The sequence below is a fragment of the Cibotium barometz genome, chromosome 38 (assembly GCF_041138505.1).
Source record: "Cibotium barometz isolate CiBa-2024 chromosome 38, ASM4113850v1, whole genome shotgun sequence".
NCBI classification, from domain to species: Eukaryota; Viridiplantae; Streptophyta; class Polypodiopsida; order Cyatheales; family Cibotiaceae; genus Cibotium; species Cibotium barometz.
Genome location: NC_141083.1, coordinates 31,084,611 through 31,156,699, shown reverse-complemented (window position 1 = coordinate 31,156,699; position 72,089 = coordinate 31,084,611). Strand labels below are relative to the sequence as shown.

Genomic DNA, 72,089 nt, shown 5'->3' with positions numbered 1-72,089 from the left:
TCTCTAGAAAACATGGAGGTGATGATGACAATATTGAGCAGCTATTTGTGATGCAACAGATGCTTAGTTTCATAAGAGGGGATGTGTCAGGATCTCAAGATATATGGTCTATGGATTTTGGCACCTCTAACAACATGACCAGTCATGCTGAGTGGTTTAGAGATATGTAGAAAATGAAAAAACTAGGTTATGTAGAAACAGGTGATGATACTGTACATCCCATTGTGCATGTTGGTAAAGTTCCATTGTCTATGCAAGATGGAAAAATGAAGTACTTGGCTGATGTACTTCATGTTCCAAATATTACAAAGAACCTGGTTTCTATTGGACATATAGTTGAGCAAGGTCTGTAAAGTGAGGTTTAATCCTCAAGCATGTTTTGTGGAAGACTTCAAAAATAAGTGTCGCTTGGTTGCAAAGGGTAACAGAAATGGTAGGATGTTTACTTTGGATGTGAACATGCCTGAGATAAAGGCAACCATGTTTGCACATGGAACAAGTGTCATCGCAGATTTTGGCATATGGCACAAGCGCATTGGTCATGTGAATGTACAGTGAACTGAAGTCTATGCAGGCCCAAAATATTGTTGTAGGTTTGCCAAAGTTTAAGGTTGACGGTATGCATCAGGTATGTGAAGCATGCCAACTTGGTAAGCAGGCCAAACATGCTTTCCCACATGAAAAGCATGTCAGTGCCATTGGATGTCATACATTCAGATGTATGGGGATTGACCAAGATTGCAACAATTATAGGTTGTAGGTACTATGTTACATTTATCGATGACCACACTTGGAAAGTGTTGTGGGTTTATTTCATGAAGGAGAAAAGTGAGGTGTTTGCTCACTTTCCGAGATTTAAAGCCTTGGTCAAGAAGGAAAAAGGCATGCAAATAAAATGCCTAAGATAAGATGGTGGGGGAGAATATTTCTCCAATGAGTTCAGCGATTTCTTAAGAAAGCAGGGAATCAAGAGGCAGTTTACGTGTAGGTACACTCTGTAAATAGAATGGTGTTGCAGAAAGGCAAAACAGGCACATTACAGAAGTGGCATGTTTCTTGATGGTTGAAAAGAATATGCCACATTACTTTTGGATTAAAGTAGTAGCAATTGCTGTGTACATTATGAATTGGACACTCACTGCACTTGTTCATGGTATGCAGGTACACATGTATCACAAAAAGGGAAGGAAAAGGTAGATCAACCTTTTGTGCCTGATCTATCTGTAGGTCACTCATATGTGGATGATGACTCTAGTGGCTCTGAGTAGAGCCTTGATGAGGAGCTTGCCACAATTGATTATGGACTTTTCTATGAGGTTGGTATAAAGATACAATTGCATGGGTACACAAATGCTGATTGGGTTGGTAGTATTGCAGATAGGAGATCTACCAGTAGTGGTTTTATGTTATCATTTGGGAGTGTTGCTATGAGTTGGAGTAGTAAGAAGAAGCCAATAGTTGCCTTGTCGAGTACCGAGGTAGAGTACAAGGGTGCTACTATGGTAGCTTGTGAGGTAGCTTTAGTTTCAAAAGCTACTTGGTGACATGGGAGAGCGCATGGATAGGGCAATTGTTATATATTGTGACAACATGAGCAGAGCATACAATTGGCCAGTAACCCAGTATATCATGCTACAACAAGGCACATTGAGGTGCATTATCATTTTTAAGGGAGAAGGTTCTAGCAGGAGATGTAGATCTGGTATATGTCAGCACAGAGGATCATGTGACTGACATCTTCATGAAGGCATTGGGCACAGAGAGAAGCTCCATAGGTTTAGGAGCTTACTTGGAATGTAGTGTGTGGAGTTGAGCTCAAGGGGGGGGGGGGGGGGGTGTTGAGATATCAAGCTCAACTAGTTATAGCGGACATTGATGAACCGCCTGGGTGATAGATTCCGTACCTACACCACTGGCATGGTTGGTGAAATTATGGGTGATATGCGGCCAGTGAAATGACAGGCTGTGTGACAGCCATTTTGGATTACTAGAGATTGGAATAGTTATAGCGCCAGCTCATGTAGTCGGGTTCACATTATGGACCGACCCTTGTATGTTGTAGTAGTTGAGTACCAACCCATATAGTGTGTACTCTTATCTTTATGTTATGTTGGTTGAGTAGAGAAGAAGAAGATAGAAGAAAATTCATCTATCCATCTCTCTCTTGTGTCTTGCTCTCTCTTGTGTGTGTGTGTTTGCTTTCTAGGGTTTGAAGATAGAACAAATTGAAGATAATGTGTGTGTTTGCTTGCTAGAGTTTGAAGATAGAACAAATTGAAGATAATGTGTGTGTTTGCTTGCTAGAGTTTGAAGCCCTCCCTCTCCCCCACATTACCTTTAATTTTTTCTATCTTCAAACCCTAGCAAGCAAACACACACACACAAGAGAGAGCAAGACACAAGAGAGAGATGGATAGCTGAATTTTCTTCTATCTTCTTCTTTTCTACTCAACCAACATAACATAAAGATAAGAGTACACACTATATGGGTTAGTACTCAACTACTACAACATACAAGGTTCGGTCCATAATGTGAACCCAACTAAGTGAGCTAGCGCTATAACTATGCCAGTCTCTAGTAATCCAAAAAGGTTGTCACACAGCCTATCATCCCACTAGCCGTATATCACCCATAATCTCACCAACCATGCCAGTGGTGTAGATGCACAAGCTATCACCCAAGCGGGTCATTAATGTCCATCGTAGCACTAGTTGAGCTCAATATCTCAACACTTCCCCTCGAGCTTAACTCCACACACTGCACTCCAAGTAAGCTCCTAAACGTGTGGAGCTTCTCTGTGCCCAATGCCTTCGTGAAAGATGTCATCCACCTGATCCTCTGTGTTGACATATACCATATCTACATCTCCTACTAGAACCTTCTCCCTCACAAAGTGATATAATGCACCTCAATGTGCTTCATTCTAGCATGATATACTGGGTTATTGGCCAACTGCATGCTACTTATGTTGTCACAATATATGACAACTGCCCTATCCATGGGCTCTCCCATGTCACCAAAAGTAGCTTCTTAAACCAAGCTACCTCACAAGATTCCATAGTAGCACCCCTGTAGCCTGCCTCTATACTCGACAAGGCAACTTTTGGCTTCTTCTTACTGCTCCAACTCACAGCAACACTCCCAAATGAGAACATAAAACCATTGGTAGATCTCATGTCTACATACTGATGGGATGTATATCCATCTTATATCTCAGCCTATAAACAGGGTATCTAACCCTCTTAGACAAGTGTACACCTCGATCAGTGCCAAGTGTCCTCAAAATAGGCCTGGTTCTCCTTACACTAGGAGTAACCATAGAGGGAATGCCAAGATCCTCATCAATGGTCTAGTTAGAGCCACTAGAGTCACCATGCACATATGAGTGACCTACTGTGATAGATCAGGCACAAAAGGTTGATCTACCTTTTCCTTCCCTTTCCATGCTACATGTGTACCTGCAACATTTCTCAACCTATCGTGCCTCTGACCATGGGCTAACATTGGATCCATTGCTCGAGGACTCCCCAGGTTCACTCATCACTTTTGATTGCTCTACATGTGGTGCAACATCAGCACTTCTTACATCTACATCTTGTGTTGCCTTCACTACTGGTGCATACAATCTACTTATCTCATCAAAGATAGCATCTCTGCTTACTCGCATCTAACGAGTGGTAGGTTTATAGCATCTATAACCTTTTTGCTCCATAGCATAACCAATGAAGATACATTTCTTTGCCTTTGGATTCAGCTTTGTTTTTACTTCATCAGGAACATGTACATATACAATACACCCAAACACTTTTAAGTGAGACACATCAGGAACATGTACATATGCAATACACCCAAACACTTTTAAGTGAGACACATCCGGTCTTATGCCTATAAACGTTTGTTCAAGAGTCATACCATGAATAGTTGTAGTGAGTGTAGTGTTCATAATGTACACAGCACTTGCTACTACTTCAGCAGCCCAAAAGTAATGTGGCATATTCTTTTCATCCATCAAGGCACGTGCCACTTCTGCAATGTGCCTATTTTTCTTTTCTGCAACACCATTCTGTTGCGGAGTGTACCTGTATGCTCTTGATTCCCTGCTTTCTTAGAAAATTGCTGAACTCATTGGAGAAATATTATCCCTCACCATCTAATGTTAGGTATTTTATTTGCATGCCTTTTTCCTTCTTGACAAAGGCTTTAAATCTCTGAAAGTGAGCAAACACCTCACTTTTCTCCTTCATGAAATAAACCCACACTTTCCTAATGTGGTCATCAATGAATGTAACATAGTACCTGCAACCTACAATGTTGCAGCAATCTTGGTCAGTCCCTATACATCTGAATGTACGACATCCAATGGCCTTGCATTGACATGCTTTTCATGTGGAAAAGCATGTTTGGCATGCTTTGAAAAGATGCAGGGGGGGAGAAGAGAGCTTGAGCTATTGCAAGCACACACACACTCACAAAACCCTAATAGAGAACACACAAGGTGAGAGATTGAAAAACTTCTTCTTCACTCAACACTCAACACACCATATACAAGATAAGAATACACACATATGAAAAGATACTCAACCAAATACATACAAGGGTTCTCTATGGTGTGAACCCAACTAAAATGAGCTGGCGCTATAACTATGCCTGTCTCTAGAATGGCTATCACATAGCCTGTCATCCCACTGGCCACATATCACCCATGATCTCACCAACCATGCCAGTGGTGTAAGTGTGGGGCCTATCTCCCATGCGGGTCATTCAGTGTCCACCGCCTCACTAGACCAGCTCGATATCTCAGCACTCCCCCTCGAGCTCAACTCCATCTCATGTACACCAAGTGAAGAAGCCCTCAATCTGCGGAGCTTCTCTGTACCCAATGCTTTGTTGAAGATGTCAGCTACCTGATCCTGTGTGTTGACATAAACAAGGTCAAGGTATCCTGCCAAGATCTTCTCTCTGACAAAATGGTAGTGGACCTCTATATGCTTCGTGCGAGCATGAAAAATTGGGTTCCTGGCCAACTGTATACTGCTAATGTTATCACAGAAAATGACACCTTGTCTATCCACTGATAGACCCAAATCTACAAGTAGCTTTCTCAACCAAGCTACCTCACATGCTGCCATAACAACTCCTCTGTACTCAGCCTCTGTACTGGATAGAGCAATCGTAGGCTGCTTCTTGCTGCTCCAAGTCACACGAGCACTCCCCAAAGAAAACATGAAGCCACTAGTAGATCTTCTATCTGAGATACTACTAGCCCAATCAGCATCTGTGTACCCATGTACACATATCTCTGTCCCACTTTCATAAAACAGTCCACAATGCAAAGTAGACCTCACATACCTCAATATGCGTCTCAATGCATCCAAATGCGGTTTTCGTGGAACCTGCATAAACTGACTCACCAACCCAACAGCATAGCTCAAATCTGGCCCGGTGATCATCATGTAGATCAAGCTTCCTACTATGCGCCTATACATAGTAGGATCCTCCAAAATCTCTCCGAAATCTGCACTCAATTTGCCATTCTGATCCAATGGCACTGAGATAGGCTTACAGCTTGTCATACCATACTTGGACATGTCCAAGCCATAATGTCTCTGCAGTAATCCAATACCATGTGGTGACCTAATCACCTCAATGCCCAAGAAATATCTGAGCTCCCCCAGATCCTTCATCTCAAACTTTTGTCTAAGCAAGATCTTTACATCAAAGATCTCTGCATCATGGTCCCCCATAATGATCAAGTCATCTACATAGATGACAACAAGCACAACCCCTCTATCACCGTGTCTCACATACAGCAGTCTCACATACAGCGAGAAATCTGCATTGGCTACATGAAAGCCAATGGTGACAAGATATTCAGAAATCTTGTCAGACCATGCTCTTGGTGCTTGTTTTAAGCCATACAAAGGCTTTCTTCAACCTGCAAACATACTCGCGGTGACTCACATCCTCATAACCAGGTGGCTACAATATATACACCTCTTCCTGCAAGTCCCCATGCAAGAATGCATTCTTTACATCCATCTGATGTAAAGACCATTGCTTTGATGCAGCCACTGCTATCACAACTCTCACTGTTGCCATCTTGGCAACTGGGCTGAAAGTTTCCTCATAATCAATGCCATATGTCTATGCATACCCTTTGGCTACCAATCTAGCCTTATACCTGTTTATGCTTCCATCCATGTTATGTTTTACTTTGTACACCCACTTGCATCCAATGGCTTTCTTGCCTTCAGGCAATTGCACTAAATCCCAAGCCTCATTTCCATATAGTGCATCCATCTCCTCATCCATAGCTTTCTCCTAACACATATTTCCAACAGCCTCATCAATGCATGTGGGCTCTACAACCTGCACAACCTTTGCCATATATGCATAGTGATGTGCCACATAACCATCATAAGTAAACCTTTGCATAGAATTCTTCACTCTCCCAGAACTTCTCTCAGCTTTGCATTCATGGCTTCCATAGCCTTCTTTACAACAGGTGTTCTCATAGCTGGTATACCAAGCTCCTCATCAAGGCTCATCTCTCAGCCACTAGACTCTCCATCAACATGAGAATGCCCTGCAGAAATGTCAGGCATACCAAGGGGCTCAACCACTTTCTCTTTTCCTTTATGTGATGTACTGATCACATTTGTAGGACTGGTATTATGATGCAGCCTGCCACTCCATGGTCTATCACTGAACCACTAGATGAGGACTCTCCTGGTCCACTCAAAGACTGTGATTGCTGACTTACATTCTAATGAGTTTTTCACATGAGCATGAAAAACTAGTGAGTTTTTCACGGTGTAAACTCAACCTTGCAAATTGTGTTTTCTTTGTGTAAGAAGTATACGACATACCCTTGTAATCTATATATGGTCTCAAACTTGATTTTTTTGTGACGTGAAAAATTGCCTGGTTTTTCACAGACGTGAAAAGACTTTCTCAACATGGAAAACTTTAAATTTTTAAGTTTGATTTAGATGTTTGGAGTGATTGATATTCTTCAATGTTTACACATTGATGTTCTTTATGTTTCACTAATAGTTTTGGTCTCTCCAATATTTCCTTATTCATAAGATGGAGTTTCCATGGGTGTGAAAAACCAATCCTTGAGTTTTTCCTAGGCTTGTGTAATAAAGTATGAACTTTAGTTAACTATAAAAGGGGATCATGGATATTCATTTGTATCTTTTGATTATTTGACATGTGAATCAATCTTTGAGCCTTGAGCTACCATACTTTGGCTTATAGAAGGCTATTTACATTCTCATGGAGGGAGGTTAAACCACTTAGACATTATGTGTGATTTTTGCTAATTGCATGTTAATATATATAATGTTTTTTTCCAAATCTTAGCTTTTAAATTTGCTTAATTTTGCATTAGTGATGTTCTATTTCAATTGGTATCAGAGCTCTTGTATTTTGATCCATGGATCCATTGCTTTTTGCACATTTTTTGTTAAGACTATGGTTCTTGGACCAAATCTGAGCATAGGACCAAATCCTTTTTAGGTTGTGGACTGAATTTGAACTAAATGGGAGTGATTAGTGTGGTTAATATTCTTTAATCACATTTTTACTTTCTCTTCCACTTTTCCTCAAGCTTTCCATGGCTAGGGTTCATCACATAGGAGCTGTTTGCAAACACAACCTTGGGGCTTTGGTCGTCAGGGACATTTTTAGCAACATATAGAGCACCATTTCGACCTATTTTTGAAGCATGGATTTGCTGGTTTTCTTCCTCTTCCCATGAGATCAAGAAACCCTAGAATTTCCATTCTCAATCTTCCAAAGTGTTCAAGTGCTATCATGCACATCATCTACTAACCCTAGGGAGCATTATGTGTGTTTGGCGGCACTTTCTAGCCTATAGGGGGTTTGTTTGCTTCAACCACTTACTGTGGTACAAGATTTGTTGGCTTCTCTACTTTAGCAATGGTCTTTGTAGAGCGGTTCTCTCTACCGTGCAATATAGTGCTCATAGAGTACTACCGATCAACAAATGTGTTAAGAAACACAATCTCAATCCGAGGACTCGACCCAATTAGTGCATGAAGGCTTATCCCATGAGGGAGAGTTCACATACACAAACCACCACTTGATGATTCAACCATTCAACACCTCAATCAATCTCTCAATCCCTTAAATCCACTACACTAATCAAGAGAACAAGCAATGCATAGCAATCTCTTAATCCCATTCAAACATTGATTAAATCTTAGCTTTTCCTAATGCCTGCAAACCCATAAGCGTGCATCTACTAACCCACAAGCTTAAGCAAGCAGAGAATGTAACATTCACAAACCCACAAGCTCATAGAGAGAGTCTATCCATGAATAACTCATTGCCAATGAAGTGGGCAAGAGCTTGCATCAATGGAGACTACACACACACACTACGAGCATTCAGCATACACAAGAGAAAGAAAGAAGCATTCAACTAATCATAGATTAATCTACTTCAATGATGCTAAAACAGATTAAGAGAAAGAAGTGGAGCTATACTCATTGGAGCTTGATGCTCATTAGAGTACAATAGAGAGAGAGTTAGAGAGCTGCCATAGCTTGAGAGCTCAAGAGCTTCACTCAATAGCTTATGAGAATGGCAAAAACGTCCACTTTCTTTAGCTAACATCTCTTTTGTAGAGATGTCACTAACCCTAACCCTAGGCCTCTTTCACACATGGGCGGACAACCCCATAAGTGAGCCTTGCTTAATACACTTAGAACTCTCATTTAGAGCCCACATTGGCCTAAAACGATTTACATTGCACTTCGGCACAAAAATATGAAAAAATTATGTGCATCTTTATGTTCCCATGGCTACAATCCCGCTCTCTCGCGTTAATTGCTTCCGGCCTCCTTCCATAATCTGTGTTCCCGTGAGTGTTCTCGTGGAACATTTTCCCCTTTCTAAATCGCGCACGTCCTTGGGCGCGGTAGAAACAAAAGCTACAAAAAACAATGGAAGACAAGTAAAGCCTTTTATTGAAAAAAAACCAGCAATGACAATCTCACACGTGAGCATGCAAGTGAAAGGCCGATTAGAGTTTTAAAGAGTGCTAAAAGAAGTGAGTAAAGACTAGTCAAAGTGAGACTAAGTGGTAGATAGTGCTATGCAAAGGCAAGTGTGCTTGTACACCACAGGTTATGACCGCAGTGTCAATGTCCTACAAGTATTTAAGTTATTCCCAAGTGGCAACCCCACTCCTAAATATGAGCAATGGTGATTGGACCTCCTTTTTTTTGGGTGTGTGGGTAAAAGATGAATAAAGAGGAAGGTTCCATCCCAATGAGACCCAAGCAATGGCCAAGAGACCTCCGCAAAGAGAATCTAAAGGCCGCTAAGTATCTCAAGGGTGACAGACCCTTTTCTTTCTTTTTGACATAAGGAGTATCCCATGAAGATGAGGGCATCGGTCTCGAGGGCCCATAATGTACCCCAGAGTCCTACCAACATCTATCAAGGTGATAGATTCCTTGAAGGTCTTCTTCTGAATCTTTTAGACGTCAGTGTTCACCCCATGGAAACCAAGGCATCGGCCCCAAGGTGCTAAGACAACCCAAGGTCCTACCAAGCATTTCACATGGCTATAGACACGTCTGTATATATTTTTTAAGGCATGATTTTCGTAAATTTTTTATTAATGCCTAGCCGTACCACTGGGGATAACTAATATACTTCGAGAGCATATAAGAACTTGGCATACTCCGCTGGCATATATCCTACACTGTCTTCAAATAGAAATACCTTCTACTAAGTCCTCTAAGAATCTAGAAATCACTCACCACATTTTAACAACTAATTTAAAACTTAAACCAGCCAACTGTGTGTGAACATGCAAACAATATATGCAAAAGTGAAAAGCACATAAGAACAAAAGATTATGATTTGAATACACCTGTTGTAGTGCTCGCGTTGATGTTGTGCGTTTGCATTGATGCATTGCTGATGTTGTGCAGATTGCTTCTCTTTGCTCTTTGTAGGCATTGCATGTCTCCCCCCTTCCTAATTTGTGTGCACGGTAGGTGGACTATTGGGGCGTGTTTGTATGCTCTTGTTTAGCTGAGATCTTTGCAAAATGTCTTATTAACAAACAAGAAAAGAAAAGAATAAAATTTGTTATTGGTGCCAATCACCAAATATAGCGGAGGGAAAAAACCCAATGGGAGAAAATTGCCCTGGCTTGTTGATCTTATTGTGGAGTTGATAAGCTTATCCTTGCACTGGTGGTGGATCCGTGTCCACTTCTGCTGGAAAGATGGTATCAATCACTTCAGGATGCAAGGACAACCCTGTACAAAAATCGGCCTCTGGAGAACGTGGTAGAGGAAGGAGTGCTTCCTCGCTAAAATATGGCATTGGTTCTATGGGAAGGTTAAGCAGACAATTTCGATTTTGGAACTTCTCAATATAGGTACTCATAGTGATCCAAAATTGACTTGTTGAGGCTGGGGGAAGGAGGGCTTGCAAGATAGGTGATTGCAAGTCATTTATGCATGTATCCCTCCTTTGTTTTGCTTGAACCTCCTCAGGTAATCTACGTTGATTTGGTCCTCGGTCCGGTACTCTCACATCAAGAAGGTTATGGCGTTGGGGTGTAATTCCCACAATTTATTTCATTAAGCCCGTGCCATATCATCGAAAGTAAGAGCGGCATAGCCAGCAAATGTGTGAAGCTTCTCCTAATACGAGTCGTGCACACTCTTGACAATGTAGAAATGGATGACGCTGTTGATAGAATAAAGTGACAAAGTGATGCCCACAGCAATTTTCACCTAAGGGAGCATAAAAGTACCTAGAATGAGTTTGAAAAGGAGGAGCACTATAACCCCCGCGATGTTCAGGTTGAGTACTATCAGGGTCAATGCATGGTGGACATGTATCTCGCCAAGTATCCATCAAGAGGTATCTGGGCATAGAACAATGAAATTTAGAGACTTCAAACTTTATACATTCATATCCATCATTACAATCCCTATCAAAAACAATGTAGATAAGATCATCTCAAAAAGAACACAATCCTGTAAAGGCATAAGGAACCACATTAGTAAAAGTGAGGCTATTCAAACACTGATCTACCAAAGAGCTTCAATTGTAGTGTTAATGCCTTACCTTTGGTTTTGTGTATGTCCTTTTTAAGAGGTGGGAAGGATAGCAATTGTTGAGGAATTTGAGCAAGATAAGAGGATTTAGGCAGTGAAGTGCTAGAATCTATGCTCAAAGGAGACTCATGTAAAGTTCGATTTGTCTTAGGGACACAACTTGATAGTGGAAGTGTGTAACCAGGAGAAGTTGGGACAACTGGTGATTCAATACATGTTTGGGGAAGGTCAACACAAGGAGATTTGTAGGTGCTATTACAACCACCTATCCTATCTTGAAGAGGTTGTGTTGATTTCCTTTGCACCACTGATATGAAAAATCGAGAGTGGCTTTTGGAATCTTATTGATACACTCTTCTGGCTCTAGCAAACCATGGCATTTGGGAAGCCAATGTGCTGTTGCACCCTCATAATAGCCTTGTGCTTTAAGAACATGTTTTGGGATCCAATGAGTAACAATCTGAGGTTTAGGCTTGGAAAAAATATGCTTTTTAGGAGGTTTAGCAACTAGGCTAGATGGTACAAGTTTGTACGCATCTTTGGGTAGCCAAATTGACAATTCCTTCTTGCTTGGCCTTCTTTGAGCAGTGACTAGAGTAGTTGGAACATGCCAGCCATGGCCCTCATTTGAGGACTCATCGATTATCCACATCATTTGTCTTGGAGCTTGAAGAGAAGATGTTGAAAGTGAGTTGTGTAAGGTAGAACTACCACCCTTTAGACATGATAAAACTCGTGGAGCAGCAGATCCCAAGATGCAATCAAAGTCAATTTGCAATTTGTATTGTCTATTCTTCCAATCTAATGAACAATTGGTAGCACTTAACCACAATCGACCAAGAACAGCCTCTACCACTGCCTTGGACTTACTAGCCACATAAAAGGGAACTGACATCTGGTGATCCTGAATGGACATCATAATGACACATTTTCCCTCTATAGGGTTATCTTCACCTGAGAAGCTTCGTAAGTCAATAGGAATGTGCACAAGTGTTGGTTGTCCCAAGGCTATCCATATGTCAAACGAGAGAACATTATAATCTGCACCAGAGTCAATTAAGGCAGAGACAAAGTAGGTAGTCTCATGAAGATGAAGACACACTTGAATATTGAAAGGATCGACATATTGTATCAGTAGCCAACTGTAAGGCCAACACAGAAGCCTTGCGACGCTCCTTGGCTTTTGCAACTCTAGCTTTAGCCTCTTCTTAAGCCTGACGTTTAAGTAGGTCATGTGCTTCTTTCCGTGTGTGGGCAGCATGCATTTGTTGAATCATGGCTTCAGTTAATGGTTCATTGTATTTCTTGAGACGACTTCCATTAATGAAGTTAGGCATTTGCTCACCTTCTAGTGTCTCTAAATGCAGTGCACCACTTGGAGTAAGCTCATTAATCACAAACGGTCCTAGGCCACGTTTCTTGAGCTTTCTCTTATGCTTCTTAAGTGTGTACAAGAGCACAAGGTCTCCTTTTTTGAATCGGCCAGTTGTTACATTTCTATCATACCATTGCTTTTGTCTCCTCTTCTCGGCATACATCCCCATTACCGCCAATAAGCGGGTCTCATCAAGCTTTCCCAATTCATCAATGCGTTGAGAAAGCTCATTACCAATCCAGTCCAATTGTTTAGCAACTCATAGAGTAGGTACAAGAAATTCAATGGAAAGAATTGCATCTAGCCCAAAAGCAAGCTCAAATGGGGTTGTGCCCACAGATGTTTTATAGGCTGTTGTATATGCCCAAAGAACTGAGTGTAACTTTTGCTCCCAATCAGTCCTATGTCCCTCAACAATCTTTGTGAGTGCTGTGTAGAGAATCTTGTTAGTACTCTCAGCTTGACCATTGGTCTGGGGATGATATGGTGCAGAATGCTTGTGAATTACCAAAAATTCTTGAAGTAAAAACTCTATGACCTCATTCATAAAGTGCACACCTTGATCACTAACGATTTCAATAGGTAAGCCATAGCGTGTAAACACGTACTCGTACAAGAACTTGGCTATGGTTCTGGCATCATATTTAACTGTAGCCTTTGCCTCTATCCATTTGGTCAAATAGTCAGTTGCAACTATAATATATTCGGCATGCGTGTGACGAGCTGGAGGTTTAATGGGACCGACAAAATCAATACCCCATTTGGCAAAAGCATGTGTGCTCAACATAGGCCACAATAATGGCATATTGTCCTTTGTGATGGGAGGTTTGGTCCTTTGACAATCGTCACAACGTTTCACATATTCTTCGGCATCCATTTGTAAGGTTGGCACCAAAGCCCAGTCCACCTAATCAACTTAGCTGTGGTATTGCCCGAAAAGTGTCCACCCCCAACACCTGCATGTGCATGAGTCAAGATTTTCAAGTAGTCAGCTTCACATACACACATGCGCAAGTTGCCATCCTTGCCCCTTTTGTAGAGTTGGTTTTCTATTAGCATATAGTTGGCCGCTTCAACTTCAATAGCACGCTTTCGATGTTTAGGAATTGTTCGATAAGTATGACCATGCTTAAGATAGTCCACAATATACTTACTCCAACTTGGTGTAGTTGAAATTTGGAATAATGTGACATTATGAATTGGTTGTTGAATATGACATGAAGCACGGTTATGAACAAATTTTTCAGCATCCGCATGCATGGTAGGCCACCATTGCCCAACCTGAGTTATACGTCGCACACAAGTAGTAGCTGATGTATGGATTCCACCAATACTCTCATGTGCCCATTCCAAGATCTCTTCATATTGGTCAGGGTTAGGTATAAGCCGCAACACTCCATCATTACCCTGACGATATAATCTCCCTGCGATTAACTTGAATGGTCTCCATAGGTCCACATTAGGACCCGCTAATTGTATCTGCCCACTTGTAAAAATTTCTAAGATGGGTTCAGACCATTTAGGAGCTGTCTCTACAAGGAAAAGTGTTGAATCTAACATATCATCATCCACACCCACAGGAGCTTCTCTAGAGGTGATTCGAGACAAATGATCTGCCCTTAGATGAGTTGTTCCTTTTCGGACTGCCACTTCAAAATCAAACTCAAGAAGGATGACAAACCACCTCACAATCCTTCCAGTTGCACAAGGCTTATTCACCAAATATAGCAGTGCTTGATGGTCCACAAAAAATATGAATTTGTTTGCCAATGGCAAAACTTTTTCACTGCATATATCATGGACAAACCTTCTCTTTCTGTTTGTGGTATAATTCTTCTCATCATTGTTCAACTGTCGACTAGCATATGAGATTGGGAAATCCTTATTATGTTCTCCCGATTGAGCCAAAATACATCCAATTGCAAAGTTTGAAGCATCAATATGGACATGAAAGATTTGGTTCCAATCTGGTGCCCGTAAGATGGGTGCAGTCACTAATGATTGATTTGGTTCCAATCTGGTGCCCGTAAGATGGGTGCAGTCAACTTTTCAAAGGATTCCTCACACTCATCAGTCCAATTAAACTTTACAAGAAGAGCATATAATGGTCTGGCTAGGACAGCGTACATGTAGATGAATCGACGATAATAGCCACAATGTCCCATGAATATTTGTCCCCCTTTAGGGTTGATAGGCAGAGGTAATGAGACAATGACATCAATTTTATCCATATCTGTTGAAACTATTGAAGAACAATCTTCCGATCTTGAAGAGTGTACTGTGTGAAGTTGGGGGGAACATTGAGACCTTGTTCTTGTCCACTTGAGTCATCACTACTTGAAGACCATGCGGTTTTGAGCTCTCTTTTGCAATCTTGCATCAGATTTTTTTGTTCAACCGTTATCTTTGCACTTCCGACACTCTCTTTTGAATCGGTTTGAGACTTAAGTTTTGATTTTGGTTTCTTCATTTTTTTACGATTTTTGCTAACAGTTTTTAGCTTTTCTCCTGATTGGAATCCATCTGATCGTTTTACTTAGTCTTTGATACTATCTTGTGCTTGGACATAGTATAGATATCCATTCTTTCCTGAGAAGTGAGGTGGTGGTCGAGAGTGTTCATTCTTAAACTCCTCGTCTTCTTTTTGTATTCTCTCACATCGTTCCCTCTCATCTTGTTTACGGATTCTCTTATGGCTCTTACAGCATTTACGTTTAGGTCGGCTTCGAGGGATCTCTACTTGAACCTCCCTTCCTCTCAAGAGTAGGCGTGCCTTTCCTAGCTCTTCCTCAGGGATTATCACATCATCATCCAAATCAGAGTCCCATCCATCTTCCTTATCAGCATCATTAGCAGATTCGAGTGTTAAATCCTCCACTGAGACTTCCTCAACATGCAGTGCTGTTGTGGATGCATCCCCATAGTACAAATCATCTAGAAGGTCACGTGGTTGTACCATTCGTATAGGAATAATGTCATATCCATCTGAGTCACAAAATTGAATTGGCTTAGGTAAAGCACATGTTGATAATGTTGCAAGGACATGACTCCATTCTAGTGGATCAATTAAGTGCTCAGGGAAGGGTTGTGGAATGTATGCCTCATCTGATACACTTCGATTACCCTTAAGTCTCTCAGTGTTGAAATCCCTACATGAGGCTCCACACATCCACAAATCTTCTCACCCATCTGATAATGTAACTCTTGAGCCCTTAGATGAAGCAGAATCAAACTCCTCTATTGGAGACCTTGTTACATCACGATATGAGTGATTCTTTAGGTTGACCCTTGTGATGACAGAATCATGTCAGAGGTACAAATAATTGTACCCCAATCTTGAATCATTTGAAATTGTCGCATGAATGGTCAACCCAATATCACTTCATAGTTTGGATGCTTTCCAAAATCCACTACTGCAAATGTGTGCTCATATTCAATCCCACATGTGGTGACCAATATGTTCTCTAGCAGCCCAATGGGATGTTCTAAGCTTCCATCTGCTAGCTGCAAGCACATCCTGGTTTGTCCCAAATGGACCTTGTCACAATGCCCACTCCTGCACCACTATCAAGTATTGCACTTGAAGCTACTTTTTGCACTTCTAATGGGAGGGTAGAATTTCCCTGATCGTCCTCACAAAATTTTCCTACTTTGTTGATAGGAACTGGCATAACATGCTTTGTCTCTCAGGGTGTATAGTACAATGATGGTGACCCTTTTGTAGCAATACCTGCTCTGACAAACATGTGGCAATATCATTCCACAACTCTGGACGAAGCTTTATCAAATCAAGCAAAGGTATGGTACAAGCCACTGGTGCTGACAAAATAGCTTGCACGATTCCCATATCCATCTCCTTTGTCAACCTTCTATGCATGGAGGGTATCCTCAAGGTTTGAGAACAGTTCTCATATTCTCCCAAATAAGATGGTAAGGTTTTCATTGTATGCTTACTTCTAGGAGAAACAATTGTTTGAACTTCCTCCTGGATGCTTGGGCGTCTAAAGTTGTTTTCTGTGCCCCTGGTAAAATCCACCTTAGAGAATGGAGGTGAGATAATAGAGGACATATTTTCATTAACTTTCTCATGAACTGCTGCCCACATCTCATTTGCCATGTCCTCGTTAGCATCAATAACTTCATCATTGCATGGGAAGGCAAGACTAGGTGGCGACAGAATGCCTTCTTTCAATGGGGTGTCAATTGGCGCAGACTTTTCGCTATGAGCTTGTGAGATCAGCTCACTTTTCATTTCCCAACTTGATGACACTTCTGGTATGGTTTCTAATGTTGGCTTAAGAGAGGTTGGGCCCCGAGGGGTAGGTGTGGAGGTGGGCCCTCAAGTATTGATTGAGCTTCCCTAATGAGTTGCTGATGTACAGCTAGATTGATCTTCTCCTCATCACGAGGGTTTGGGTATTCTTGAAGCTTCTTGGGTAGCTCAGATAAAGCTACAATGCAACTTCTATGAGCATCAATGATGGCATCTAGAGTCTCGTTCACCTTATCCACAAAAACAGAACCCCCAGAACTATCCTCGGTTGTACTAGCCTCATCTTGTTTAGCACTAGGCCCAGGTTGAGGTTGATGCTCCTCATGCACTTCTTGGGATGTAAAATCTTGATCCCTCATGTTTTGTTTAGAGACTTCTTGAGAACTATTGGATGCACTCTTAGTTTGCTTGTTGCAGTTCTTTTTTCTCCTAGTGGTCCTTTTTCTATTGGAACGTAGAGTCTTGTCTACTAGATTTGCCTTTGCATCCCTAGTTCAAGGTGTCTCATCAGTCTACATTTCGGCATTTCGTGTCTGTGATCTAGTCATGACTCTAAGTGGCACGACATCCTCATTCTCTAATGAAGGTGGTGACGGAACTGCCCCTACAAAGTTGAGTGAGACCTTTGGTTGAGATGTGCCTTCCTCATGTGGTTTCAGCAAACAATCCTTTGGAAAGTGTTCTACACAACACCCTAGACAATATCTTTCAATTGGTGGAAACTGTGGTACTGTTGTATTGGATCGAGCTGCTTGCCTTGGGCGATGTGGACAATCATGAGCCCAATGGGGTTCTCCGCACTCATAACAGGGGCCCATTAGTTTGGCTTCTACTTTCCTTTGCTGCCATTGGGCCTAGAGTCCTAGGTTGGTAGCCACCTAGCAACATCAAAGAATTTTGTTCCCTTGGTTGAGGCTCCAGTGCTTGGCTTGGATATGCGGTACTTTCAAAGAGATTTTCCTTGGATGAATATGATGCATATTCCTCCTCCACATAGCTTGGGTTTACCAAGTCTCTACACATATTTGAATTGTCGTAGTCAACAACCCTCACAGGAGCAGTCCCAGGAGCAGGAGGTTGAGCTCCAAGTACAGGTCGTGCTTTCTCTTGTGCCATCGGTGGCTTACGTTCAAAATTAGTATACTGTTGATGCATTTGTGGAGCCACTGCACCCCTTTGTTGCTCACGCTCCTATCTCATTCTTGCAATGCGAGTACATTCCTGTGTGGTGTGGGTATAATTCCAAGCACAGGCCTAGCACCACTTCTTTGTGGGTTGGTTTGTGACTAGAGGAGAAAAGGTATTACATTCTTTGGTTTTATGGTTACCGCCACATGCTCCACAAAGATGAGGACCTGTAGGTAGTACACTCCTCATTCACTGCTGCTGTTGTTGTGGCTGCATGGGTGGGCGATAGGTTTGTCCCAATCTCCTTAGTACTAGGTTAGCTATCTGGTTTGGATTTACTAGTGCGCTAGACCCTGAACTTTGGTCATCACCCCACTGATCCCTAGGTTGCACCTCAGGGCCTGAACCATCTTGGAATTTGAAGTTATCTGTGAAATCCATAGCATCATGGCAACACTCATTGAAATTTGTATGCTTCTTTGCATAGAGATGTGTGTGCAGTGTTGAATTTTTAAGCCCTTTTAAGAAGAGAGAAATTAATCGACTCTGGGTAGGCTTCTCATCTTTTGGGCAACGATCAATGTACTGCTTCATCCTATTTACACAGTCTCTAACACTCTCAGTCTTGCCTTGCTTGAAAGAGTAGATGTTTGCTACTATGTCATGCTGAATCCCCATCAAGGAAAAAGCAGTAATGAATCTCTCTTCCAAAACTCATAAAGAAGATTTATCTGAAGCCTCTAGTGCCTGAAACCAAGCAAGAAGATTCATCCTATTTACACAGTCTCTAACACTCTCTAACACTCTCAGTCTCGCCTTGCTTGAAAGAGTAGATGTTTGCTACTATGTCATGCTGAATCCCCATCAAGGAAAAAGCAGTAATGAATCTCTCTTCCAAAACTCGTAAAGAAGATTTATCTGAAGCCTCTAGTGCTTGAAACCAAGCAAGGGCCTTTCCCTCAAGAGTGAGCCCAAATCCTTCAATTTGCGTATGCTTGTCAGTCACTTGCTCAGCTCGAACTGCTTGCCTAAATGCTGCTACATGGTCATATGGATCTCCCGACCCTTCGTACTTCTTTACCAGTTTCTAAAGAGTTGATGGCCTTACTTGTCTTGAATACTCATCATAGGGCCTACGGCCTCTCACTCTCAGTGGGAACTGTTCCTCTCTTTGGTAAGATGGTCCACATGCATCCCAAATTGGTGTGGGTCCCCTATTACCTGCCTCACCAACCCCCTCCAAAGATCTTGTTACCCGCATTTTAGGAGGTGCATTTATGGGAGGCCGAGTTGGCTCCCCTACCCTCCGATTGTCATAGTGAGAGAAACGTTGTTGTGGTGTGATCTGTGGTCGCACTTTTGGTATAGGATAATATCTTGATGCTAGAGTTGGACTACTTGCAGTGGTCCACTTTGATGTTGAGGGTCCCTCTCTAGTGAACTCTCTTAGGGGAGGAGCAACAGTTTCTCCAAGAAAGGCTGTCTCTCTTGGTTTAGCTGTATTAGTTGAGAACACTTCCATGAATAATGGTTGTCCTCTCCATGTGAGCTCACGAATTTCCTTCCAATCCAAGGTTCGGTATTCATTGGCCCATTTATCAATGATTCGGTTCTTGTGTCCTGCAAGCTTCTCGACTACCACCACAAGTGCTAAAGGAAGATCTAGCTCTGGCAATCTAGTTGTGGCATAATATCCTTCTAAAGAGTCCTTATAGACCTCTTGAAGTGGGTCATCCTGAAAGACCTTTATCACTGGAATTTGTCGTACAAACTCCCATTGGTTCTCAGCCCCTTGATCCATTTTGCTCTTGCCTTTCCTGTCCCTTTCCAAATTTAGATCTACACAAAGTAAATCATCTATGGATGGCTTTGAGGACTGGGCATTGGATGGTCCAGGCATGTCCGGCTCAATGAGCTAATCATTTCTAGACTCCCTTGCTCCAGAAGGCTTTAATAAATCTAGGAACTCACTCTTAGAGAGCTCTCCTAATTTGTCTACATTCTATGATAGGTGACTTCGTAGCGAACACCATCTCCACCCATGTACATGTTACCCTGGTCATTGACTAGAGGTGCTCTATCAAGCTCTGAGAAAAAGTCTGCGATCTTAACGAGGTACCGTTGTTGTGGATCCCTAAAGATCTCAGCTCCTTGAGCATTCGTGTAGACATATTGAAGTCTCACATTGAGTGGTAACCCCATGGTGTCGGCTTCAAATGGATTAAAAGATCTTGTGGGTGTCCTATTTGGGGCTAAGGGATGACTATTCAACGGCCCTAGATTGTCCATAGACAATGAGTTAGTTGTCCTAGAAAGGGTATCAGATTGGGATTCGGAAGAGGTTTCAGCAATATCTGCCAAATTACCTACCGATTGGGTCCCACTTTCCTGCGTAGGTACTCTAGAAGGTGCCCTAGACCCTATGGCAGTGTCTATATGACGTCCCGACCGCAAGTGCATAAGGTCAAATTTTAAGGTTTTTTTAATTATTTTTATTTTATTTTTCAAAAAATCTAAAAATTTTCAAGTTGGCTCAAACTTTGCCAGAACCCATTTTGAACCCCCTCGAACACATTAGGCCAAAAAAATAGCGTATTTTTTGGATCAAAAATCGCCTAAAATTTACCGGTTTCCCATACTGACTCATTATGGTGGAAAAATGGTTCCGGGGACCGAAATTTCGACGATGGGTGTTTTCTAACTCCTCTTGAAAAGTTAAATAACCTCCCAAATTTTCACAGCGGCAGAAAATGAAAAATTTTCCAGACTTTTTTTTGGCACCCCCTTATCCGGTGCGGTGGCGGTCTTTATGGTGTGGTGTGTGGGTCTCTCTGCGCGGTGCGCTCTTCACGCACAACCGCCTTCCTTTTTTTTAAATTATTTTTTTCTTTTTTGAAGTACGTGTGCAGTGAACTCAATGCGTGTGCAACTGTGAGATTTACAACGAATTCAATACATGTGCAGGGAACTCAATGCATGTGCAGCTGTGAGATTTGCAGCAAATTCGAAATGTTCAATCTTCATGTGTGTGTACGGATTTCAGTTTCTTTACAGGTGCAGGTTTAATAGAGAACTAAAATGCAAGTTTAACAGAGAACTAAAATGCACAAAATTAAAGATGCAGAAAACTAAACTAAGCTAAGAACAGAAAATAAAACGAACATGCAGAAAATTGAAACTGTAAAAATTTTCCTCAAACAGAATGACAGAAATGCAAAAACAGGCCTCTCTCTTTTGCACACAAATTGAAATTTGCAGGTTTAGCGCCTACCTCCAATCCTTCCCGTGTGTTGAATCCTTGTCCTGACCTCAAAGGATTAGCGTAGCCAGCCAATCGCCCTCAAATTGCAAGATAAATAAAGAGAATTTAACAACAGATTAGTCTTAAATAAGTACCAAAACTAGTCCCAAAGCCTGCTCTCCTATCCAACAGTTTTGCAACCGATTGGAGCTTAACAAAGAGTGGTAGTGTGTGTATGGTGCTCAACTAATGTAGGCACTCGCTCCCCGGCAGCAGCGCCATTGTAGAGCGGTTCTCTCTACCGTGCAATATAGTGCTCATAGAGTACTATCGATCAACAAATGTGTTAAGAAACACAATGTCAATCCGAGGACTCGACCTGATTAGTGTAATGAAGGCTTATCCAATGAGGGAGAGTTCACATACACAAACCACCACTTGACGATTCAACCATTCAACACCTCAATCAATCTCTCAATCCCTTAAGTCCACTACACTAATCAAGAGAACAAGCAATGCATAGCAATCTCTTAATCCCATTCAAACATTGATTAAATCTTAGCTTTCTCTAATGCCTGCAAATCCATAAGCCTGCATCTACTAACCCACAAGCTTAAGCAAGCAGAGAGTGTAACATTCACAAACCCACAAGCTCATAGAGAGAGTCTATCCATGAATAACTCATTGCCAATGAAGTGGGCAAGAGCTTGCATCAATGGAGACTATACACACACACTACAAGCATGCAGCATACACAAGAGAAAGAAAGAAGCATTCAACTAATCATAGATTAATCTACTTCAATGATGCTCTAATAGATTAAGAGAAAGAAGTGGAGCTATACTCATTGGAGCTTGATGCTCAGTAGAGTACAATAGAGAGAGAGTTAGAGAGCTGCCATAGCTTGAGAGCTCAAGAGCTTCACTCAATAGCTTATGAGAATGGCAAAAACGTCCACTTTCTTTAGCTAACATCTCTTTTGTAGAGATGTCACTAACCCTAACCCTAGGCCTCTTTCACACATGGGCGGACAACCCCATAAGTGAGCCTTGCTTAATACACTTAGAACTCTCATTTAGAACCCACATTGGCCTAAAACGATTTACATTGGCCTAAAACGATTTACATTGCACTTCGGCACAAAAATATGAAAAATTATGTGTGTCTTTATGTTCCCATGGCTACAATCCTGCTCTGTCGCGTTAATTGCTTCCGGCCTCCTTCCATAATCCGTGTTCCCGTGAGTGTTCCCGTGGAACAATCTTGGGAGGCCAAACGAGACATTATTGGTGCATTTCTTGAGGTTCTTGGTGGTTTTGGAGATTTCTTGAAGGGGATAAATCAAAGATTAGTGCTTCATGAATCTACACAAAGAGAGGGAAAATCTTCATCAACTACAAAGTGTTGGTGGTGCCTAAGGGCCATTAGTGAGTTACTATTGCCATATCTTGATTCCTTGATTCTTTTCTTGCAAGATTCAAGGATAGTTAGGGATTTCTTTAAGAAACCATATCTTGATTCCTTGGTTGTTTTCTTTAAGATTCAATGACTTTTTATCAGGAACTCATTGAGGCTATTGGAAGCATTGTTAATGCCATAATGCTTGAATAGGCTTTCCTATTGGACACTTGGCCAAGTTTTGGCTTATTGTGGCATTATTGGATGGAATTTCAAGCTTAATTGCATAAGTGATAATGTGTTGAATGATAATACATGCTAATGCTATGGATGCACCATTAATGCTTTGAATTGCATATTGAAGCCATTTACATGCTTATGGAATCATTCATGGCCATCTACATGCCATTGTGGTTTCATTGAGTTGAGAGGGCATTCAACAAAGATTATACACTCATTTGATGCCTTGGAATGCTACTAGGCTTATATCCATGAAGAATTGATGGCAATATGCTCATATATTGGCATGAGTTGTGGTTTTGATGTTCAGGAGATACTTTGGACAATGGAGGGAAGCATGTGTATTGATGTGAAATTGTGGCATGAGCTCATGCTAAACTTGTTGTGTAAGCATCCCTACTTCTACAATTGATATTCATCTTCACCAAAACTATACACATTGTACTCACACATTACTTTTCCTAGCATACTAGTGATGAGAGTGAGGGTACCTTGGCATATGATGGAGAGGCCAAGGGGAGAATCTCTTGAACCGACCATGCTGTGAGTGCTTTTGTAAACTGGTATGGGAGGGGTCTATGTACATTGGCATCATGAAGACTTAGCCCCAACTCTTGCCTTGAAATAAACTTGGCAAAAGAGGGTGAGAAGTTCTTGGCCAAGAGATTGGCAAGAATCAACATGCTTCTTCAACATTTGAAGACTTCAAAGGACACTTACATGGGGGAAATGGAGCCTATTGACACTTGAAGACTTCAAAGGATATTTGTATGCAAGAATGGGGCCCATTTATGGACACATGAATTGGTCCAAGAGTTTGCATTTTCTAGAGTATCATGTGCCTTGAGAGCTCTCAAGGAACTGGACTCTTTCCAATGTCATCATGTCCAAACCTTGTTTTATGGGCGATGAGAATTTATACTGTTTTTAAGGGAGGGGAGACCCCTCCACACCCATGCAAAGTCTCATCACCATAGGATAAGATTTGGATGTTCAATAGGGCGCTTGGGAACCATTTTATAAAGTCTCACATGTCGAGAGAGAGAGAGAGAGAGAGAGAGAGAGAGAGAGAGAGAGAGAGCTAACTAAGCTAGATTGGTAGTACACACATTCATTTTAAAAAATAGTTTTTAATCATGAGGAATTTCGAAAGCAAGATAAGGGCATTGTAACTCTACATTTTAGTTTTTATTATACAAACTAGAGAAGCCTGCTTATTTCTATACCATCTTTTCAAATTGAGAAACATCTTGTTGGTTCTTCTTTCTTCTTTCTAATTCATATATCTATTTACATGATTTGTATGTGGTATAGTTGTTATCCATAATAGTAGTAACAAATCTTGTAACTAAGTATAGCTTTTAGATTAATTATCAGCACACTTTTTTGGGTGTTTGTTGAAAAATTCATAAATAGTGGTTTGGAGTTTCATGGCTCTCATGCTAATTTGTTTTGGCAATGCAATTAAGTATTGCAACAAGTTAAAAATTATTACTTGAAATACTAATGTTATTTCCTTAAGCACTATTCATTTGGCAATACAGATAAGTATTGCAACAAGCTAAAAATTGTTAACATCAAATACTAATGGCATTTTCTTAAGCACTGTTCATTTGAAAATTTCTACAAAAAAGTAGTTCATCATTTATTGGTTTTATGCAATCTGCTAGTTCAAGTAATAACAAATTAGCGTCATCTTTGAACTAGAAAGCTTACTGTACTAGTAATTCATAAAAAGGTTCATGCTAACTAGTTGCACTTTAATGACCACATTGCTTAGCATGGTGTTATACAACTTAGAGGCTTTGATCTAAGAGCCAGATTGCCACTTTTGAAGATTTAAATACTATAGCGACTTGTCTAAAAAGTTTGTGTATGATAATATACAACATCCAAAAATGTAAAAGACATTTGAGCACATCGTAGATGCTGGATTTCATGAATATTTCATGCTGCCGACAAGTTAGAGATGAAAACGTGTTACCAGGAGAAGAGCACAAGAGTGCCAACTATGTGCACCCCCTTTGTTTAAATTTTTGTTTTTTAATTTAAAGGAAGAGCATATGGCACATTAGTTCCTCAATTGATCCATAAAATTGACTCAAATCATATTTACAAATTTATCAAAAGCAAGCTCTAAGCTAATTGAACCAAAGGTCTCTTGATTGCGCTTAGCTATCATGCATCTAAGCACGACAAGGTCTAATTAACCACTATCCGAGAGGTAAAGAATATTTTTGTACAAGGATTTTATTTCAAGCTATTAGTTTATAAGCATTGATAATTCTCTTATAAACTTGTAAAAGCACAAAAAGTGTACAAGAGAAGTGTTGACCCTCTTATAAACATGTAAAAGCACAAAAAGTGTACAAGAGAAGTGTTGACCCTTTATTAGTTTATAAGCATTGATAATTCTCTTATAAACTTGTAAAAGCACAAAAAGTGTACAAGTGAAGTGTTGACCCTCTTGTAGAAGAGCTAGTTTCGCAAGGGGCCCGGTAAATAGAAACCTTGCATATTGCTGCATGCATTCGAGGGGTATCTAAAAATCTTTTTTAATGCAGGACCTTAAGATTTGAAAGGAGCCTTCTTTGGTGGATTTAATGTCGATAAAAGTATCCCTTTTGTAGATGTTTTTGAAATTCCTTAAATATCCTTATGTTTGTACATTGTTGTAATTCTATAGGCTCTCCTCCTTGTTGAACTCTCGTACTTCCCTACATAATTTTAATCAAACCACCACAAGTGTGACCACCACGTGATCCTACGATTAAAATTGTGAAACTAAAGGATATGGCTTGGTCATCCCAATTCTATTGTATACCTGAGGTGTAACGTTGCCTTTGAACGGTCTCCTTGATTAGGATAGATATGAAACCAGTACTACGACGACGTGTATGCAAATTACGCTACATAATGCTCAAGAATCCAGAGAGGCAACGACCACGTCACACGCACGTCCTACGTGCAGCAGTCAACCCCGCCGCTATATATGGCCAGCTGGCTAGCTCTCGGGAATTTTGTGGGAAAACCCCCCCCTCATGTTGGCGTGTTGGACGACGTCCGCATCCAGTAGTACAATAAAACGACCAAAAAAATATTCAACGCCTCCACCGACTGGAATATCTTGATCATTGGAGACGTACTGTGATTAATTTTATTTTTATTTTTTTTTGCTCATAACCTTTCTCAATAACTCCTCCAATAAATATTCTTGCTAGCTTCGTGCCGCAGCTCTGGGTTTAGTGTTGAGGCACTGCCTGCGATCAGCTATTGAGGGTGTTTACAGACTATATTGGGTTTGTCCACACAAAAAAAGGTTGAGAGCTGTGGGCAGGCATTTTTTGATAAACAATTTCTGAGCGACAATACTTTTTCGAGACCCCGTCTCGTCGTCGAACATGCTTACTAAAAAGGCGTCCTATAATGGAGAGTTGTGAGCAGGCTATTTCGACCGGAATTGGAAGGATGGTTGTTGGGCTCCAATCAGCAAACACATCAGTGCTGAGGGTGTATAGGCATGGTTACTGAGGGTGTATTATAGGCATAGTCAGAGTCTGTAAACAAATGTCAAACGGGCAGGTGATTGTGATGATCTGATTAATTTGGCAAAGCTTTTTCTTGGGCTCCACCCAACTGTGTATACACCCTAACTCATATGCTAGCTGTAATATGATGTATGTATGTAGGTCGCTTAGGAGGAGATCGTGTGTCTCCTCCCCAACCGTGGACTTTTGTGTCAGGTAGTGCATGCGAATAAGCACATTACATAATAGGTAGCTTGCTTGCATATGTATATATATATGTGTGTGTGTGTGGGGGGGGGATCTCTCAAGGAGAGAGGCCTTGATCATAGCGAAGCAGCCTGCTGTAGCTCCACTGCAAGAGGAGCTTCAAGCTGCAATTAAAGTGTGTGGGTTAGCCTTGTCTAATCATGCTATAGGGGAGTTTTAAGAAATTCCATTGGGGGGTGTGTGTTATATTTATTGTATTGTCGGAGAACTTATCCATTACAGTGTGGTCACCTACGACTGAGGTTTCCGAATATGAGGTCCTTGGCCTTTCTGCAGCTAGTAAGCATAGTATTGGTGTTGTTGGAATGGAATCCTCTAGATACAAAAGCTGTGGTATCAGCAGAAGGAGAGGTGGATAGCTACGACGGATGGCTGGACAACATGTACAAAAGCTCGAGTCCTTATGACGTTCAGCCAGGAGAGTACAATATGAATGGGAAGAAGAAATCCCACCCCAAACACAAAACTCATCATAAGCAGGCGCATGGCCGCCATGCTTTAGAGCAAGAGGATATTGTAACTATCAAAGCAGCAGCTGCTGCTGCCGCCGCCGCGAGCACCCCTGCCAAAATAGTTGTGGCCAAGGATGGATCCGGCAACTTCAAAACCGTCCAAGCTGCTGTGAATAGCATCCCCACAACCAACAAAAACCGTGTCATCATCTACATCAAGGCAGGTATCTACAGGTGAGTGAATTATATACAATGCATTTGTATGTGTGACGTACGCTCTATATCCATGCATACATACATTATAGTGATAAATCCTTTCCCAGATTATTAATATCAATAGTTATTCCCCCATTAGAAATCAGATTCAATTCCTCAATTGTCAGAAGGATTCCAGTGAATCGATTTATTAACTCATTTCTTATTTGTGAATAAACGCGTACAATAGGTAAGTCTCCCTCATTTTAGTGACAATCTAACCCGGATCTACCATCACTAGATGCCAATGGAAATGAATACAAAATTGTTTATAGAATCTTTAAAAATCTATTTGGATCTTATTATCTTATAAATACATACTCTCGTCTCTAGATTAATATAGGGAGTGAGTCCTTTATACACACACACACGTTCCTAGATTAGTTGCCTATCATAGCTTATCCTAGGACTACGATCATTGTGCTGCAGAAGCAGATAATTGCGACGCCAGTTTGTAAAAAGCTCGTTAGGGTCAAATAGGTTCTACCTCCTTGGGGTCGATATAAAAATGCCTACATTAATATGGAAATATTGGAAATATATGAAATTGTGTGCAGAGAGAAGGTGAAGGTGGACGCACCTTGGATCACATTCCAAGGAGCTGGCCCCAGGCTCACAGAGATCCAATGGGGTGACACGGCATCCACCAAAGGACCCAACGGCAAGCAGCTAAGCACCTTCGGCTCCGCATCCGTTGCCATCAACGGGGATCACTTCACAGCCAAAGACATCTCCTTCAGGGTAACAACCCTAGCTAGTCTGATCGGGCCGGGCAGCCTGCGTGGATAAACCTTAATCATGATCATCAGCGTCTACATTTCTTTGTATTGGGATGTATATATAATTAATGTCTTCACGTGAATGTGGTCCTCTCAACAATAATTAAGCTCAGCTTACAGACGATTTATTCTGCAGAACACTGCGCCCCCTCCTCCGGGTGGGGCTGTAGGGAGGCAAGCGGTGGCGCTACGGGTGAGCGGGGACTTCGGGGCCTTCTTCAACGTCAACGTCTACGGTGCGCAAGACACCCTGTACGACCACAAAGGCCGGCATTACTTCTACCGCTGCTATATTGAGGGCTCCATCGATTTCATCTTCGGGAATGGCCGTTCTTTCTACTTGGTACGTAACATCATCTTACTATCAAACACTCACTGTAATATTATGCATGTCAAATCAACCAATGCAGATTATAATGATCACAATTCCTTCGCAATAAAATTGTGCATCGCCATGATACAGTTTTAATGTATAGGACTACTGCATCTGATAACGTGTGGCAACAAATAGTTTTAATATATATATATATAGAGATGCACTAGGATTATTAGTGCATCTGTGGCAACTAATACTGCACGATAGGTCAACTTCACCAAGAATATTTCGAGTTAGAACGATAATTTGAAACGTCTAATAGTAATAATAATGCATCATCATCCAATATTAAGAATTGGATTTCTGGTAAGGAGCTGCATCTTCATCATGCAGACGTTGAGCTGATTAAACGGTGTGGAGTAGTTTTGTAATAATATTTGCTTGAATTGTACTTCTACGTATAACAGCAATGCCGGCTTCATTCGATTGCGAATCCAAATGGGTCTCTGACGGCACAGAAGCGGATGAGCACGTCGGAAGACACGGGCTTCTCATTTGTGAAGTGCGTGGTGACGGGGTCTGGCTCCATCTACCTGGGCCGCGCGTGGGGCCCCGCATCGCGTGTCGTCTTCTCCATGACCTACTTCGACAACATCATCATCCCCCAAGGATGGTTCGACTGGGGCGACTCGAGCAGACAAAAGTAAGTACCAGAGTAGTACTGAGATCACCTGCCCCAGCATCCAAATACATGCATGCATGCAAACAAGTAATTAACTGTGTTGCCTGCCTGGAAGAACCATGTGAAAAGTAAGAGGCAGAGTGATCATGTGTAAAGACCCATTAGCTAGTTAGTCACATATTCATCATGACACATAACATTTCTTGCATCACCAACCTTACATAGGGGTGAAGAGTATTGGGAAGCTGAGTGATTAATTCATACTAGTGTACTCCACTTCATTATTATAACTTGCAAATATGATAAACTGTTCATCTAATTATTTGGACGTGGTGTGATAAGGACGGTGTTCTATGCCGAGTACAAGTGCTTTGGACCTGGAGCTAATAGAATTGGACGGGTTTCTTGGTCAAGGGTGTTGACCACCAAACAGGCTCAGCCTTTCCTTCACACTGGTTTTATCAATGGTGAGATATGGCTCACTCAAACATAAACCGATGGATAGCATCTGAGGCAAACAAAGATAGAGCAAGTTTTTTTATATTCAGAAATGGTGTATCTTAAGCCCTGCAAAACCATCAACCCAGAATCAACTTGCCATTTACAAGAATTATTTTGTGAACTCAATATTTTAGTGTGCTGGGCCAATTAGGATTATATTCATGGGTCATCCTATGGAAGAATAAGAGCACTTGCTCCTCCCTGATCTATGCAAGCATTATAAGAGCATTGTATGGTGATTGTTGCATGGAAGTCAATAAAACCATGCTTTTGAGATGGCATTTACTTTTGGTATTCATGTTATACACAACAATCAAATTAGAGTACCATGGGCCAATACTTAATTTCTTCAATAAGTTTTGTTTGAATATGGTTGAAACCAAATACTAATATTTCCCAGTTACATAATTAAATAGCTAAAATTAAACAGGTGCCTCCTCGGCTATACTACGCACGCCCCTACTACCTACCAAAGTGGGGTAGTGGGTTCGAGTCGACTCCACTCTAGTAGCATGTTAAATTAAGGCTGAAATTTGCAACCTTGCCTTGACTTGGACTTCAGCATGACGGAAGGCCTACAATATATTTCCTTGCCCTTCATGTGAAACCCAATAATGAGGTGGCTTTTTTTTGGAACAATAGTTATATATATATTTATTTCCAAAAACAACTTTACATCTTTACATTCAAACCCAACTCCAAAAAACTCTTCAAATTCTACATCTCCATGTTGAGAAAATTACATATTAAAGTCTACCTATCATCTTCTAACACAGGAAATTTTGTATCCTAGCTGAATGCAAGCCTCAATCATAGCTTGAGTTGTGCAACCTTTGCACTACTAGTCCATGGGCTCGTAGCGACGACATAAGCGGTGCAAAAGCGTCGCTTACGCGACGCTTCGAGCCTTCGCTATACAGGCGTCGCTATTGTTCATCACTTAAGCGTCGACAATAGCGACTCTTGTAGCGATGCATATGCGTCGCATACGCGACGTAATTTTAATAAGTTATCACTACAAGGGATTGGGCTCATACCCGCGCTCTTAGCCGCTAAAAATGACTTGTGAAAAAAAGTAGCGGGCCCGTGTATCAGCGCGTGTATTCTCGCGGCCAGAGACATGCGTGTAAAAACGCGTGTACAGTGCCTCTCAGACGCGCGTATACACGGGTGTTTAGCCGCGTTTTTTTTTGTAGACGCGTTAATACACGCCAGTATACACGCGTCTTATTCTATTAGACGCGGTTATACACGGGTGTATAGCCGCATCCTGTTCAGTTCCAATGTCCCAGCCGCGTTTTTACTTGCGTCTGTACACGCGTTTCTTTTATTTAGATGCGCTTATACACGCGTTACTGCCAGTTTATACGCGTGTATACACGCGTTATTTCCAGTGTATCCGCGCAGATACACGCAAGTTTTAGCAGTTTTGACGCGTTTATACACGCGAACAGAGAGCCAAAAAAAAAATCCAGAGAGTGCTATTTGGTGCCTGAATACTGTTCCAGCATTCCAGCACCCAATAGCACTCTCTGGTTTAGGGTTTTTGGTGCATTAGACCATCCACGAAGAACATATGCACGAGGGAGATTAAGACAAGAACGACATAAATGCATACATTGTCATTACACGATTCAAGACAGCCATGAATGTAATACTATCGATCAATCAATTCAATATTACTATCAAAATTTCATACATGTATACAAGGGAGTCCATATCTCGAAGTAGCCCATGGCTTGAGTTTACAAAAAAATATATACAATCACATCCTAAATATGGAATGTGATACTACAAATCTGAGTACTACTCAGACCCAGATGATGACTCGGTGCTCCCCTCATGCTCAGATGAGCTCGCATCGGTCGGAATGTCCGAGGAGTAGTGCTCACGTCCACCCTCTGCAGCGGCGGCCGGTGGATCATCAGCAGCTTGTGCCTGTTCAAGTAATATATAGTATATAAGTATATATATATATATATATATGCAATTCAATAAACCAAAACCATTCGTTACGAATTTTCAAGTACCTGTCGACCGTATGGTCTCATGGCCAACTCAAACTGCGCGTCCGTAATACGTCCCTCGGCTCTGAAGATGGCCCACGTGTCACGTCTGCTATGCCGGCGAGCATACGCAGTATCGTGGGTTGTGGGCTTCCTTCCCGTAACCCGTCGCTGTATCATAATCAACACAATTTGTAAGATTAAAACAATTCATAGAATCAATGAATTAAGTAAACAATCAAATAAAGTGACAGGATACTTACGAACTCTGCCTCCCATGACTCGACGCCGCCAGATCCGAAATGCGAAGATCCAACGGTCTCCATCTGGATCCGTCGTGCCTCCACATGCTGCCTGCTCTTCACGCCACCCTCTGCTCGTTTCTTTGCCTCCTTCCACTCGCGTTTGTGCGCAGTGGCAGGTTTCTCGGCAGGATAGCCACCCGCAGCTACATTTAGCCGGTCATCGTACGCGAGTTTTTTAAGGTGAGATCTTTTATTACTTAAGATCTCCCTTATTCGCGTCCTTCCCCATACATCCGAGAATGTAGCATGTGGGGGATTGGGGTACCGACTGTGTACAGCCTCTATCACCTCCCCAACTAATCGGCTATTTTGATCTTTAAATTTAATAAAACAATTTCTATATGAGTTTGATACTACCCCACGCATGTATTCCATTACCTCCCTCCCCCTCGCATCCATCACTATCCCGCCCCTATCCGTCACATCATAGCAAACCACTCTCTCCATCTCTCTCATCTCCTCCTCTTCCGAACTGTCTCCTCTAACTCTTCTCCCTCTATCTCCTCTCTCACCCCGTGCCCTACTACCTCCCCCACCTCCCCCACCTCCCCCACCAAAGCACCCGCCGCATCCTCCCCCACTCCCACTCTTCCTACTGCTGCGGGTGGAGTCACGACTGGGGGATTGTCTACGTGACGGTGGCTGTGAGCCCTGACGTGACGGTGGCTCTGAGGGAGCACGTGATGGTGGCTGTGAGGGTGTACGTGAGTGTGTCTGGGACGAGGTATGTCTCCTCGGTGGACGTGGAAGAGGAGAAGCTGCATGCCGTCTCGTCGGACTCGGAGGAATAGATGGCACTGGAGTGCCCTGGATACTCGCGACAGGGGTATAGACACCAGGCAGGGAAGGAGGGGGATGGACATACATATACTCTGTAAGCTCAACCGGACCAGGTTGGCGCCCAAAGTGATTCATCATCTCCATCAACCAATTGCTGTACGCAAATGGATCGGATGAAGAACCTGGAATATCCATAAAGAACCTGCAACAAACATCATCATGTACATCATGGGCTGTCTCTTGACTCACACATTGTCATTACACAAGTTAAATGCCTGCAAACCTTGAAATCTGAAACGCGGCAGTTTTCTGTCTGCAGAAACGCGTGTATACACCCGGCAAAAAACGCGTGTATATACCCGGCAAAAAACGCGTGTATATGCGCGTGGAAAAACTCTGCAGACAGGTTACACGCGCTCCTACACGCGTTTTTACACGCGACCTGCGAAAAAAATTTCTCGAAAAGACCGACCCCCCGACAAAAACAGAATGTCCTTACAAAAGGACCAGCCATTGTCGCCCCTGTCAGGATGCAGCAACCCAATCGTGTGCAAAAAGACAAACCCAAAGAGCAAAGAGCAAAGTAAACAAATCTGACAAAAGAGACAAGGCACAGGACAAAGTGACTCACCTCTGAAAAAGTGAGTCCTCTCTGCTCCTTCTCTGCTCCCTCCTTCTCCCGTGTGTGTGCTCCTTTCTCTGCTCCCTCTTTGCTGTTGGAAGAGGCGAAAACAGGCGCACTGTTGATTTCTAAGTTCAAAATCTATATTTGGGGAAGGCGGGCTATGTTTAGTTTAAATATGCCGCCGCGTTTATGGGTGCGTTTATGTTCGCGTTTATAAACGCAGGTATATTCGCGTGTAAATGATTGTAGCTGCGTTTATACACGCGTTTTGCAGAAATTAGCCGCGTGAATACACGCGTTTTTTAGGAAGTAGCCGCGTTTATACACGCAAATTTTAGGAGATAGCCGCGTGAATACACGCGTTTTTATGCTGTCATTAATAATATATAATGAGTTTGTGTTTTCTGGTTTGTACACAGGATGTCATCAACCTCTTCAAGCAGTTCTGAGGAAGATGAGACAATGCGTCATCGTAATCGCGATGTGTGGTTGGGACAACGGATCAAATGTATGTGTAATCGATGTCAAGGATGCATTGTACGAGCACGTCGAATTACCTTGAATCATATCTCCATGTATGGAGAATGGAATCAAACAGGTTTAGAGGTGAGTAGATGTAAATTGATGGTATTCAAATGACTCATGGTATCCAAATTAAATTAATAGAGTTGTAACATATAATTTGATAAATTGAAGCAGGATGCAGTACCACACCCTAACATGGTACCCTACGCGCGACGAGAGCATGTAAAGCGTCGACGAGATGATGCTGGAGCTTCGGGATCTAATGTCAGAGATGAGTGGGAAAGGGACGACAATAGCCCTGCACCTCACGAAGTTGTGGAAGAGGAGGTGCTTGATGATATGGTGCGAAATCTTTTTAAGGATGATCCCAAAGGTATGGACGACGATGATATGGAACAAGAGCATCTTTATAAAGCTTCATCGACACCGGTGTTTGAAGGGTGCACATTCTCAGTTTTACGTGCTTCCCTTGAACTACTTAATATACAAACAGTTTATGGATGGAGCAATGCAAGTCTTGACGCATTGTTGAAGTAAGCATTCTAACTTATAAATTTGAATTAGTGGTTTAAGGTTTAGGATTTAAGACTAATTATAATTGATGATATTGGATGCAGGCTATTGTCAAATATGCTTCCAAAGGAAAATAGACTGCCCACCTCAAGAGACATAGCGAGGCGCTATGTGACATCTCTTGGAGGACTGGATTATGATAAAATACATGCATGCGTCAATGATTGCATTCTCTTTCGTGGGACGCATAAGGAGGCTCTGACATGTCCCACTTGTGGTGAAGCAAGGTACAGAACAGATATGAAGAGTTTTGATGTACCTCGTAAAGTCTTGCGACACTTTCCTATAATTCCTCGCATCAAACACATGTTCAAGTGCAAATCCATAGCAGAGCTCATGTCATGGCATTCCTCACATCGATCGGATGATGGCATGTGGAGAATTCCCGCAGACACTCCTGCTTGGAAGCATATTGAAGATGAGTGGCCCAGCTTTAAAACAGAGCCCAGAAACTTGAGACTTGGCCTGGGTATGGATGGAGTGAATCCATTTGGTTTCAAAAGCACCGCGTACAGCGTGTGGCCAGTTGTGCTGGTGAATTATAACCTTCCACCATCAATGGCGATCAAGAAGGGACATCTTATGTTATCCCTTCTAATTCCAGGGAAACATAAAGTCAAGTATATGGATGTTTATCTTGAACCACTGATTGATGAGTTGGAGGAACTATGGAGAGGTGTTGCGGTGGTGGACATTAGTAGGCCTCCCTCCTCTCGACACTTCGACTTAAAAGCAGTGTTGATGTGGACAATGCATGACTTTCCAGGATACAGCGATTGTTCTGGTAAGACGTCTAATTACCTCCCTACTCTATTACTATTGGCTATATATATTAATTAGACGGTTTGACTTTATTATTCTAACTTTTATTTATATTTTAACAGGTTTGAAAACATCGGGTAAACATGCATGTCCTGTTTGTGGCCCTTCGTTAGTACATGAGTATGCTGATGGTTTGTGTAAGACTATATTCGATAATCATCATCGATTTCTCCCCTCAGATCATCCTAAATATGTTGCTAGTAAGAGTAACATTCCTCCACAAACACTTCGTGCAAAAGATTGGAAGCGTATTTGGGAGTCTACAACTATTCTTCCTCCAGATGGCATGAACAGGTATAGTGATGTTTTTTCAATCTTGTTTTGTGTAGTCTCTAATTGGATTAAAGGTCACATAGAGCAATCCCTTGTGCAGGTACTCCATTTTTTTCCGGCTGCCATATTGGACCCATCTTAAGATCAACCATCTTCTTGATCCCATGCACATCTTCAAGAATGTGGGATCTGGTATTTGGGAACATATTACTGGTAAACGAGACAATGTTAGCGTACGTGAGGACTTGCGGGTCGCAGGACGTATGCGTCAAGCTTGGCCACGAGAGGTGGGTGGGCACGTTCGTCTTCCGCCTGCACCATGGATTATATCAAAGAAAGAGGAGAAGCAGGTAAAGCAGGCCATCACCACTTTGCGTACTCCCACTGGATGCATGAGATCATTGAAGGGAGCCTTTACAACCACTAAGAAAAGAGGCGTTGAGCAACTATATGGGTTGAAGTCCCACGATTGGCACAAGATGCTTCAAGTAAGTGTTTTCCAAGTCTTGTACGTACGTTGAAATTAAATTTTGTAATGCCATAAACCATAAATGTGCTCTTATGTGCGCAGTTCATACTACCTACTAGCATCGACCATTGTGCGAATAAGAGTTTGAAAAAATGTATTTATAAGATGGGCGAGCTTGTGAGGTATGTAAAACCCATGCTCAGATCACCCTTCATTATACCTTGCAAAATGAACGTGCATGAGGTATAACGTACTATTTATTTATTTTTCAGATATGTTAGTTCCAAAGCAATTGATCCAGCCACGTTGGATGATGCGCGTGTTATGGCAGTGGAGGTGGTTTGTTTGGTAGAGGAGACTTTTCCGCGAACCATTCTCACAAGTCAACTACATCTCATTGTGCATTTAGTGGACGAAATTGCTTTATGTGGTACTGTGCATGCACGTTGGATGTTCTTCCTAGAGCGCTTCATGAAGACCTTAAAAGACTTTGTGAGGCAAAGTGCAAGGCCTGAAGGAAGCATGGCCGAGGGTTGGTTGATACAAGAGTCGCTTGTATATATTTCAGAATTTCTTGGTCAGGTGGACAGCTCTTTGCCACGACTATGGAGCAATGAAGAGGACTTGAGGATGACCTCTATTGTGCCTCAAGGAAAAGGACAGAGTAAAGTAATTGACAGAACGTTGATTGATGATCTCAATTTCACTTGTATCCTTAATAGTGATGTGATGAGCAGATGGGTTACAAGATATGAGGATGCAAAGACAAAAAGGCAAGCAGAAAGAGCTCTCTTTCGGAGGCAACATGGCTCTCGGAAGGCGTACCCTAAGCATCTAGCAACACTTCCGAATGATATCCATGTTGATTGGTTGCATGAGGAAATGGAGAGAGCAGAGAGTGACGAGGGGCTGCATATCACGGCGGAAGAATGGGAGTATGCACGAGGATGCATGTCAAAGGTACATAGAACTAATGTTTTGCATTACTTGTAAGTGATTTTCTTTTAATATTTATTCACATTGCTTACACAAATATTGTTTCTATTTTGGTCCAGTGCACTATGTTCAATGCTATATGGTGTGAAGGCAAGCATTTTCGAACACAAAGAATTGATGAAAAGAGAAATACACAAGATTGCGGTGTCATTAGTAGCTTTGAGGGAGCTAATGGAAAAATGGATGATTATTGTGGCATAATCCAAGACATATTTAGGCTTGACTTTCGTCGCTTCTTTGTGTATGTTTTGGATGTCAAATGGCAAATGAACGTGGTGGAAAAAGGGCCTGATGCAACGATAAAACGCCATGCAAGTGGATATGTAACTATTGACTCTACAAAGTTCTGGCAAACAAAGAAAGATAGGCTCGTATTGCCACAACAATGTGAGCAGGTATGCATTTTTTTACTAATGTGTTTCATGTACATATATATCTAAGCTCGCGTACCCCTTGACTTTTGATATGCTAATTAATTACTGTACTGTGTGTATTTGAGTAGGTTATCTATCTACCAATGGTGCATGACATCAAATGGTGGTACGTCATCCCTATTGCACCACGTTCCAAAGTGATGTATAATACATTCACTGATATGGAGCATATGGAGGATGTAACAAGCCGCAATGAAGATGACGTCGAACATGCCATTGAAGATGTTGTGATCGATGATCAAGAAATAAGAGATGATCGTGATAATGAGGATGAGCATGCCATTTCTCATGATCATGAGAATGACCCTACCATTGAGGATGATGGTGATGTTGATGAGGATGATCAGGACATCGATACCATTATCAATGGAGTACAGAATATCGATAGTGGAATAAATTTAATCGTAGCCTTACCAATTGATCAAATGGATATTGATGTTGATCGTTTGGCAAGGATGGATCTTATTGAAGATGAGATCGAACCCTAACCAATCCGTCACTGTATGTTCTAAATTGATGACATTTCCATCATCTCATATGCAATATGATTTATTTTTGAATATATTTCATTGTTGTAAATGCATGTAGTGGGATTGTGTAATGATGTATACTGTAATGTACTATGAGATGGTTTAAGGAAAATAGTTTTTAATTTTGTAAAGGAATTCAGTTTCTTTTCAGTTTTTCTCTGCCATGCGTGTATTAATCCGTGTATAGTAGCGTGTATTTATCCGTGTATAATAGCGAGTATTACCCCGTGAATATTATCGTGTATAGATGCGTGTATTACTGCGTGTATATAGACGCGTTTATACACGCGTTTATTAATGCAAACATACACGCGAATTTAAATGCAAAAATACACGCGCCCGATTCTATTCAAATACAGGCGCGACCATACACGCGTTCGTAATTTATCGCGTGTATGAAACGCGTGTATGGCAGCATTGTCTTGTAGTGTATTTAACATCGCTTAAGCGACGATTCCAACGATTACGTCGCTTAAGCGATGACGCGCAACGGAAAAAAATGGACAAATACACAATTTATATACCGGTTGATTCATTTATATTAAACATAATGTTGTCTATATTTTTCTCATGATCTACCTACTGTTGCTCTCTTTGTTGCTTGCTATCTTGCAATTGTGATTGCACTCTATGCTGTCGTTGTTTTTGCGGAGATTGGTCAGACACCGGTGCATAAACGAACATGAATTCTGGTAAACAACGCTGTCTAGCTCTCTTTTATTGTTAATTTTTTTTAAATTGAAACTTTTCTAACTTTAACTATTTTCAAGCCTTACTTTATCTTTATAATACATATACATACACATATACAATGTGCATGCACATACATAGTACATACACACATAGTAGTACATACATATGTTTAATGTTATGCATACATAATGCAAGCACGCATGCATTATATATGTATGTATGTAAGACATTATGTATGTATGTATGTATATCACATGTATATATGTATCTACATTGTATGAATCCATGCATGTGTGTATGTATATACATGCATCTATGTATGTATGTACATTGTATGTATGCATGCATGCATGTATGTATGTATGTAAGCATTCCTGTGACGAACGGGAGCGGGGAAGGGGATAGGGCCATCCCGGGGATGGGACAAAGATCGACAGTTCAAAAAACTTTATTTAACTTCAACTATTTTCAAGCTTTACTTTATCTATATAATACATGTACATAAACATATACATATATAATACATATACATATACATACACATATACAATGTGCATGTACATACATAGTACATACATATATAATAGTACATACGTATGTTCTGCATACATAATGTATGCATGCATGCATTATATATGTATATATATATGCACAGATGTATGTCATATGTAGTACATATGTCATATTATATATATATCTATATAATACATATATATATACATATAAATATACATATACATACACATATACAATGTGCATGTACATACATAGTACATACACACATAGTAGTACATACATATATACATGCATACATGCATTGTATATGTATACAAAATGTATGTACATACACACATAGTAGTACATACATATGTTATGCATACATAATGCATGCATGCATGCATTGTATATGTATACATATATGTATGTATGTAAGACATTATGTACGTATGTATCTCATCCGGCATCTGCTCTCATCCGGTATCCCGTACTCTCTTATTTCCATACGAAATCTGTCTGGTTTTCCGTATGGCTTGCGGAAAGTTCCTGTCCCGCATTCTTCCGTACTGTATGCGGAAGGTTCCTGTCCCGCACTCTTCCGTATCTCCTCTGTACCCGTCTCTCTGCCTTCCGGAACTCTATTCCGGTCTGCATTCCAGTTCATATAGATATTCCGGCTCCTTCCGGATCCACATTCCGGATCGTATTTTCCTTCAAAATGAAGACTAGAAGCAAACGGTGGCGTACTTCTATTACGCCCCAGACATGTTAGTAATTGACTCAAAATATATTATTTTACTAAGAGGCAAAATATACACAACCAAAAATTAAGGCTGAGATGAACTACACCACTACAGAGCGAGAAGGGTTGGCAATGATATATGCAGTAAAGAAATTTCGTTATTACCTCCTTGCCACCAAGTTTGTTTTCTATGTGGATCATCAAGCATTGTTGTATCTGGTAAACAAACCATGCTCCACAGGAAGAATCACACGATGGCTATTGATTCTTCTTGAGATTGATTTCACTGTTGTTGTGAGACCTGGCAAAAAACATGTTATGGCTGATCATTTGTCTCGCATATTTAATGGTGAGGCTCCTACGGGTGTTGATGATGACTTACCTGTTCATGGTGGAGATAATGCCTGAATGGAGTGAGAAGATTGTTAACTTTTTGGTTAATGGCTTTCCACCCAAGGAGCTTCGTAAAGATCTAGCGCGAAAGCTGATCAAAGAATGCGAACCCTATTGCCTGATAGCCGGGACTCTTTATAAAAGAGGAAAGGATGACGTTCTTAGGCGTTGTGCCCGAGAGGATGAGTATCTATACATTTTGTAAGAGGCACATATGGGCGTAGCCGGTGGTCACTTCTCAGGAGACTTAACTGCGCGAAAGATCTTACAATCAGGGTATTGGTGGCCCACTATGTTCCAAGATGCATCACTCTTTGTGAAGGGTTGCGATGAATGCCAACGATACAAGAAACCCCAATGGAAAGATCAGATGTCCCTACATCCAATCAAAGTAAACCAACCATTTGAAAAGTGGGGTTTAGACTTTGTAGGTCCAATTAGCCCAGCGGCCCGCAACACACAATCTCGCTATATTATTGTGGCCACTGACTATATGACCAAATGGGCTGAAGCGAAAGCGACACGTAAGGCAGATGCAAGGACAACAGCTAAGTTCCTCTTTGAAAATATAATCACACGCTTCGGTTGTCCTTTTGAACTTGTGAGCGACAATGGTACGCATTTTATAAATGAAGTGATTAAGGAGCTCACAATAAATTTCATGATATCCCATCATAAATCTACTCCTTACTATCCACAAGTGAATGGCCAAGCCGAGAGCACCAACAAGACCTTAATCTCTGTTTTAACAAAGATAGTTGAAGCTCATAGCACGGATTGGGATCTAAAGCTTACGACAGCTTTATGGGCCTATCGTACTGCGTACAAAGTGGCTATTAATTGCACACCATTCAAAATGGTATATGGCCAAGAAGCAGTCATGCCGTGGGAATTTGTCATTCCTAGTCTTCGTGTTGCTACTCAAGAGGGTTGGAATGGTAACCCCTTAGTAGGGCGTCTATATATCCTTGAGCGGCTTAACGAAGAAAGACAATTAGCTATATACAATGCCCTTGTGGATAAGGATAGAAGGAAAAAATGGTTTGATCGCCACCTGAAGGACAAGGACATCAAGGTTGGGGATAAAGTCCTGATGTATGGAGTGCGTAACGAAAAGAAGAAGCTCGAATATGCTGGTAAGGGACCGTATAGAGTATGTGAAATTACCCCGCAAGGTACCATCCGAGTGGAGACTCTCGACGGAGTTGAAACCATTGGATTCCTTAATGGGAGTAAATTCAAAAGATACTATGACCCCCTGAGCCAAGAGGAGTTACATGCAATCTATCAGAAGAAGGCAGCTAAAGAACAAGCTGAGCTTAAGAAAATACAAGCGAGAGTTGAAGCCAAAGAACGTCAACAGCGTGCTAGGCGCCAACGAGAAGCCAACTTGGGAATCGCAAGTATTTTTCGAGGAGGCAGAGGAGGATTCACTGGAATCTGACCCACCTCTAAGATACTACAGAGTCCTTACGGGGAGGTGCTGTATAATGCATTATTGGATACAGGAGCTCAACATAATTTGCTATCATATGGCATGTGGTGTCAACTTGGAAAACCACCTTTATCCAAGAGTGCTATCCAAGTTCAAGGTATCAACAAGAAGAAAACCCCTGTCTCAGGAATTCTGCACACTCCGGTTGCCTATGATAAGGGGACCGTAATTCAAAGCTTTTTGGTTATGCCTCTGCTGGTACCATGGAAGGCACTGTAAACTTAGGGCGCAAATGGATGTTGGCCACCAAGTGCAATATCGATTGGGCAACCAGACGAGTCACAACGCAAGAACCAACACTCAGTATGACCGCTCAAAATCCCGCTCCTAAGCCATCGACTCTGGACAAAATGCTGGATAACGAAAAATCACAAAGTCCAATGGCAAAACCATCTTTGATTGTTTGCCACCCCTCTAACGCTTCAACGCTAAGAGTGGAAACATGCAGGGTGGTCTCTAAAGCTCCGCTTACTATGCCAAAGAGTACATACAAATGGGTCCCAAAAGCTTCGTTAACAGCTACTTCCCCTACTCAATCTCGTTCAGACAAGAAGCCTCGTAGGAAGAAAACAGCTACCCACCCGAGAAAGGGCAATGTAACATCACGATGGATCCCTAAAAAATTATTAGTAGCCCAAGGGTACTATGAGGGGAATGACCAGATTTGGGTCCCTAAACATAAGCTGAATCCCTCTACATCACCTATAAAACCTTGCAAACCAATTGTTGCCACCCCAACGACAATTCAAGATCGTGGTAAGGGAAAGGTAACAGAGTGCTCCGCACCACTTCTTCCAGAGTTAGTTTGGATTCCCAAACGATATCGATCATTACCACCTAGCTCAGGAAGGGGGGAGCCACATGAAGCTTCTAGCTCCTCATGCCAGGCACACGCTAATATAGAAGTTTCTACATGCTCTACAGCTACTCTTGTCATCAACACCCAACAAGAGACCAATGAGTCTATGTCTCCCTTTGTAAAAGTATCATCGGAAACCATTTCCTCCATTCGTCAATGGGAGCGTACACTAACATCTCTGCAATTGGATGTGGCCACAAGGGTCATAAAAAGCTATCTGCCCACATCACAACCTATGACCCGCTGGACAAATTGTTTCCAAGAGGCTGCAACATCATTGCAAAAAATGTGATCTACCCAAGGAAAGGGGGAGCATGTACTCACGCTCGACATTCTATTGCTTCCTCCCTAACCTTCTCCCCTGACCATGTAATTGCCAAATTCAAGGGGATGTATATATATAGCTTCATACATAGAAAAGAAAAGAGAAAAACAAAAAATAGTAAAAAGAGCAAGAGCACAAAAAGAGGAGAAATATCCGTATACAATTAGGAACTAGATTGACCTGTCATAAACCTACTGATGCTATATCTGTGTTTGCAGAAATGGCAAATGCAAGAGCATCGCACACTTCATCCACCTTTGGTGAGAGGTATCATCTGTACCTTTCTCAGATATTTCACATGTGCTATCCTGTAATTGAAACTGAATGGGATCATATAGATGTACTAGCCAGAGAGGAAAATGTTGAGGAATTAGAATGGCTAATTCGCCTATTGACCATGACTGACCCCTACTCCGTAGAGGACATATCCCCGATAGCCCAATGCTTTCCTTTTCCACAAGATGACTATCCTTGCATGGTTACATTCTTGATGAGTTTATGTGGATGGGAAAATGAAAAGGAAATATCTGACATTGATGAATGGACGGATGAAACTCATGGCACTACTGAGGTTGACTTTATTTATTTGGATGATGCGGATAGAGGCTTAGCCTTAGGGCTAGAGCCAGGACTCTACAACATCCTCTTACCGTATCCTTAGTAGTAGTGTGGTGACTGGTAGGTAGGTTAGTGTTTTCAAGTTTTTTCTAGTTTGGATTCCTTAAACGAGTCTTTAATTTTTCACATTGATGTGCCTCTCGAGGTATAGTGCTTGTTAGTTGGTTGTACAGGTGGAAAAGTTTGAGGTGGGTTTGCTTTCAAGTCCTGAGATAGCCGCAACGCTCATACATAAATATCTCATCAAATTGCAGGCATTTTTCTCATCGAATCAAGGAGATCTCCAAAATATAAGTGTAATTCTTCCATACCCACTCTCTTTTGTTTTTAGTGTTCAATTAATTGCATGAACTATAATGCATGACCACATGGAAATTGTCAATGTACTACTTAGTTTTTGAAGTTGCTTGACGTGCTAGTGTAAATCATTAATGAGCTTATCTTTATTGGATATATTCCTAGGCAGCATGACGTCTTTAGTTAACCTTGGAATACAATTGTCTTAGGTCTAGGGTCAAACCATCTTAATGTTTGACACCTGGCCATGTGTGTGTTGACCTCTAGGACATAGCTTTTACCCCTTTGTCAAAAGGATGCAAGACAAATTATAGTTCAAGAGCAAAGATCAAAAGAAATATTTAAAACAAAAGCCTACAATAAATGGCAATACAAGTCTTTGATGTGCTTTAATGTTGGCCTATCGCTTTATTGATACTTGGTAGGCGAGGAGTATTCTACTCCAGACCGATGCCTTGGTTGGTAGGGGGTAGCCTTGCCTAAGGTGAACTAATAGATTCCTGGATAATGCCTTGTGTTAAACATGGTACCAGGATCGATGTTAGTTTTGCCTTAGGAAGGTCGCCATTGTGTGTAAAAATTGTCATGTGCATAAAAAAATAAAGGCAAAAGGCTCCTGTAACTCTGATGTTTCTTGTGTCCCTAGGCTCGTGGTATTAACTTGTTCTTAGAGTAGACACAGTGTGGTCATCTGTTTATTTATTAAGCTTGGTTATTTTCCTTGACTTAGGCCAGTTATAAACCTTGATTAACCTTTGACACCTTGCTAACTCTTGATTTACTTTCAATAATTTTAAACTTCTGTTAATTTGCTACACTAGCTCATTCATGTGACCCTTAAACTAAGTTCTCATAGCAACATCCATTGTGGTCTAACATGCTTGAATTTATACACTTTATATCTTTTGAATTCCAGCATACTTTCACTCTACTTCCCTGTTTTGCAGACGGTCTACCACAACAACCCTATCGAGCTTACCATACCATAGCTTCCGAGGACGGAATCTACATTAGGAAGGGGGCATGTTAACCTATGACGGACATCGGAGACGTACTATGTTTTATGTCATGTAATTAGTTTAACTATTCTGAGTCGCATCACTTTTTCTCAACAGAAGGTGCATGCCTTTGCTAATGTATATTAGAATTAATTTGAACTTTGATATGATTCTAAATATTCTCTAATCTATGTCATTTTGTTTAATGAAATTTACATAGACGGCAGCACGAAAGAGACTGCAAGTTGGTCACACATCTAGACTAGGCCGGATGGGTCGAGTTGGATTTGTGGCCACATTTGTGAGTATAAATCGTTCTAATTTTAACTTTCAAAGATACTATTATTGAATGAAGAAATCAATGTGTCTTTGGTTCTGTCTTGATGCAGACCAAAGACTATGGTCGTGCACCTACGGCGCAGGAGATGGAGTACGCTACATACTACGGGTACCGCGCTTTACAGGCGACACTTTCGGACATGCCTGATCCACTTGTGGGTATCACTGATTTGTTTTGTGGTTTATTTTCATATTAACTATAATATATTCTTATTTGATTTCACTAAGTAATGCAGGAGCAACATGGCGAGGAGGACATGACAGAGGTGGCTCGACACGAGGCCGAGGGGCGACGACGAGAGTCTGAGGCGAGCGGCGGCAGCGTGATCCCGGGTGGGGACACGGGTGGTGGCGGTGGTGATGGTGGTGTTGTGATTGGGGACACAGGTGGTGGCAGTGCTAACGTTGATGATGATTCCGAGTCTGATAGTAGCGACTCATATAGTGATGGCTCACGTAGTGATACTTAGTAATCTGTTTTGTATATGAGAGGATTGATCACCACACACTGTAGACACATGTACATATATTTGTTGATGATATATATTTACATATGTTCTCGTTGCATCGTTGAATTTGTCTATTGTCAAACAATTAACTATTTGTCAGTAAGTTAATTAGCCTAAGTATGTGCAAGAAGCTAGAACGTTATTTATTTATCTGTATGTTTTAAAACAAAACAAATCCTAAACAAGAAAAGAGGCGAGCCCACGATGTAACACATCAAAAGAAGCAAAAGATTGGCAAGCATCACCAATTTCTCAAAGGCTCTTGAAAAGCTAGATAGAGACAAATCAAAAACTTTATCGCAGTTCTAGTGACTGTTTTTCTATGTTAGGCTCTAATATTAACAAGCTTTTGATTTTCATATTTTTTGCAAGGGTCCCTGATTGTACGATACGTATCAACTCAAGCTAAATTTTAAGCTTAAAGATCCGAACCATGAAGTTTCAAAGCATGTGATTTCAAAGTACCAATTTATGTACCACGTACCTGTACCATGTAATAACCATTTGCAAGTACGAGGTTTCAACATGATACCCAACTCAAGTACCAAGTACCAAGTACCAAGTCTAACACTAAAAAGCTTTCTTTGTTCCCATGTTTATTGCTTAAGGTACCCCAAAGTTAGACCGACCAATTGATACCATATATCATGTATCAATTGCGAGTTCGAAGTTTCATTATGGAGCCTGATACTAAATCAAGTACCAAGCACCGAATCTAGTACCAAGTACCATGTACCAAGTATCAAGCACCATGTACCAATTACTATGGACCACGTACCAAGTATCAAGTACCATGTACCAATTACTATGGACCATGTACCAATTATCCTGTACCAATTACTATGGACCATGTGCCAATTATCATGTACCATGTACCAATTACTATGGACCATGTACCAATTATCATGTACCAAGTACCATGTACCAATTACCATGTACCAAGTACAGTGCACCAAGTACCATGTACCAAGTAGCTTGAAAATAGTTATTATTAAAAAAGTTTTTTAATTGCCGTTTTTTGTCCATCCCCGTTTTCGTTCGTCGGGATTGCTTACATACATACATACATACATACATACATACATACATGCATGCATGCATACATACATGCATGTATATACATACATACATATGACATACATACTGTAAGGACACTTTTTGATATAGACATGTATATACAAAATTTTGGCATAAAGACTTAATTTTTGGTTGTGTATATTTTGCCTCTTAGTAAAATAATATATTTTGAGTTAATTACTAACATGTCTGGGGGCGTAATAGAAGTATGCCACCATTTGCTTCTAGTCTTCATTTTGAAGAAAAATACGGTCCAGAATACGGATCCGGAAGGAGCCGGAATATCTATATGAACTGGAATGCAAACCGGAATGTAGTTCCGGAAGGCAGAGAGACGGGTACAGAGGAGATCCGGAAGAGTGCGGGACGGGAACCTTCCGCATACAGTATGGAAGAATGCGGGACAGGAACTTTCGTAAGCCATACGGAAAACCAGTCAGATTCCGTACGGAAATAAGAGAGTATGGGATACCGGATGAGAGCAGATGCCGGATGAGATACATACATACATAATGTCTTACATACATACATATATGTATACATATACAATGCATGCATGCATGCATTATGTATGCATAACATATGTATATACTACTATGTGTGTATGTACTATGTATGTACATACATTTTGTATACATATACAATGCATGTATGCATGTATATATGTATATACTGCTATGTGTGTATGTACTATGTATGTACATGCACATTGTATATGTGTATGTATATGTATATTTATATGTATATGTATATGTATTATATAGATAATATGACATATGTACTACATATGTCATATAATATAGATATATATATAATATGACATATGTACTACATATGACATACATCCGTGCATATATATATACATATATAATGCATGCATGCATACATTATGTATGCAGAACATATACATATGTATATGTATTATATAGATAATATGACATATGTACTACATATGTCATATAATATAGATATATATATAATATGACATATGTACTACATATGACATACATCCGTGCATATATATATACATATATAATGCATGCATGCATACATTATGTATGCAGAACATACGTATGTACTATTATATGTGTATGTACTATGTATGTACATGCACTTTGTATATGTGTATGTATATGTATATGTATATGTATTAGATATAGACATGTATATACAAAATTTTGGCATAAAGACTTAATTTTTGGTTGTGTATATTTTTCCTCTTAGTAAAATAATATATTTTGAGTCAATTACTAACATGTCTGGGGCGTAATAGAAGTATGCCACCATTTGCTTCTAGTCTTCATTTTGAAGAAAAATACGGTCCAGAATACGGATCCGGAAGGAGCCGGAATATCTATATGAACTGGAATGCAAACCGGAATGTAGTTCCGGAAGGCAGAGAGACGGGTACAGAGGAGATCCGGAAGAGTGCGGGACGGGAACCTTCCGCATACAGTACAGAAGAATGCGGGATAGGAACTTTCCGCAAGCCATACGGAAAACCAGTCAGATTCCGTACGGAAATGAGAGTATGGGATACCGGATGAGAGCAGATGCCGGATGAGATACATACATACATAATGTCTTACATACATACATATATGTATACATATACAATGCATGCATGCATGCATTATGTATGCATAACATATGTATATACTACTATGTGTGTATGTACTATGTATGTACATACATTTTGTATACATATACAATGCATGTATGCATGTATATATGTATATACTGCTATGTGTGTATGTACTATGTATGTACATGCACATTGTATATGTGTATGTATATGTATATTTATATGTATATGTATATGTATTATATAGATATATATATAATATGACATATGTACTACATATGACATACATCCATGCATATATATATACATATATAATGCATGCATGCATACATTATGTATGCAAAACATACGTATGTACTATTATATGTGTATGTACTATGTATGTACATGCACATTGTATATGTGTATGTATATGTATATGTATATGTATTATATATGTATATGTTTATGTACATGTATTATATAGATAAAGTAAAGCTTGAAAATAGTTGAAGTTAAAGTTTTTTGAACTGTCGATCTTTGTCCCATCCCCGGGATGGCCCTATCCCCTTCCCCGCTCCCGTTCGTTCACCAGGAATGCTTACATACATACATGCATGCATGCATGCATGTATACATACAATGTACATACATACATAGATGCATGTATATACATACACACATGCATGGATTCATACAATGTAGATACATATATACATGTGATATACATTCATACATACATAATGTCTTACATACATACATATATAATGCATGCATGCTTGCATTATGTATGCATAGCATTAAACATATGTATGTACTACTATGTGTGTATGTACTATGTATGTGCATGCACATTGTATATGTGTATGTATATGTATTATAAAGATAAAGTAAGGCTTGAAAATAGTTAAAGTTAGAAAAGTTTCAATTTCAACAAAAATTAACAATAAAAGAGAGCTAGATAGCGCTGTTTACCAGAATTCATGTTCGTTTATGCACCGGTGTCTGACCAATCTCCGCAAAAACAACAACAGCATAGAGTGCAATCACAATTGCAAGATAGCAAGCGACAAAGACAGCAACAATAGGTAGATCATGAGAAAAATATAGACAACATTATGTTTAATATAAATGAATCAACCGGTATATAAATTGTGTATTTGTCCATTTTTTTCCGTTGCGCGTCATCGCTTAAGCGACGTAATCGTCGGAATCATCGCTTAAGCGACGTTAAATAACTTATTAAAATTACGTCGCGTATGTGACGCATATGCATCGCTACAGGAGTCGCTATTGTCGTCGCTTAAGTGATGACAAACAATAGCGACCCCTGTAGAGGGCTCGAAGCGTCGCGTAAGCGACGCTTTTGTGCCGCTTATGTCGTCGCTACGAGCCCATGGACTAGTAGTGCAAAGGTTGCACAACTCAAGCTATGATTGAGGCTTGCATTCAGCTAGGATACCGAATTTCCTGGGGGCTATCTTCCTTTGTGTTAGAAGATGATAGGTAGACTTTAATATGTAATTTGCTCAACATGGAGATGTAGAATTTGAAGAGTTTTTTGGAGTTGGGTTTGAATGTAAAGATGTAAAGTTGTTTTTGGAAATAAATATATATATAACTATTGTTCCAAAAAAAAGCCACCTCATTATTGGGTTTCACATGAAGGGCAAGGAACTATATTGTAGGCCTTCCGTCATGCTGAAGTCCAAGTCAAGGCAAGGTTGCAAATTTCAGCCTTAATTTAACATGCTACTAGAGTGGAGTCGACTCGAACCCACTACCCCACTTTGGTATGTAGGGGCGTGCGTAGTATAGCCGAGGAGGCACCTGTTTAATTTTAGCTATTTAATTATGTAACTGGGAAATATAAGTATTTGGTTTCAACCATATTCAAACAAAACTTATTGAAGAAATTAAGTATTGGCCCATGGTACTCTAATTTGATTGTTGTGTATAACATGAATACCAAAAGTAAATGCCATCTCAAAAGCATGGTTTTATTGACTTCCATGCAACAATCACCATACAATGCTCTTATAATGCTTGCATAGATCAGGGAGGAGCAAGTGCTCTTATTCTTCCATAGGATGACCCATGAATATAATCCTAATTGGCCCAGCACACTAAAATATTGAGTTTACAAAATAATTCTTGTAAATGGCAAGTTGATTCTGGGTTGATGGTTTTGCAGGGCTTAAGATACACCATTTCTGAATATAAAAAAACTTGCTCTATCTTTGTTTGCCTCAGATGCTGTCCATCGGTTTATGTTTGAGTGAGCCATATCTCACCATTGATAAAACCAGTGTGAAGGAAAGGCTGAGCCTGTTTGGTGGTCAACACCCTTGACCAAGAAACCCGCCCAATTCTATTAGCTCCAGGTCCAAAGCACTTGTACTCGGCATAGAACACCGTCCTTATCACACCACGTCCAAATAATTAGATGAACAGTTTATCATATTTGCAAGTTATAATAATGAAGTGGAGTACACTAGTATGAATTAATCACTCAGCTTCCCAATACTCTTCACCCCTATGTAAGGTTGGTGATGCAAGAAATGTTATGTGTCATGATGAATATGTGACTAACTAGCTAATGGGTCTTTACACATGATCACTCTGCCTCTTACTTTTCACATGGTTCTTCCAGGCAGGCAGCACAGTTATTTACTTGTTTGCATGCATGCATGTATTTGGATGCTGGGGCAGGTGATCTCAGTACTACTCTGGTACTTACTTTTGTCTGCTCGAGTCGCCCCAGTCGAACCATCCTTGGGGGATGATGATGTTGTCGAAGTAGGTCATGGAGAAGACGACACGCGATGCGGGGCCCCACGCGCGGCCCAGGTAGATGGAGCCAGACCCCGTCACCACGCACTTCACAAATGAGAAGCCCGTGTCTTCCGACGTGCTCATCCGCTTCTGTGCCGTCAGAGACCCATTTGGATTCGCAATCGAATGAAGCCGGCATTGCTGTTATACGTAGAAGTACAATTCAAGCAAATATTATTACAAAACTACTCCACACCGTTTAATCAGCTCAACGTCTGCATGATGAAGATGCAGCTCCTTACCAGAAATCCAATTCTTAATATTGGATGATGATGCATTATTATTACTATTAGACGTTTCAAATTATCGTTCTAACTCGAAATATTCTTGGTGAAGTTGACCTATCGTGCAGTATTAGTTGCCACAGATGCACTAATAATCCTAGTGCATCTCTATATATATATATATTAAAACTATTTGTTGCCACACGTTATCAGATGCAGTAGTCCTATACATTAAAACTGTATCATGGCGATGCACAATTTTATTGCGAAGGAATTGTGATCATTATAATCTGCATTGGTTGATTTGACATGCATAATATTACAGTGAGTGTTTGATAGTAAGATGATGTTACGTACCAAGTAGAAAGAACGGCCATTCCCGAAGATGAAATCGATGGAGCCCTCAATATAGCAGCGGTAGAAGTAATGCCGGCCTTTGTGGTCGTACAGGGTGTCTTGCGCACCGTAGACGTTGACGTTGAAGAAGGCCCCGAAGTCCCCGCTCACCCGTAGCGCCACCGCTTGCCTCCCTACAGCCCCACCCGGAGGAGGGGGCGCAGTGTTCTGCAGAATAAATCGTCTGTAAGCTGAGCTTAATTATTGTTGAGAGGACCACATTCACGTGAAGACATTAATTATATATACATCCCAATACAAAGAAATGTAGACGCTGATGATCATGATTAAGGTTTATCCACGCAGGCTGCCCGGCCCGATCAGACTAGCTAGGGTTGTTACCCTGAAGGAGATGTCTTTGGCTGTGAAGTGATCCCCGTTGATGGCAACGGATGCGGAGCCGAAGGTGCTTAGCTGCTTGCCGTTGGGTCCTTTGGTGGATGCCGTGTCACCCCATTGGATCTCTGTGAGCCTGGGGCCAGCTCCTTGGAATGTGATCCAAGGTGCGTCCACCTTCACCTTCTCTCTGCACACAATTTCATATATTTCCAATATTTCCATATTAATGTAGGCATTTTTATATCGACCCCAAGGAGGTAGAACCTATTTGACCCTAACGAGCTTTTTACAAACTGGCGTCGCAATTATCTGCTTCTGCAGCACAATGATCGTAGTCCTAGGATAAGCTATGATAGGCAACTAATCTAGGAACGTGTGTGTGTGTATAAAGGACTCACTCCCTATATTAATCTAGAGACGAGAGTATGTATTTATAAGATAATAAGATCCAAATAGATTTTTAAAGATTCTATAAACAATTTTGTATTCATTTCTATTGGCATCTAGTGATGGTAGATCCGGGTTAGATTGTCACTAAAATGAGGGAGACTTACCTATTGTACGCGTTTATTCACAAATAAGAAATGAGTTAATAAATCGATTCACTGGAATCCTTCTGACAATTGAGGAATTGAATCTGATTTCTAATGGGGGAATAACTATTGATATTAATAATCTGGGAAAGGATTTATCACTATAATGTATGTATGCATGGATATAGAGCGTACGTCACACATACAAATGCATTGTATATAATTCACTCACCTGTAGATACCTGCCTTGATGTAGATGATGACACGGTTTTTGTTGGTTGTGGGGATGCTATTCACAGCAGCTTGGACGGTTTTGAAGTTGCCGGATCCATCCTTGGCCACAACTATTTTGGCAGGGGTGCAGCTGCTGCTTTGATAGTTACAATATCCTCTTGCTCTAAAGCATGGCGGCCATGCGCCTGCTTATGATGAGTTTTGTGTTTGGGGTGGGATTTCTTCTTCCCATTCATATTGTACTCTCCTGGCTGAACGTCATAAGGACTCGAGCTTTTGTACATGTTGTCCAGCCATCCGTCGTAGCTATCCACCTCTCCTTCTGCTGATACCACAGCTTTTGTATCTAGAGGATTCCATTCCAACAACACCAATACTATGCTTACTAGCTGCAGAAAGGCCAAGGACCTCATATTCGGAAACCTCAGTCGTAGGTGACCACACTGTAATGGATAAGTTCTCCGACAATACAATAAATATAACACACACCCCCCAATGGAATTTCTTAAAACTCCCCTATAGCATGATTAGACAAGGCTAACCCACACACTTTAATTGCAGCTTGAAGCTCCTCTTGCAGTGGAGCTACAGCAGGCTGCTTCGCTATGATCAAGGCCTCTCTCCTTGAGAGATCCCCCCACACACATATATACATATACATATATATATATATATATATATATATATATATATTTTGCAAGCAAGCTACCTATTATGTAATGTGCTTATTCGCATGCACTAATAATGTACCTGGCACAAAAGTCCACGGTTGGGGAGGAGACACACGATCTCCTCCTAAGCGACCTACATACATACATCATATTACAGCTAGCATATGAGTTAGGGTGTATACACAGTTGGGTGGAAGCCCAAGAAAAAGCTTTGCCAAATTAATCAGATCATCACAATCAAAGCCCATAGTCTGTAAACACCCTCAATAGCTGATCGCAGGCAGTGCCTCAACACTAAACCCAGAGCTGCGGCACGAAGCTAGCAAGAATATTTATTGGAGGAGTTATTGAGAAAGGTTATGGCACGAAGCTAGCAAAATAAAATAAAATAAAATTAATCACAGTACGTCTCCAATGATCAAGATATTCCAGTCGGTGGAGGCGTTGAATATTTTTTTGGTCGTTTTATTGTACTACTGGATGCGGACGTCGTCCAACACGCCAACATGAGGGGGGGGTTTTCCCACAAAATTCCCGAGAGCTAGCCAGCTGGCCATATATAGCGGCTGCTCGTGCGGGGTTGACTGCTGCACGTAGGACGTGCGGGTGACGTGGTCGTTGCCTCTCTGGATTCTTGAGCATTATGCAGCGTAATTTGCATACACGTCGTCGTAGTACTGGTTTCATATCTCATTATATAATCCTAATCAAGGAGACCGTTCAAAGGCAACGTTACACTTAGGTATACAATAGAATTGGGATGACCAAGCCATATCCTTTAGTTTCACAATTTTAATCGTAGGATCACGTGGTGGTCACACTTGTGGTGGTTTGATGAAAATTATGTAGGGAAGTACGAGAGTTCAACAAGGAGGAGAGCCTACAGAATTACAACAATGTACAAACATAAGGATATTTAAGGAATTTCAAAAACATCTACAAAAGGGATACTTTTATCGACATTAAATCCACCAAAGAAGGCTCCTTTCAAATCTTAAGGTCCTGCATTAAAGAAGATTTTTAGATACCCCTCAACTTGTACACTTTTTGTGCTTTTACAAGTTTATAAGAGAATTATCAATGCTTATAAACTAATAAAGGGTCAACACTTCTCTTGTACACTTTTTGTGCTTTTACATGTTTATAAGAGGGTCAACACTTCTCTTGTACACTTTTTGTGCTTTTACAAGTTTATAAGAGAATTATCAATGCTTATAAACTAATAGTTTTAAATAAAATCCTTGTACATAAATATTCTTTACCTCGGATAGTGGTGAATTAGACCTTGTCGTGCTTAGATGCATGATAGCTAAGCGCAATCAAGAGACCTTTGGTTCAATTAGCTTAGAGCTTTCTTTTGATAAATTTGTAAATATGATTTGAGTCAATTTTATGGATCAATCAAGGAACTAATGTGCCATATGCTCTTCCTTTAAATTAAAAAACAACAATTTAAACAAAGGGGGTGCACGTAGTTGGCACTCTTGTGCTCATCTGGTAACACATTTTCATCTCTAACTTGTCGGCATGAAAATTTCATGAGATCCAGCATCTACGATGTGCTCAAATGTCTTTTACATTTTTGGATGTTGTATATTATCATACACAAACTTTTTAGACAAGTCGCTATAGTATTTAAATCTTCAAAAGTGGCAATCTGGCTCTTAGATCAAAACCTATAAGTTGTATAACACCATGCTAAGAAATGTGGTCATTAAAGTGTAACTAGTTAGCATGAACCTTTTTATGAATTACTAGTACAGCAAGCTTTCTAGTTCAAAGATGACACTAATTTGTTATTACTTGAACTAGCAGATTGCATAAAACCAATAAATGATGAACTATTTTTTATAGAATTGTTACTACGATTATGGATAACAACTATACCACATACAAATCATGTAAATAGATATATGAATTAGAAAGAAGAAAGAAGAACCAACAAGATGTTTCTCAATTTGAAAAGATGGTATAGAAATAAGCAGGCTTCTCTAGTTTGTATAATAAAAACTAAAATGTAGAGTTACAATGCCCTTATCTTGCTTTGGAAATTCCTTATGATTAAAAACTATTTTTTAAAATGAATGTGTGTACTACCAATCTAGCTTAGTTAGCTATAGAGGGAAGATCTAGCTAACTAAGGTATTATTACTTTGGATGTTCCTTATGATTAAAAAATACTATTTTAAATGAATGTGAGCACTAGAAAGCTAGCTTAGTTAGCTAGAGGGGATCTCTCTCTCTCTCTCTCTGTCTCTCTCTCTGTCTCTCTCTCTCTCACACACACACACACACACACACTCACAAACACACACACACACACACACACATGCACACACACACACACACACACACACACATATTGAAAACATGATCTTGTAATCCTACAAAGATGAAAGGGGAGCATAACTCTTGGTGTAATGGTTTAAGAAGAAAATATCTATGAGGCCTTGAATCCTAAGGTTTCTTATTTAGCTGGGGAATGTAAATGGAAGAAGTTGAAGATGACATTTACGAGAAACATGTTTGGTGCGAAGCACATGGTGTGTACGTGCGGTCACATGATTTGTATTTGTCACATGAGTTATGTAATGGAGTACAAAAATCATTATTTATCTATTGGATTTAGTGTTGTACTTGTGCATCAATTTGGCAAAAGAAATGATGTAATGCATGAATTGATTTTGAGTCTCTTTATTGTCTACTATTAAACATTATGATTAATTATTGATTATATTGCTTGATCAATCATGTGTCTAATCATGATTTTTGTCCCTCCTTAGGTTTTATTTTTAACGACTCTAGGTGGTTACAAGATTAGCATGCTTAACTTTGGAGACTCTCTAAAAAAATGGATAAGCATTGGGAGCCACAACTCATGGGTGGGGTACCTTGATCGAGGTACGTGGGGGGATGAATGTGAATCGCATACATGTCCATCAAACCTTGGGCACATGTAACTTGATCGAGAGGTCTAGTGTCCACCTAATATGTCTTCTTAGACCTTGATCGAGGTCCATAGAAGAACCACGATAGACCTCAATCAAGGTCTATACGTCCTACCCTATGACACACATAAGCACATGCATGGATGGACATTGATCAATTTAGGCGACAAACATTCTCAAATACCCAAAAGATCTATGTTGCATCCATAGCTCAATCGTGGTACATCGATGGAATCTACACCATCTATACATCAATCGAGGCCTTGATTGAGATATACGTCTATCACATCTACATGGCCCATACCTCAATCGAGGCACCATACATACATGGATCAAGTTAGATCACATTTACAGCATACATACCTTGATCGAGGTATGGGGATCTCACCTCTACTGTAGATACCTTAATTAAGGTAAGCTGAGATCATCGTCTGTATTTAAGACATCTTAGTAAAGAGGAAAAAACCCTAACACTAAATCTCGATCGAGGTAGTATAAATTTTTCTCACTCTTTGTTTTCACCATTTCAGTTCGAGAGCTCTCTTGTATAGTGGATTTATCAATTCTCTATCTTATTTAGGTAATTTCTTAAGCTTAATTATCATACGTCCCCTTTGTCCATTCCCTTTTTCATACTTGCCTTTTTGGTTGTATCCATCCTCTCATCATGGAGTCATGTGACTCCATAATGGACCTTATTTGAGTAGAATATGTTGGCTATTTGTGCAAGCATTTTAGACACTTTGCCTATGCTCCACATCGTGGCACAATTCGAGGCCATGCTTGCTACATAGCCTTATTAGTGCCTTATATGTAGATGAGTAGTAGATGGCAAGGTAACGTGTCTCTAGTGTATCCCGAGCTTGGATTCTCACGGGGTGGTTATATGCTCCCTAGCATTAGAGATGTCATGTTTGATTATTTTCTCTATAGCAGCCTAGGGTAGGGTGCCCCTTTCTATCTAAGCACTCCCACCCTACGATGGTAGCACATATCTATAGTAGATATGTCAATGCCTATGGGAGGATGCCCCACTATCAAATTTCATTTTATTTTGCAAAGCAATTATACATAGGTTTTGTATTAGGATATGAGGTGGATCAAGCGTGGTGTGATGGTGCAAATGCAGGACTAAGTGACCTCCACCAGCCCTTCGCAGAGCTCAAGCGGATCCGAAATTTGTTCCCCTCTTCATTATTGAGGCATCATGTTCTAAGGTAGAGTCAGAGCTGGTGTGCAACCACAGAGAGCATTCAACAACGTGGTGCATCTCTCCTCACAATCTAGGACTCCTTAGAGCAAGGTAGTTCTCTACATTGTTTCTTCAATAATTTCTTCATAATCATCTTTGTATTTTTGCTCGAAGTCTTATTAGCAGTTGTCCTTTTGTGGAGGCACCAACATCTAGGAGTGTAGATATAGCTACATCACATACAATTAAGAGGCTCTCAGTAGAGCTTCACTGGTCAAGATCAGAACTTCAATGGTCGAGAGCAGAGGTGGGGGAGTTGAAAGAGAAATTGTTGATGAGGTGATGAGCGAATAGATCACAGAGCACAAGCCCAAGCACTATTTTAAATTGATATGGTAGGTTGTTGTTCATGGTAGGGGAGTGTAATCGACTCCCTATGTAGCCTTATATCCTTATACTACCATTAGAGCATGATGATTGTGTGCACCTCATGCTTTAGAGATTTTACGCAAGGGCATGTGTCTGTTTTGTATGGTTGCCTTCATGATGTGCGATAGACTATTGTATGGTTGCCTTCATGATGTGCGATAGACTATTGTAGACTAGGATATGGGAACTTATTCTACTTGTCTTGCATCAATTGATCTTGGATTGGTCCAATGTGTGAGGTGCCCAGTTTGTAGATAAGTTATAGATATATCCAGGGTCTTGGGCATGAATGACCTCTATCCTGACACATGAGAGATCGATCCTAGTACAGGTGTGCCGATCTCTCTTACTACATGTGAGGACCTAGAGGCTATTACATGTGATTTAGACATTGATGTTCACTAGATTCTAGCTTGTTTTGATGAGCTTGTCCATATGGAGTGGAGTAAGGAGAATTTGGAGCATATCCTTAAGGAGAGTAGGTGGACATCACTTGAGCGTGTTGGTGGTGTTGGACCTAGTAGAGCTGATCATTGCCATGAAGCTACCAAGAGAGTGTACCTATAAAGGAGCATACACGGGTGGAGTGGGAGACAACATGATAACACTTTAAGATTGCATGGTCACCAACAACTACAAGGTGAGAGAGAGAGTAGAGGAACATATGACCTTAGAGGTAGTGAGGACTAACAAGCTACCTCCAGCACCCTAGGTGGAGTTGTAGGAGGGCACTAGTAGTATTGCCACTTGAGTCAAAGAGGAGCCTCAATAGGCACAACCATAATGTTTAAAGATGAGGAGGTTTTCCACATGTCATCACTATCGTCCAGGATTAGATGATAATGATTGAATCTAGGGTAGCTGGGTTAGCACTTATGATTTGTAAATCATGATATATTTAGATGTATCTTTGTACTTAGTTGATCATGTTATATCAATATGTATCTAGTTACATCTTCTAGTGAGTAAACCTAGAGTAGCTAGGTTAGCACTTATGGTTTGTACCTAGTTGATCAAGATATATTGAGATGTATCCTTGTTCTCTTATATTTATGCATTTCTATTTTCACTCCTATTATGTTTGATCATGATATATTGAGATGTATCCTTGTTCTCTTATATTTATGCATTTCTATTTTAGATCCTATAATTTTTTATTCATATCTCTCTCTTAAACACTTGCACCTATAGCTAACCTCATCAATGTCAACCCTCAAGGTACATTTTTGAATGGGAGGACCAAGGTTGGTGCAAGTTTGGCCCATAGTATAACCCATCACTTAGATTTGTAGGTAACTTCAACAAGTTCTTATGCTTGTATCCTCTACTTTGACTACAATTCAACACCAACACAACCTCGTCGTGGTATCGATGTATTTACCAAGAAGAAGCCCAATCTCTAAGCATCACATTGTGAGATCTAGGCATAATATCATGTCATGCGCCAAGACATCCCAGACCTCTCTCTCTCTCTCTCTCTCTCTCTCTCTCTCTCTCTCTCTCTCGACATGTGAGACTTTATAAAATGGTTCCCAAGCGCCCTATTGAACATCCAAATCTTATCCAATGGTGATGAGACTTTGCATGGGTGTGGAGGGGTCTCCCCTCCCTTAAAAACAATATAAATTCTCATCGCCCATAAAACAAGGTTTGGACATGATGACATTGGAAAGAGTCCAGTTCCTTGAGAGCTCTCAAGGCACATGATACTCTAGAAAATGCAAACTCTTGGACCAATTCATGTGTCCATAAATGGGCCCCATTCTTGCATACAAATATCCTTTGAAGTCTTCAAGTGTCAGTAGGCTCCATTTCCCCCATGCAAGTGTCCTTTGGAGTCTTCAAATGTTGAAGAAGCATGTTGATTCTTGCCAATCTCTTGGCCAAGAACTTCTCACCCTCTTGCCAAGTATATTTCAAGGCAAGAGTTGGGGCTAAGTCTTCATGATGCCAATGTACATAGACCCCTCCCATACCAGTTTACAAAAGCACTCATAGCATGGTCGGTTCAAGAGATTCTCCCCTTGGCCTCTCCATCATATGCCAAGGTACCCTCACTCTCATCACTAGTATGCTAGGAAAAGTAATGTGTGAGTACAATGTGTATAGTTTTGGTGAAGATGAATATCAATTGTAGAAGTAGGGATGCTTACACAACAAGTTTAGCATGAGCTCATGCCACAATTTCACATCAATACACATGCTTCCCTCCATTGTCCAAAGTATCTCCTGAACATCAAAACCACAACTCATGCCAATATATGAGCATATTGCCATCAATTCTTCATGGATATAAGCCTAGTAGTATTCCAAGGCATCAAATGAGTGTATAATCTTTGTTGAATGCCCTCTCAACTCAATGAAACCACAATGGCATGTAGATGGCCATGAATGATTCCATAAGCATGTAAATGGCTTCAATATGCAATACAAAGCATTAATGGTGCATCCATAGCATTAGCATGTATTATCATTTAACAAATTATCACTTATGCAATTAAGCTTGAAATTCCATCCACTAATGCCACAATAAGCCAAAACTTGGCCAAGTGTCCAATAGGAAAGCCTATTCCAGCATTATGGCATTAACAATGCTTCCAATAGCCTCAATGAGTTCTTGATAAAAAGTCATTGAATCTTAAAGAAAACAACCAAGGAATCAAGATATGGTTTCTTAAAGAAATCCCTAACTATCCTTGAATCTTGCACGAAAAGAATCAAGGAATCAAGATATGGCAATAGTAACTCACTAATGGCCCTTAGGCACCACCAACACTTTGTAGTTGATGAAGATTTTCCCTCTCTTTGTGTAGATTCATGAAGCACTAATCTTTGATTTATCCCCTTCAAGAAATCTCCAAAACCACCAAGAACCTCAAGAAATGCACCAATAATGTCTCATTTGGCCTCCCAAGACTATTCCACGGGAACACTCACGGGAACACGGATTATGGAAGGAGGCCGGAAGCAATTAACGCGAGAGAGCGGGACTGTAGCCATGGGAACATAAAGACGCACATAATTTTTTCATATTTTTGTGCCGAAGTGCAATGTAAATCGTTTTAGGCCAATGTGGGTTCTAAATGAGAGTTCTAAGTGTATTAAGCAAGGCTCACTTATGGGGTTGTCTGCCCATGTGTGAAAGAGGCCTAGGGTTAGGGTTAGTGACATATCTACAAAAGAGATGTTAGCTAAAGAAAGTGGACGTTTTTGCCATTCTCATAAGCTATTGAGTGAAGCTCTTGAGCTCTCAAGCTATGGCAGCTCTCTAACTCTCTCTCTATTGTACTCTAATGAGCATCAAGCTCCAATGAGTATAGCTCCACTTCTTTCTCTTAATCTGTTTTAGCATCATTGAAGTAGATTAATCTATGATTAGTTGAATGCTTCTTTCTTTCTCTTGTGTATGCTGCATGCTTGTAGTCGGTGTGTGTAGTCTCCATTAAAGCAAGCTCTTGCCCACTTCATTGGCAATGAGTTATTCATGGATAGACTCTCTCTATGAGCTTGTGGGTTTGTGAATGTTACATTCTCTGCTTGCTTAAGCTTGTGGGTTAGTAGATGCACGCTTATGGGTTTGCAGGCATTAGAGAAAGGTAAGATTTAATCAATGTTTTGAATGGGATTAAGAGATTGCTATGCATTGCTTGTTCTCTTGATTAGTGTAGTGGACTTAAGGGATTGAGAGATTGATTGAGGTGTTGAATGGTTGAATCGTCAAGTGGTGGTTTGTGTATGTAAGCCTTCATGCACTAATCGGGTCGAGTCCTCGGATTGACATTGTGTTTTTTAACACATTTGTTGATCGGTAGTACTCTATGAGCACTATATTGCACGGTAGAGAGAACCACTCTACAATGGCGCCGCTGCTGGGGAGCGAGTGCCTACATTAGTTGAGCACCATACACACACTACCACTCTTTGTTAAGCTCCAATCGGTTGCAAAACTGTTGGATAGGAGAGCAAGCTTTGGGACTAATTTTGGTACTTATTTAAGACTAATCTGTTGTTAAATTCTGTTTATTTGTCTTGCAATTTGAGGGCGATTGGCTGGCTACGCTTCTCCTTTGAGGTCAGGACAAGGATTCAACACACGGGAAGGATTGGAGGTAGGCACTAAACCTGCAAATTTCAATTTGTGTGCAAAAGAGAGAGGCTTGTTTTTGCATTTCTGTCATTCTGTTTGAGGAAAATTTTTACAGTTTCAATTTTCTGCATGTTCGTTTTATTTTCTGTTCTTAGCTTAGTTTAGTTTTTTGCATCTTTAATTTTGTGCATTTTAGTTCTCTGTTAAACTTGCATTTTAGTTCTCTGTTAAACCTGCACCTGTAAAGAAACTGAAATCTGTACACACACATGAAGATTGAACATTTTGAATTTGTTGCAAATCTCACAGCTGCACATGCATTGAGTTCCCTGCACATGTATTGAATTCGCTGTAAATCTCACAGCTGCACACGCATTGAGTTCACTGCACACGCACTTCAAAAAAGAAAAAAATAATTAAAAAAAGAAAGGCGGTTGTGCGTGAACAGCGCACCGCACAGAGAGACCCACACACCGCACCATAAAGACCGCCACCGCACCGGATAAGGGGGTGCCAAAAAAAAAGTCTGGAAAATTTTTTTCGGTCCCGAAACCATTTTCCCATAGTGAGTCAGTATGGGAAACTGGTAAATTTTACGCGATTTTTGATCCAAAAAAAATACGCTATTTTTTTAGCCTAATGTGTTCGAGGGGGTTCAAAATGGGTTCTGGCAAAGTTTCAGCCAACTTGAAAATTTTTGGATTTTTTGAAAAATAAAATAAAAATAATTAAAAAAACCTTAAAATTTGACCTTATGCACTTGCGATCGGGACGTCATATAGACACTGCCATAGGGTCTAGGGCACCTTCTAGAGTACCTACGCAGGAAAGTGGGACCCAATCGGTAGGTAATTTGGCAGATATTGCTGAAACCTCTTTCGAATCCCAATCTGATACCCTTTCCAGGACAACTAGCTCATTGTCTATGGACAATCTAGGGCCGTCAAATAGTCATCCCTTAGCCCCAAATAGGACACCCACAAGATCTTTTAATCCATTTGAAGCCAACACCATGGGGTTACCACTCAATGTGAGACTTCAATATGTCTACACGAATGCTCAAGGAGCTAAGATCTTTAGGGATCCACAACAACGGTATCTCGTTAAGATCGCAGACTTTTTCTCAGAGCTTGATAGAGCACCTCTAGTCAATGACCAGGGTAACATGTACATGGGTGGAGATGGTGTTCGCTTACGAAGTCACCTATCATAGAATGTAGACAAATTAGGAGAGCTCTCTAAGAGTGAGTTCCTAGATTTATTAAAGCCTTCTGGAGCAAGGGAGTCTAGAAATGATTGGCTCATTGAGCCGGACATGCCTGGACCATCCAATGCCCAGTCCTCAAAGCCATCCACCATAGATGATTTACTTTGTGTAGATCTAAATTTGGAAAGGGACAAGAAAGGCAAGAGCAAAATAGATCAAGGGGCTGAGAACAATGGGAGTTTGTACGACAAATTCCAGTGACAAAGGTCTTTCAAGATGACCCACTTCAAGAGGTCTATAAGGACTCTTTAGAAGGATATTATGCCACAACTAGATTGCCAGATCTAGATCTTCCTTTAGCACTTGTGGTGGTAGTCGAGAAGCTTGCAGGAGGACACAAGAACCGAATCATTGATAAATGGGCCAATGAATACCGAACCTTAGATTGGAAGGAAATTCGTGAGCTCACATGGAGAGGACAACCATTATTCATGGAAGTGTTCTCAACTAATATAGCTAAACGAGGAGAGACAGCCTTTCTTGGAGAAACTGTTGCTCCTCCCCTAAGAGAGTTCACTAGAGAGGGACCCTCAACATCAAAGTGGACCACTGCAAGTAGCCCAACTCTAGCACCAAGATATTATCCTACACCAAAAGTGCGATCACAGATCACACCACAACAACGTTTCTCTCACTATGACAATCGGAGGGTAGGGGAGCCAACTTGGCCTCCCATAAATGCACCTCCTGAAATGTGGGTAACAAGATCTTTGGAGGGGGTTGGTGAGGCAGGTAATAGGGGACCCACACCAATTTGGGATGCATGTGGACCATCTTACCAAAGAGAGGAACAGTTCCCACTAAGAGTGAGAGGCTGTAGGCCCTATGATGAGTATTTAAGACAAGTAAGGCCATCAACTCTTTGGAAACTGGTAAAGAAGTACGAAGGGTCGGGAGATCCATATGACCATGTAGCAGCATTTAGGCAAGCAGTTCGAGCTGAGTAAGTGATTGACAAGCATACGCAAATTGAAGGATTTGGGCTCACTCTTGAGGGAAAGGCCCTTGCTTGGTTTCAAGTACTAGAGGCTTCAGACAAATCTTCTTTACGAGTTTTGGAAGAGAGATTCATTGCTGCTTTTTCCTTGATGGGGATTCAGCATGACACAGTAGCAAACATCTACTCTTTCAAGCAAGGCGAGACAGAGAGTGTTAGAGACTGTGTAAATAGGATGAAGCAGTACATTAATTGTTGCCCAGAAGATGAGAAGCCCACCCAGAGTCGATTAATTTCTCTCTTCTTAAAAGGACTTAAAAGTTCAACACTACACACACATCTCTATGCAAAGAAGCATACAAATTTCAATGAGTGTTGCCATGATGCTATGGATTTCACAGATAACTTCAAATTCCAAGATGGTTTTGGCCCTGAGGTGCAACCTAGGGATCAATGGGGTGATGACCAAAGTTCAGGGTCTAGCGCACTAGTAAATCCAGACCAGATAGTAAATCCAGACCAGATAGCTAACCTAGTACTAAGGAGATTGGGACAAACCTATCACCCACCCATGCAGCCACAACAACAGCAGCAGAGCGAATGAGGAGTGTACTACCTACAGGTCCTCATCTTTGTGGAGCATGTGGCGGTAACCATAAAACCGAAGAATGTAATACCTTTTCTCCTCTAGTCACAAACCAACCCACAAAGAAGTGGTGCCAGGCCTGTGCTTGGAATTATACCCACACCACACAGGAATGTACTCGCATTGCAAGAATGAGACAGGAGCGTGAGCAGCAAATTGGTGCAGTGGCTCCACAAATGCATCAACAATATACTAATTTTGAACGTAAGCCACCGATGGCACAAGAGAAAGCACAACCTATACTTGGAGCTCAACCTCCTGCTCTTGGGGCTGCTCCTGTGAGGGTTGTTGACTACGACAATTCAAATATGTATAGAGACTTGGTAAACCCAAGCTATGTGGAGGAGGAATATGCATCATATTCATCCAAGGAAAATCTCTTTGAAAGTACCACATATCCAAGCCAAGCACTGGAGCCTCAACCGGAGCCTCAGGGGAACAAAATTCTTTAATGTTGCTAGGCAGCTACCAACCTAGGACTCCAGGCGGCTACCAACCTAGGACTCCAGGCCCCTCAGGTCAATGGCAGCAAAGGAAAGTAGAAGCCAAACTAATGGACCCCTGTTATGAGTGCGGAGAACCCCATTGGGCTCGTGATTGTCCACATCACCCAAGGCAAGCAGCTCGATCCAATACAACAGTACCACAGTTTCCACCAATTGAAAGATATTGTCTAGGGTGTTGTGTAGAACACTTTCCAAAGGATTGTTTGCTGAAACCACATGAGGAAGGCACATCTCAACCAAAGGTCTCACTCAACTTTGTAGGGGCAGTTCCATCGCCACCTTCATCAGAGAATGAGGATGTCGTGCCACTTAGAGTCATGACTAGATCACAGACACGAAATTCCGAAATGCAAACTGATGAGACACCTCGAACTAGGGATGCAAAGGCAAATCTAGTGGACAAGACCCTACGTTCCAATAGAAAAAGGACACTAGGAGAAAAAAGAACCGCAACAAGCAAACTAAGAGTGCATCCAGTAGTTCTCAAGAAGTCTCTAAACAAAACATGAGGGATCAAGCTTTTACATCCCAATAAGTGCATGAGGAGCATCAACCTGAACCTGGGCCTAGTGCTAAACAAGATGAGGCTAGTACAACCGAGGATAGTTCTGGGGGTTCTGTTTTTGTGGATAAGGTGAACGAGACTCTAGATGCCATCATTGATGCTCATAGAAGTTGCATTGCAGCTTTATCTGAGCTACCCAAGAAGCTTCAAGAATACCCAAACCCTCGTGAGGAGAAGATCAATCTAGCTGTACATCAGCAACTCATTAGGGAAGCTCAATCAATACTTGAGGGCCCACCTCCACCTATCCCTCGGGGCCCAACCTCTCTTAAGCCAACATTAGAAACCATACCAGAAGTGTCATCAAGTTGGGAAATGAAAAGTGAGCTGATCGCACAAGCTCATATGCGAAAAGTCTGCACCAATTGACACCCCATTGAAAGAAGGCATTCTGCCGCCACCTAGTCTTGCCTTCCCATGCAATGATGAAGTTATTGATGCTAACGAGGACATGGCAAATGAGATGTGGGCAACAGTTCATGAGAAAGTTAATGAAAATATGTCCTCTATTATCTCACCTCCATTCTCTGAGGTGGATTTTACCAGGGGCACAGAAAACAACTTTAGACGCCCAAGCATCCAAGAGGAAGTTCAAACAATTGTTTCTCCTAGAAGTAAGCATACAATGAAAACCTTACCATCTTATTTGGGAGAATATGAGAACTATTCTCAAACCTTGAGGATACCCTCCATGCATAGAAGGTTGACAAAGGAGATGGATATGGGAATCGTGCAAGCTATTTTGTCAGCACCAGTGGCTTGTACCATACCTTTGCTTGATTTGATAAAGCTTCGTCCAGAGTTGTGGAATGATATTGCCAAATGTTTGTCACAGCAGGTATTGCTACAAAAGGGTCACCATCATTGTACTATACACCCTGAGACAAAGCATGTTATGCCAGTTCCTATCAACAAAGTAGGAAAATTTTGTGAGGACGATCAGGGAAATGCTACCCTCCCATTAGAAGTGCGAAAAGTAGCTTCAACTGCAATACTTGATAGTGGTGTAGGAGTGGGCATTGTGACAAGGTCCATTTGGGAGAAGTGGGGCAAACCATCTATTAGGAGTACCAGGATGCGCTTGCAGCTAGCAGATGGAAGCTTAGCACATGTTGGATTGAATATGCAGTAGTGGATTTTGGAAAGCATCCAAACTATGAAGTGAAATTAGGTAGACCATTCATGCGACAATTTCAAATGATTCAAGATTGGGGATACAATTATTTGTACCTCCGACATGATTCTGTCATCACAAGGGTCAACCTAAAGAATCACTCATATCGTGATGTAACAAAGTCTCCAATAGATGAGTTTGATTCTGCTTCATCTGAGGGCTCAAGAGTTACATTGTCAGATGGGCGAGAAGATCTGTGGATGTGTGGAGCCTCATGTAGGGATTTCAACACTGAGAGACTTAAGGGTAATTGAAGTGTATCAGATGAGGCATACATTCCACAACCCTTCCCTGAGCACTTAATTGATCCACTAGAATGGAGTCATGTCCTTGCAACATTATCAACATGTGCTTTACCTAAGCCAATTCAATTTTGTGACTCAGATGGATATGACATTACTCCTATACGAATGGTACAACCACGTGACCTTCTAGATGATTTGTACTATGGGGATGCATCCACAATAGCACTGCATGTTGAGGAAGTCTCAGTGGAGGATTTAACACTCGAATCTGCTAATGATGCTGATAAGGAAGATGGATGGGACTCTGATTTGGATGATGATGTGATAATCCCCGAGGAAGAGCTAGGAAAGGCACGCCTACTCTTGAGAGGAAGGGAGGCTCAAGTAGAGATCCCTCGAAGCCGACCTAAATGTAAATGTTATAAGAGCCATAAGAGAATCCGTAAACAAGATGAGAGGGAATGATGTGAGAGAATATAAAAAGAAGACGAGGAGTTTAAGAATGAACACTCTTGACCACCACCTCACTTCTCAGGAAAGAATGGATATCTATACTATGTCCAAGCACAAGATAGTATCAAAGCCAAAATAAAACGATCAGATGGATTCCAACCAGGAGAAAAGCTAAACACTGTTAGCAAAAATTGTAAAAAAACGAAGAAACCAAAATCAAAACTTAAGTCTCAAACCGATTCAAAAGAGAGTGTCGCAAGTGCAAAGATAACGGTTGAACAAAAAAATCTGATGCAAGATTGCAAAAGAGAGCTCAAAACTGCATGGTCTTCAATTAGTGATGACTCAAGTGGACAAGAACAAGGTCTCAATGTTCCCCCCAACTTCACACAGTACACTCTTCAAGATTGGAAGATTGTTCTTCAATAGTCTATGCGACAAAAGCCAAGCGTGCTAGGGGTTTCATATGATGGTCCAGAAGATGCAAAAAATTTTGATATCGCTAAGCCAGGAGAAGAGCCTCGCTATGTGTGGATTGCCACAGACTTGTCCTTAGATGAGGAGAAGTTATTAATTCAAACAATAAAGAAGTATCGCGATGTTTTTGCTTGGAGTTATAAAGACCTCAAAGGAGTTGATCTAGGCATATGTCAGCATACAATTCCATTGCAAGAGGATGCAAAGCCTTCCAAGCAATGTCCTTATACTTATAATGAGAATTTTGCACGAAAGATAAAAGAAGAAATAGACAAGCTCTTAGAGGTAGAATTTATCTATGAGATTGAACACACTGAATGGGTCTCCCCTATTGTAGTGGTGCCCAAGAAAAATGGAAAACTTTGAGTATGTGTAGACCTCAAGAAGGTAAATGCAACTACTGTACGTGATCATTACCCACTTCCAATCACGGATCATGTTCTAGAACGAGTTGCAGGGAAAAAGGCACATAGTTTCTTGGATGGATTCTCCGGTTACAATCAAGTGTCAATTGATCCAAAGGATCAACACAAGACAGCCTTTGCTACTGAAGATGGCATCTTTGCCTATCGTGTTATGCCATTTGGTCTAACAAATGCACCAGCAACCTTTCAGCCCGGCGGTTAATGAGTCGTGTATTCAAAAGGAGTACCTTAGGCAATTTCTTGAGATCTTCATGGATGATTTATGTGTTCACTCACAAGAGCGTGATGATCATATAGAACACCTCAGACTTGTGTTTCAAAAGTGTCAAGTTTATCGTATATGCTTGAATCCTGACAAGTGCAAATTCATGGTAAGACAAGGAAAAATTTTGGGCCATATTGTTTCTCGCAATGGGATTTCAATAGATATGGATAAAATTGATGTCATTGTCTCATTACCTTGGCCTATCAACCCTAAAGGGGTACAAATATTCATGGGACATTGTGGCTATTATCGTCGATTCATCTACATGTACGCTGACCTAGCTAGACCATTATATGCTCTTGTTGTAAAGTTTAATTGGACTGATGAGTGTGAGGAGTCCTTTGAAAAGTTGAAGCAAGCATTAGTGACTGCACCCATCTTACGGGCACCAGATTGGAACCAAATCTTTCATGTCCATATTGATGCTTCAAACTTTGCAATTGGATGTATTTTGGCTCAATTGGGAGAACATAATAAGGATTTCCCAATCTCATATGCTAGTCGACAGTTGAACAATGCTGAGAAGAATTATACCACAACAGAAAGAGAAGGTTTGTCCATGATGTATGCAGTGAAAAAGTTTCACCATTAACCTTTGGCAAACAAATTCATATTTTTTGTGGACCATCAAGCACTGCTATATTTGGTGAATAAGCCTTGTGCAACTGGAAGGATTGTGAGGTGGTTTGTCACCCTTCTTGAGTTTGATTTTGAAGTGGCAGTCCGAAAAGGAACAACTCATCTAAGGGCAGATCATTTGTCTCCAATCACCTCTAGAGAAGCTCCTGTGGGTGTGGATGATGATATGTTAGATTCAACACTTTTCCTTGTAGAGACAGCTCCTAAATGGTTTGAACCCATCTTAGAAATTTTGACAAGTGGGCAGATACAATTAGCGGGTCCTAATGTGGACCTATGGCGACCATTCAAGTTAATATCAGGGAGATTATATCGTCAGGGTAATGATGGAGTGTTACGGCTTATACCTAACCCTGACCAATATGAAGAGATCTTGGAATGGGCACATGAGGGTATTGGTGGAATCCATGCATCAGCTACTACTTGTGTGCAACGTATAACTCAGGATGGGCAATGGTGGCCTACCATGCATGCGGATGCTGAAAAATTTGTTCGTAACTGTGCTTCATGTCATATTCAACAACCAATTCATAATGTCACATTATTCCAAATTTCAACTACACCAAGTTGGAGTAAGTATATTGTGGACTATCTTAAGCATGGTCATACTTATCAAACAATTCCTAAACATCGAAAGCGTGCTATTGAAGTTGAAGCGGCCAACTATATGCTCATAGAAAACCAACTCTACAAAAGGGGCAAGGATGGCAACTTGCGCATGTGTGTATGTGAAGCTGACTACTTGAAAATCTTGACTCATGCACATGCGGGTGTTGGGGGTGGACACTTTTCGGACAATACCACAGCTAAGTTGATTAGGTGGACTGGGCTTTGGTGGCCAACCTTACAAATGGATGCCGAAGAATATGTGAAACGTTGTGACGATTGTAAAAGGACCAAACCTCCCATCACAAAGGACAATATGCCATTGCGGCCTATGTGAAGCACACGTGCTTTTGCCAAATGGGGTATTGATTTTATCGGTCCCATTAAACCTCTAGCTCGTCACACGCATGCCTAATATATTATAGTCGCAACTGACTATTTGACCAAATAGGTAGAGGCAAAGGCTACAGTTAAAAATGATGCCAGAACCACAGCCAAGTTCTTGTATGAGTACATGTTTACACGCTATGGCTTACCTATTGAAATCGTTAGTGATCAAGGTGTGCACTTTGTGAATGAGGTCATAGAGTTTTTACTTCAAGAATTTTTGGTAATTCACAAGCGTTCTGCACCATATCATCCCCAGACCAATGGTCAAGCTGAGAGTACTAACAAGATTCTCTGCACAGCACTCACAAAGATTGTGGAGGGACATAGGACTAATTGGGAGTAAAAGTTGCACTCAGTTCTTTGGGCATATACAATAGCCTATAAAACATCTGTGGGCACAACCCCATTTGAGCTTACTTTTGGGCTAGATGCAATTCTTCCCATTGAATTTCTTGTACCTACTCTACGAGTTGCTAAACAATTGGACTGGACTAGTCATGAGCTTTCTCAACGCATTGATGAATTGGGAAAGCTTGATGAGACTCGCTTATTGGCGGTAATGGGGATGTATGCCGAGAAGAGGAGACAAAAGCAATGGTATGATAGAAATGTTACAACTGGCCGATTCAAAAAAGGGGACCTTGTGCTCTTGTACACACTTAAGAAGCATAAGAGAAAGCTCAAGAAACGTGGCCTAGGACCGTTTGTGATTAATGAGCTTACTCCAAGTGGTGCAATGCGTTTAGAGACACTAGAAGGTGAGCAAATGCCTAACTTCATTAATGGAAGTCGTCTCAAGAAATACAATGAACCATTAACTGAAGCCATGATTCAACAAATGCATGCTGCCCACACACGAAAAGAAGCACATGACCTACTTAAACGTCAGGCTCAAGAAGAGGCTAAAGCTAGAGTTGCAAAAGCCAAGGAACATCGCAAGGCTTCTGTGTTGGCCTTATAGTTGGCTACTGATGAACAATATGTCGATCCTTTCAATATTCAAGTGTGTCTTCATCTTCATGAGACTACTACTTTGTCTCTGCCTTAATTGACTCTGGTGCAGATTATAATGTTCTCTCGTTTGACACATGGATAGCCTTGGGACAACCAACACTTGTGCACATTCCTATTGACTTACGAAGCTTCTCAGGTGAAGATAACCCTATAGAGGGAAAATGTGTCATTATGATGTCCATTCAGGATCACCAGATGTCAGTTCCCTTTTATGTGGCTAGTAAGTCCAAGGCAGTGGTAGAGGCTGTTCTTGGTCGATCGTGGTTAAGTGCTACCAACTCTTCATTAGATTGGA

General features: G+C 40.9%; 1 protein-coding gene and 1 pseudogene across 2 annotated transcripts; one reads left to right on the top strand and one right to left on the bottom strand.

Annotated features, from left to right (window-relative positions):
* The first annotated feature begins 26,629 nt into the window (after positions 1-26,629).
* LOC147616599 (putative pectinesterase 53) lies at positions 26,630-29,841 on the top strand. Its single transcript, XM_086777667.1, has 5 exons — positions 26,630-27,253; positions 27,832-28,015; positions 28,190-28,396; positions 28,837-29,072; positions 29,394-29,841. The coding sequence occupies exons 1-5, from the start codon at positions 26,820-26,822 to the stop codon at positions 29,542-29,544; spliced, it is 1,212 nt and encodes a 403-aa protein (XP_086633793.1). The 5' UTR covers positions 26,630-26,819; the 3' UTR covers positions 29,545-29,841.
* A 20,427-nt stretch (positions 29,842-50,268) lies between these two features.
* LOC147616598 (putative pectinesterase 53) lies at positions 50,269-53,461 on the bottom strand (annotated as a pseudogene). The gene is made up of 5 exons (XR_015262513.1): positions 52,857-53,461; positions 52,095-52,278; positions 51,714-51,920; positions 51,038-51,273; positions 50,269-50,716 (listed from the first exon to the last, which is right to left on the bottom strand). The product of XR_015262513.1 is annotated as a putative pectinesterase 53 (transcript).
* Positions 53,462-72,089: the final 18,628 nt, after the last annotated feature.

Coding starts and splice junctions, on each gene's coding strand:
- LOC147616599 (XM_086777667.1), top strand. CDS start 26,820: ATGAGGTCCTTGGCCTTTCTGCAGCTAGTAAGCATAGTATTGGTGTTG. Junction 27,254..27,831: donor ATCAAGGCAGGTATCTACAG/GTGAGTGAATTA, acceptor AATTGTGTGCAG/AGAGAAGGTGAAGGTGGACG. Junction 29,073..29,393: donor GGCGACTCGAGCAGACAAAA/GTAAGTACCAGA, acceptor TGGTGTGATAAG/GACGGTGTTCTATGCCGAGT.